The sequence below is a fragment of the Schistocerca gregaria genome, chromosome 1 (genome assembly GCF_023897955.1).
Source record: "Schistocerca gregaria isolate iqSchGreg1 chromosome 1, iqSchGreg1.2, whole genome shotgun sequence".
NCBI classification, from domain to species: Eukaryota; Metazoa; Arthropoda; class Insecta; order Orthoptera; family Acrididae; genus Schistocerca; species Schistocerca gregaria.
In genome coordinates this window covers 1,176,356,770-1,176,428,858 of record NC_064920.1, presented here as the reverse complement: position 1 = coordinate 1,176,428,858, position 72,089 = coordinate 1,176,356,770, and positions in this window count along the sequence as shown.

Below are 72,089 nucleotides of genomic sequence, written 5' to 3'. Positions count from 1 at the left end.
CATCATGAAAACTATTCTCAGAAAGCCTAGAGAAAGTTTTCACGTCCCTGAAAATTCGTGTCAATACAATAATGTATTGCAACTAACTTCGGTTTTCCTACGTCACTATACCGTTTGCAGTTAGCGCAGACTGATTCCAAACACTGAGCAGAATAACATTATACAAAAAGTTCGAAAGCAGGTGTGCAACTCAGTTGTAGCAAGACCAAAACAAAGGTTAATCAACGGATGCACAAAAATTGAGACCATTAAACCAGTTAATGAGTGTTTGTATTAATGGCAGTAGAAAATACCGACTGCATGGATAGCGAAAAGATTACCTAGGGAAATTTAAGTGAATTTAATATAGTTTTTAAAAGCAAACCTCGCAGTACGTATGAACAATGAAGTTTGACATCGGTGTTAATAGCAGTTTAGGCTTATTGTACTGAAAACTGGACATTAAATACGAAAATTATGCAAAAACAAAGAGCTAATCAGCGAGGAATGCTTCTTGACATTTACTAGAGGGTACTGCAAAGCGAATAAATGTATCAGTGATCGAACTGGAGTGCTAGACGTAGAATTCTTTCCAACAATTGGCCGCATCTCGTGGTCGTGCGGTAGCGTTCTCGCTTCCCGCGTCCGGGTACCCGGGTTCGATTCCCGGCGGGGTCAGGGTTTTTCTCTGCCTCGTGATGGCTGGGTGTTGTGTGCTGTCCTTAGGTTAGTTAGGTTTACGTAGTTCTAAGTTCTAGGGGACTGATGAGCAAAGATGTTAAGTCCCATAGTGCTCAGAGCCATTTGAACCATCTTTCCGACAATTACTATGGAACGGAGATGGACAGGACATATAAGAGGCAAATAGACAGAATAAGGAAAATTTTTGTTCAAATGTGTGTGAAATCTTATGGGACTTAACTGCTAAGGTCATCAGTCCCTAAGCTGGCACACTACTTAACCTAAACTATCCTAAGTCCTAAGGACAAACACACACACTCATGCCCGAGGGAGGACTCGAACCTCCGCCGGAACCAGCCGCACAGTCCATGACTGCATCGCCCAAGACCACTCGGCTAATTCCGCGCGGCGAAAAATATTTCACGACATAATAAAAGTATGGACGAAAACGTAAGGAAGTGTTGGTACATGGTATTCAGGAGCACATGGGCGAGTCATGCATACACACAGCAGAGAATCTAATGCATGGAGAAACATGGAGGCGACTTATATCCTGCAGTGTAAGTTAGATGGCTGAGTATATAGCAAATTGGACAATGAAACACCCAATTACCTATATAGTTACAACTGTCAGTTCTGCAATACAGATATCTTGAGAAACAGAATTAAACGTGCGAGGGTTGTAGGTACTGAGTTTGTTTAACCCTTTCAGACCTGAAATTTTTTCTTGAGGAAGGAACATTTTTCTTTATGCGGTAAGGCTATTAGGTGAGTTTCATAGATTTTAGATGCAATGTCTATACAAACATATGTACCTGTTTCCAAAATGTACATTGTGTAACTTGGCTTCGTTTTATAGGCTAAGATAACTAATATCCAAAAATTTTCTGTTGTAGGACATAAAGTAATCATTTAATAATTACCATCCAAAATAAGAGTAACGGTATTCAATTATACAATAGAATACAGTGGACGAACCACATCGGTGCATTCTGGAGGTCACGAGGTGCTGCGCATGGCGACATAGACTTGTTGATATGTTCGTACTGATGAACATCAACAGGCAGCAATTGCGCATAATAAGGTAAGGTTGCACTTTCACAAATGTGTACCTCAGGGTTGCGTTGGAGAAAAGTACTTCGGTTGCACCTAAGACAGAGTAAAAGACAAAGTACACAATTGTAGCCAGAGGTTCTGGAAGGGTTAAACCTAATATACACCTATATCTACATCTACATGGATATTCTACAAATTACACTTCAGAGCCTGGCAGTGGATTCATGGAATCACCTTCGCAATAATTCTCTATTATTCCAATCTTGAAGAGTGGGGTAGAAAACTAACATCTGTATCTTTCCGTGCGAGCTCTGATTTCCGTTTCTCCCTATGTAGGTCGGTTTCAACAAAATATTTTCGCATTCGGAGGAGAAAGTTCGTGATCGGAATTTCGTGAGAAGATTCCGTCGCAACGAAAACCGTCTTAGTTTTAATGATGTCCACCCCATATCCTGTATCATTTCAGTGACACTTTTTCTCAGATTTTGCGATAACACAAAACGTACTGCCCTTCTTTGAACTTTCTCGATGTACTCCGTGAATTCTATCTGGTAAGAATCCAACACAGCGCAGCAGTATTCTAAAAGAGGAAGGACAAGCGTAATTTAGGCCATCTCTGTAGTAGATCTTTCACATTTTTATGTGCCCTGCCACTAAAAAGCAGCATCTGGTTTGCCTTTCCTACAACACTTTCTATGTATTCTTTCCAATTTAAGTTGTTCGTAATTTTAATTCTTGGGCATTTGGCTGAATTTAGGGCCTTTAGATTTGACTGATTTATCGTGTAAACGAAGTATAAGGGATTCCTTTTAGCAGTCATGTGGATGACGTCACACTTTTCTTTACTTAGAGTAAATTGCCGATTTTTTCATCATACAGATATGTTTTCTACATCGTTTTGCTACTTTTTTTTATCTTCTGGTGGCTTTACTAGTTGTTAATCGACAGCATCATCTGCAAACAACCGAAGACGGCTGCTCGTATTGTCTCCTAAATGGTTGATATAGATAAAGAACACCAGATGGCCTATAACATCACCATAAGAACGCTAAAAATCGCTTCTATTTTACTCGAAGACTTTCCTCCAGTTACTACGAACTGTGACCTCTCAGGGAGGAAATCACGAATCAATCACATACTGAGACGATGTTCTATAAGCACGCAATTTCACCACCATTCGCTTGTTGGTATAGTGTCAGAAGCTTTCTGAAAATCTATGAACACAGAATCAATGCAAAATCCCTTGTCAATTACGCTCAACACCTCTTGTCTATGATGAGCTAATTGTGTTTCACAAGAACGATGTTTTCTAAAACCGTGTTGACTGTGTGTCGATAGACCGTTTTCTTCGATGTAATTCATTATGTTCGAACAGAATACATGTTCCAAAATCCTGCTGCATATCGGCGTTAATAATATGGGCCTGTAGTTTTAGTGGATTACTCCTACTACCTTTCTTGAACATTCGTGTGACCTCTGCAAGTTTCCAGTCTTTGGGTACGGGTCTTTCTTCGAACGAACGGTCGTATATGATTGTTAAGTATGGAGCTAATACATCAGCATACTCTGAAAGCAACATAACCGGTATACAGTCTAAACTGGAAGACTTGCTGTTGTTAATGATTTAAGTTGCTTCACTAATCCGAGGATATATACTTCCATTTTAGTCATGCTGGCAGCTGTTCTTGATTCGAATTCTGGAACATTTACTTCGTCTTCATTGGTGAAGGATGGAATTTCTCTTTATTCGACATTTATATTACTTTCAATTACATCAGTTTCAATATTCCAGAACTATCATTCTGCAACTGAGTGTTAAATGATATAATTCCTCCTGACAAATTAAAACTTCTTACGGACCAAAAATCGTACCAGGACGCTCGTATTTCATGCAAAATTAACAGACTCTTCTCTTCAAGCCGTATTAATTATATGAAGTTCTGCAAGTTCTTCACGTTACCTTGAATATGAATCAAAAATCGGCAATGGTGAGTCCGTCGTTTCAAGTCACTAACGTAGCCTCGCAACTCTACAACAGCAAATAAAGTAATTTAACGATCGTTTGGTACACGCTAAAAACACGAATAAAACATAAATTAAAACAATACTTTAGGGCAGAGCAATATAATTTGCAACAATTATTTAGTCCCTTAATAGTTCTACGTGTATGACTTGGTAGAATTTTAAGAAATGTTGAGACGTCGAACAAATTTTCATACATACTGCGAGAATGTCAGAGGGCTTAAAATGAAGCTCCATATGGCAGAGTAGCATGCGCCGTTATGAAACCCCTTGACGTATTAAATCTTTGCCCCAACCTTGCCTTCATTCTTTGTCTAACACATCATCTTATGACACACAGGCAGCCTTCAGAGGCAAGGTGCAGAGGATGACGTCTTCGTCCAAAGAATAACGTTTTACTTATGAGGGAATACACACCACGAAAAAGTTATTGCAAATTAAAATAACTAGACAGTAGTTGTGAATAAAGGGTACCAAATTTGATGACAAAAGCACAAGCGATTTCAACTACACTTTATCTGATGAAACAGAGTAAAAGCAAATATGCCTCGGAATACCATAAACTATAGAAAATTAAACAGACAAGAAAATTAAGAGCCTAGATAATAGAACATGAGTATTGGGGACCCAGTAGCAAGTCTATTGGCTGAAACAAGTGTATGAACAGCTAGATGGGAGACGAACTGGAGTATGTAATATTGCTCCAGGTAATCCTAAGCAACAGGCAAACAGTGAAGCTTGTTAAATACGGCACTGACGCTATAATTTCTCCAGCATTCTCCTACGGTTCAGAACAAAAGATAAGCATGATACAGCAAGTTCAAAAATGCAGTATTTAACATCACGTCTGGAGCAGGGACTGTAATTCTCTTAAACAACAGCATAAATATAAGCCCTACGCGAATCTTACAGAATAGAATAGGAGATATTGTGTAAAAATATCAAATATGTTAAAAGAATGGAGCTGAATATTTTGAGAGGTTGCAGTACTCACCGAAACAAGAAAAACAAGTACACTAAATTAATGGTCCGAAAACACATAGGAAGAGCTGAAAAACGTATGGTTGTGGCTAAGAGCACAGCCGTTGTTGCATTGGCGTTTCGTCCACTGGACAAAAAGTGATTATCCTTCTTTCTGGAACTCAATACTGTGGATGCACCTTAATCTGAACATTTACAGTCTGCAGACAGTCGTATACTTCGTCTTGTGTTAAACATATACTGTAGTTGCAGTCGTGTTAGTATGTGGTTTTATGTAGTACATTATTCGCGACTCAGTATATGTATCGCGGTTTATAAGATACTTAGACAAATTACTTCATTTTCATGTTTACTGCTTCTTGGCTGTTCGTTTGTACGAATACTTCAGCGTATTTTCTTTTCTATTTTCCATCCTTTGTTAGTATATAAGGCTTCAACTCTACGTGTGATACCGCGGATACGATTTTATGCTATCACTTAGAAAACTGAAATAGCTTGCAGGCTAATCACGAAGTACAGTCTGATAAACTGTTCGAAAACTTTCCCACGGTCTTAAGAATTCAAGATCAATAACTCGCAAGAAGGTAAACAGATATTCCGAGAAGAATAATTTGGAGACTGACTAAAGTGCATTTCGGTTGTTGGATCTTAGAACACATAATAATGGTTACACGGAAACAAAGCGTGAAGTTATGTTGGTGAATAACTCCAACCAGCAACACATATTTTTAAATGCCACAACCAGTTTCAGGCTATCATTTCCATCTACAGATGGCTGAAGTTTGTGATTACATTGATGTTTTGGTCAACAGCATGTCGTCCACTCTTGCACAGCACAAGAATGGTACTTCACAAGTTGCCTCCATAGTAGAAACATTCTAAGGTAGCTATATTTATATGGGTATTAGCCTTTATCCTGTGGCTTCACTCGCATACACATTCACCGCCTATACTGCACGCATCTCCCGCCCCCTCCCCCCTCTGTATATCTACCTCTTCTTTTCCATGTCCACCTCATCCTCCTACCTCTATCTGCCAATCTCCACTTCTACACTTTCTCCAGTTCTCCACCTCCCCATCTCCCCGCTCTCTGCCCATCTCCTCTACCCTGTTTCTGAAAATACCTACCACCTCCTTCCCTCTATCCACATCCTCCTCCCCTCTCTTTGTCCATCTGTATCTATCCAACCACTACTCGGCCTCTCTCCGTCCATCTCTACCTGAGCCCTCTCCCCGTCCACTTCGCCATCCCCTTCACTCTCCCTCTTATCACTGTCCAAATTGTCCTCCCACTTTCTCTCTGTCCATTTGCTTTTCCCCCTTTCTCTGTCATCTACATCTACATCTACATCTACATGACTACTCTGCAATTCACATTTAAGTGCTTGGCAGAGGGTTCATCGAACCACAATCATACTATCTCTCTATTATTCCACTCCCGAACAGCGAGCAGGAAAAACGAACACCTAAACCTTTCTGTTCGAGCTCTGATTTCTCTTATTTTATTTTGATGATCATTCCTACCTATGTAGGTTGGGCTCAACAAAATATTTTCATATTTGGAAGAGAAAGTCGGTGACTGAAATCTCGTAAAAAGGTCTCGCCGCGACGAAAAACGTCTATGCTGTAATGACTTCCATCCCAACTCGTGTATCATATCTGCCACACTCTCTCCCCTATTACGTGATAATACAAAACCAGCTGCCCTTTTTTGCACCCTTTCGATGTCCTCCGTCAATCCCACCTGGTAACGATCCCACACCGCGCAGCAATATTCTAACAGAGGACGAACGAGTGTAGTGTAAGCTGTCTCTTTAGTGGGCTTGTTACATCTTCTGAGTGTCCTGCCAATGAAACGCAACCTTTGGCTCGCCTTCCCGACAATATTATCTATGTGGTCCTTCCAACTGAAGTTGTTCGTAATTTTAACACCCAGGTACTTAGTTGAATTGACAGCCTTGAGAATTGTACTATTTATCGAGTAATCGAATTCCAACGGATTTCTTTTGGAACTCATGTGGATCATCTCACACTTTTCGTTATTTAGCGTCAACTGCCACCTGCCACACCATACAGCAATCTTTTCTAAATCGCTTTGCAACTGATACTGGTCTTCGGATGACCTTACTAGACGGTAAACTACAGCATCATCTGCGAACAATCTAAGAGAACTGCTCAGATTGTCACCCAGGTCATTTATATAGATAAGGAACAGCAGAGGTCCCAGGACGCTTCCCTGGGGAACACCTGATATCACTTCAGTTTTACTCGATGATTTGCCGTCTATTACTACGAACTGCGACCTTCCTGACAGGAAATCACCAATCCAGTCGCACAACTGAGACGATACCCCATAGCTCCGCAGCTTGATTAGAAGTCGCTTGTGAGGAACGGTGTCAAAAGCTTTCTGGAAATCTAGAAATACGGAATCAACTTGAGATCCCCTGTCGATAGCGGCCATTACTTCGTGCGAATAAAGAGATAGCTGCGATGCACAAGAGCGATGTTTTCTGAAGCCATGCTGATTACGTATCAATAGATCGTTCCCTTCGAGGTGATTTATAATGTTTGAATACAGTAGATGCTCCAAAACCCTACTGCAAACCGACGTCAATGATATAGGTCTGTAGTTAAATTGATTACTCCTACTACCCTTCTTGAACACTGGTGCGACCTGCGCCATTTTCCAATCTGTAGGTACAGATCTATCGGTGAGCGAGCGGTTGTATATGAGTGCTAAGTAGGGAGCTATAGTATCAGCGTAATCTGAAAGGAACCTAATCGGTATACAATCTGGACCTGAAGACTTGCAAGTATCAAGCAATTTGAGTTGCTTCGCAACCCCTAAGGTATCTACTTCTAAGAAACTCATGCTAGCAGATGTTCGTGTTTCAAATTCTGGAATATTCCTTTCGTCTTCCCTGGTGAAGGAATTTCAGAAAACAGCGTTCAATAACTCCGCTTTAGCGGTACAGTCGTCGGTAACAGTACCATCGGCACTGCGCAGCGAAGGTATTGACTGCGCCTTGCCGCTTGTGTACTTTACATACGACCAGAATTTCTTCGGATTTTCTACCAAATTTCGAGACAATGTTTCGTTGTGGAACCTATTAAAGGCATCTCGCATCGAAGTACGTGCCAAATTTCGCGCGTCTGTAAATTTTAGCCCATCTTCGGGATTTCGCGTTCTTCTGAACTTCGCATGCTTTATCCGTTGCCTCTGCAACAGCGTTCGGACCTTTTTTGTGTACCACGGGGGATCCGTTCCATCTCTTGCCAGTTTATGAGGTATGAATACCTCAATTGCTGTAGCTACCATATCTTTGAATTTGAGCCACATCTCGTCTACATTCGCTTAGTCAGTTCGGAAGGAATGAAAATTGTCTTTTAGGAAGGCTTCTAGTGACACTTTATCCGCTTTTTAAATAAAATTATTTTGCGTTTGTTTCTGATGGATTTGGAAGAAATGGTATTGAGCCTAGCTACAACGAGCTTGTGATCACTAACCCCTGTATCAGTCATGATGCTCTCTATCAGCTCTGGATTGTTTGTGGCCAAGAGGTCAAGTGTGTTTTCGCAACCATTTACAATTCGCGTGGGTTCGTGGACTAACTGCTCGAAATAATTTTCGGAGAATGCATTTAGGACAATCTCGGAAGACGTTTTCTGCCTACCACCGGTTTTGAACAAGTATTTTTGCCAACATACCGAGGGTAGGTTGAAGTCCCCACTAACTATAACCATATGAGTGGGGTATTTATTTGTTACGAGACTCAAACTTTCTCTGAACTGTTCCGCAACTGTATCATCGGAGTCGGGGGTCGGTAGAAGGAGCCAATTATTAACTTAATTCGGCTGTTAAGTATAGCCTCCACCCATACCAATTCGCACGGAGTATCTACTTCGACTTCACTACAAGATAAACCACTACTGACAGACACAAACACTCCACCACCAATTCTGCCTACTCTATCTTTCCTGAACACCGTCTGAGACTTCGTAAAAATTTCTGCAGAATTTATTTCAGGCTTTAGCCAGCTTTCTGTACCTGTAACGATATCAGCTTCTGTGCTTTCTATTAGCGCTTGAAGCTCAGGGACTTTTCCAGCGCAACTACAACAATTTACAACTATAATTCCGACTGTTCCTTGATCCAAGCACGTCCTGTAATTGCCATGCACCCTTTGACATTGCAGCCCACCCCGTGCTTTCCCGAGGCCTTCTAACCTAAAAAACCGCCCAGTACACGCCACACAGCCTCCGCTACCCGTGTAGCCGCCAGCTGAGTGTAGTGAACTCCTGACCTATTCAGCAGAACCCGAAACCCCACCACCCTATGGCGCAAGTCAAGGAATCTGCAGCCAACACGGTCGCAAAACCGTCTGAGCCTCTGATTCAGACCCTCCACCCGGCTCAACACCATCCTCCCTCATCTCTAAGTCTACAAATACAACTAACATTACTCTCTCTCCCTCTCTCTCTCTCTCCTTCTGGTCATCTGTGTCCATCTGTAAGTGTAGACCTGGCAAGGCATGCCAATACTACCCACACAACTTGCCTGTCACGCAGGACAGCCAATATGTCAGCATATATATATATATATATATATATATATATATATATATATATATATATATATATATATATATATTAAGATTGAATCTGTTCTTCAAGACATGTCCGAAAAAACAGATACCATCCGTGACCACGCAGCTCGTTAGAATGAAATTTCAATGAAATGAACACCCTTAGATGCTTACAAGCGTTGACATACGTCAACGGGGACAGATGGAAATGTGTGCCCCGACTGGGACTCGAACCCGGGATCTCCTGCTTACATGGCAGATGCTCTATCCATCTGAGTCACCGAGGACACAGAGGCTAGCGCGACTGCAGGGATTGATCTCTGGTACGCCTCCCGCGAAACGCACATTGTAAACGTATTGTCCTGCACTACATTCGTAGTAAGCAGCTAAGGGTGTTCATTTCATTCTAATATGTCAGCAATTGAAACCACTTTCTAACACATATATCTGCTCACATTGGAGCTATCAGCTTCTAATCTCAAGTGCTGATTCTCACTGGGTTAAGTTGATGCTTCCATGGCCTTTGGTTATAGCTTTCTCTTTGTCTTTTTTTTTTTTTTTTTTTTTTTTTTTTTAGATTTCAGTTCTTGCGAGATGTTTCCAGCTTGCAGATCTGAGAAAGAGGACAACTGGACCATTTTTTATTGACTGATGCACTTACAACTTTTTTTGGATGATTGTTCTTTGTTTATCAAATTATATAAGGAAGGGTGAAATCCTAGGGGTGGTCATGTTTCCAATGATGACAAAGAAGGAAGAAGGTTCATTGGCTGCATAGCAGAGGCTACAATTGACAGGGTGTATGTGCTGTTCAAGAAGACTGGCAAGGTCTTCCTCGAACATATTAGGGATTTAGTAAGGAGCTCAGAGCTTTAAACAGAGAAGGTGCTACCAGGAACCTTTGACAAATCTGTGATCATATCAACTCCATGAAGCCATTCGTAAATTATTTGGTCTTTGAAGAGTGACAGGTGATGAATTTTTGATACTCTTCTGTCATTCTGTTTATTTAAAAAAGCGTGAAACACGTGTGGTTGGGGATTTGTGTGTTCGGACAGTTTGGTCACACAGGTGGTTATTCACAGGGGCTATTGTTATGAGAAATTTGCACAGATGATTCTGAAATGTAGAACGATGATATGTCACGAAAATGGAAGTAACGAAACCATCTGATGGGTGGTGGGAAGTAAGGCTTAATGTCCCAGTTATATACTACAACTTTTACTTTTCCCAGCGAAACGTCCTTCAAAAGAGACGAAGACTCTTGTGTCAATTTGGTTTTCCTTTGCCCCTATATATATATATATATATATATATATATATATATATATATATATATATATATATATATATATATATATATATGCCATATAAAAGGAATGCCACGACATAACCAATTTTCTCTGACTCTTTGCCTCACTGAAACGTTAACCCACTGTAAAATAAAATGCTTTTGATAATGTTAAGGCTTTTATGTGGAGTAATATTAATATATTTTTCTTCTAGCATTTTACAGGCTCCATATGCTTGAGAGTGCCTTCTAGTCGCTGCTTTGATCAGTAATGATCTTATAACGTGACGGGTTCAGTGGTGTGGATTAATTTCCTATATGCTTATTTACTCCTCTTCACCTCCAAATGTCTCGGTATATGCTTTCTGTTGTTAAGGAAGCGGACAGAGAAAGGTTCTATTGAAGACAATTAATGGTGGGTGACAAATTCTACGATTTAGTACTGAAATTATTGCTCCTCTTCACCTCCAAATGTCTCCATGTATTCTTTCTGTTGCTAACTTTGAGGAAGCGGACAGTGAAAGGTTCTATTGACGACAATTAATGGCGGATGACAAATTCTACGATTTAGTACTGAAATCATTGCTCGTTTCAGACCAGTTCAACGACTCCACAATACCACATTAACCACTTCACACTGAAACTTTGAGACCTCAAAGAGACGGCACGAGTGGTTCGGCTGCATCCATTACTACCGAACACGCACGTCTTAAGCGAGCGTGGCTGAAAAAAGACAACTGATGGCACAAACTACTGTTGTGATACGCCAAGCACGTGCACAAAACGACGACAGTTAAAATTGGAAAGTCATTATCAGTTTGCAGACATCACTCTGAGATACTAGACATTGGTAAACCAGCTTCAGTTTCATCCGTAGAAGTCATATTTAGACATGGGAACATATAGGATCCCCATGGATTCCTGGTCTTTCAAAAATAAAATTCACGTTCACTTTTATGGCGATATAAAGTTTCAGTGTGAAATTAACCAAGAACCCCCGCAGATAGGAAAGGCAAAATGAGATAACGCACTGATAAGTTGATATACACACAAATTTTGTACGCACAAGTGGAGCTACATGAGAATATAATTTCAAAAACCAATGCAGAACTGATCTGCCATATTGAACTGTAGAAATTAATGTGAAAGTAACTATTAATAAATACGTACGTTTCAGTGTGGAAACCTTTAAATCCCTGTTTATGAAAAAATTGATAACTAGAACTATCAGGTTGATTGGTTGGTTGGTTGGATGGTTGGGGGTGAGGACCAAACACAGTGGTCGTCGGTCCTAACGGATTAGGGAAGGATAAGAAAGGAGTCCATCCGTGCCCTTTCAAACGAATCACCCCAGCATTTACCTGAAGCGTTTTAGGTATATCACGGAAAACCTAAATCAGGATGGCCGGAAGCGGGTTAGAACCGTCGTCTTCACTAATGCGAGTCCAGTGTACTAAGCACTGCGTCATCTCGCTGTGTAGATCTGTAACAAACATTATCTGCTTCACGTAATAAACAAAAAAGTTAAATATTTATATGAAATTATTCCATAATCTACTAATTAGAATGGAGTGTATAATAGGTTTTTATCTAACATGCTTTATACACATTTTTCAAAAAGAAATTAATAAACTTTAGTCGTTCTCATTAACAAGTTTCATTATTTACTGAGTAGTACGCCTGTAGGGAAAGTCATTCTCTAACCAGAATTATCATGATAAACAAAGATCAACTGATTACATACTTACGTATCAAGAGTAACCAGGTCACAAATAAAATGTACACGGAAGGTGCACTATATTAAAAGGTGAAAACATATATTTTAACTTTAAGTAATTTCAGCAATTAAGACTGAAATTATAAGGGGCAAAGATATGCTTGTGGCACACAGTTTACACGTTTAAATACATGTTTGTACAAAAAGACTTCAAAAGTTTGAAATATCCAGACGTGAAAACACTTTGCGTTGCATGTTGTTGTGGTCTACAGTCCTGAGACTGGTTTGATGCAGCTCTCCATGCTACTCTATCCTCTGCAAGCTTCTTCATCTCCCAGTACCTACTGCAACCTCCATCCTTCTGAATCTGCTTAGTGTAGTCATCTCTTGGTCTACCTCTACGATTTTTACCATCCACGCTGCCCTCCAATACTAAATTGGTGATCCCTTTATGCCTCAGAACATGTCCTACCAACCGATCCCTTCTTCTGGTCAAGTTGTGCCACAAACTTCTCTTCTCCCCAATCCTATTCAATACTTCCCCATTAGTTATGTGATCTACCCATATAATCTTCAGCATTCTACTGTAACACAACATTTCGATAACTTCTATTCTCTTCTCGTCCAAACTATTTATCGTCCATGTTTCACTTCCATACATGGATACACTCCATACAAATACTTTCAGAAATGTCTTCCTGACACTTTAAGTGTCTCAATTCCTAATCTAATTCCCTCAGCATTTTTTGTTTTTGTTTTTGGTCATCAGTCTACTGACTAGTTTGATGCGGCCCGCCACGAATTCCTCCCCTGTGCTAACCTCTTCTTCTCAGAGTAGCACTTGCAACCTACGTCCTCAATTATTTGCTTGACGTATTCCAATCTCTGTCTTCCTCAACAGTTTTTGCCCTCTACAGCTCTCTCTAGTACCATGGAAGTCATTCCCTCATGTCTTACCAGATGTCCTATCATACTGTCCCTTCTCCTTATCTGTGTTTTCCACATATTCCTTTCCTCTCCGATTCTGCGTACAACCTCCTCATTCCTTACCTTATCAGTCCACCTAATTTTCAACATTCGTCTATAGCACCACATCTCAAATGCTTCGATTCTCTTCTGTTCCGGTGTTCCCACAGTCCATGCTTTACTACCATACAATGCTGTACTCCAGACGTACATCCTCAGAAATTTCTTCCTCAAATTAAGGCCGGTATTTGATATTAGAAGACTTCTCTTGGCCAGAAATGCCTTTTTTGCCATAGCGAGCCTGCTTTTGATGTCCTCCTTGCTCCGTCCGTCATTGGTTATTTTACTGCCTAGGTAGCAGAATTCCTTAACTTCGTTGACTTCGTGACCGTCAATCCTGATGTTAAGTTTCTCGCTGTTCTCATTTCTACTACTTCTCATTACCTTCGTCCTTCTCCGATTTACTCTCAAACCATACTGGGTACTTATTAGACTGTTCACTCCGTTCAGCAGATCATTTAATTCTTCTTCACTTTCACTCAGGATAGCAATGTCATCAGCGAATCGTGTCACTGAGATCCTTTCACCTTGTATTTTAATTCCACTCCTGAACCTTTCTTTTATTTCCATCATTGCTTCCTCGATGTACAGATTGAAGAGTAGGGGCGAAAGGCTACAGTCTTGTCTTACTCCCTTCTTAATATGAGCACTTCGTTCTTGATCGTCCACTCTTATTATTCCCTCTTGGTTATTGTACATATTGTATATGACCCGTCTCTCCCTATAGCTTACGCCTACTTTTTTCAGAATCTTGAACAGCTTGCACCATTTTATATTGTCGAACGCTTTTTCCAGGTCGACAAATCCTATGAACGGGTCTTGATTCTTCTTCAGCCTTGCTTCCATTATTAGCCGTAACGTCAGAATTGCCTCTCTCATGCCTTTACTTTTCCTAAAGCCAAACTGATCGTCACCTAGCGCATTCTCAATTTTCTTTTCCATTCTTCTGTATATTATTCTTGTAAGCAGCTTCGATGCATGAGCTGTTAAGCTGATTGTGCGATAATTCTCGCACTTGTCAACTCTTGCCGTCTTCGGAATTATGTGGATGATGCTTTTCCGAAAGTCAGATGGTATGTCGCCAAACTCATATATTCTACACACCAACGTGAATAGTCGTTTTGTTGCCACTTCCCCTAATGATTTTAGAAATTCTGATGGAATGTTATCTATCCCTTCTGCCTTATTTGACCGTAGGTCCTCCAAAGCTCTTTTAAATTCCGATTCTAATACTGGATCACATCAGACAAATCTTCACCCTCATAGAGGCTTTCAATGTATTCTTTCCACCTATCTGCTCTCTCCTCTGCATTTAATAGTCGAATTCCCGTTGCACTCTTAATGTTACCACCGTTGCTTTTAACGTCACCAAAGGTTGTTTTGACTTTCCTGTAAGCTGAGTCTGTCCTTCCGACAATCATATCTTTTTCGATGTCTTCACATTTTTCCTGCAGCCATTTCGTCTTAGCTTCCCTGCACTTCCTATTTATTTCATTCCTCAGCGACTTGTATTTCTGTATTACTGATTTTCCCGGAACATGTTTGTACTTCCTCCTTTCATCAAGCAACCGAAGTATTTCTTCTGTTACCCGTGGTTTCTTCGCAGCTGCCTTCTTTGTATCTATGTTTTCCTTCACAACTTCTGTGATGGCCCTTTTTAGAGACGTCCATTCCTCTTCAACTGTGTTGCCTACTGCGCTATTTCTTATTGCTGTATCTATAGCGTTAGAGATCTTCAAACGTATCTCGTCATTCCTTAGAACGTCTGTATCCCGATTCTTAGCATATTGATTCTTCCTGACTAATGTCTTGAACTTCAGCGTACTCTTCATCACTACTATATTGTGATCTGAGTCTATATCTGCTCCTGGGTACGCCTTACAATCCAGTATCTGATTTCGGAATCTCTGTCTGACCATGATGTAATCTAATTGAAATCTTCCTGTATCTCCTGGCCTTTTCCAAGTATACCTCCTCGTCTTGTGATTCTTGAACAGGGTATTTGTTATTACTAGCTGAAACTTGTTGCAGAACTCAATTAGTCTTTCTCCTCTTTCATTCCTTGTCCGAAGCCCATATTCTCCTGTAACCTTTCTTCTACTCCTTCCCTTACAACAGCATTCCAGTCGCCCATGACAGTTAGATTTTCGTCCCCCTTTACATACTGCATTACCCTTTCAATATCCTCATACACTTTCTCTATCTGTTCATCTTCAGCTTGCGACGTCGGCATGTATACCTGAACTATCGTTGTCGGTGTTGGTCTGCTGTCGATTCTGATTAGAATAACCCGGTCACTGAACTGTTCACAGTAACACACCCTCTGCCCTACCTTCCTATTCATAACGAATCCTACACCTGTTATACCATTTTCTGCTGCTGTTGATATTACCCGATACTCATCTGACCAGAAAACCTTGTCTTCCTTCCACTTCATTTCACTGACCCCTACTATATCTAGATTGAGTCTTTTGCATTTCCCTTTTCAGATTTTCTACTTTCCCTACCACGTTCAAGCTTCTGACATTCCACGCCCCGACTCGTAGAACATTATCCTTTCGTTGATTCTTTAATCTTTTTTTTTTCTCATGCTAACCTCCCTCTTGGCATTCCCTCCCGGAGATCCGAATGGGGGACTATTCCGGAATCTTTTGCCAATGGAGAGATCATCATGACACTTCTTCAACTACAGGCCACATGTCCTGTGGATATACGTTACGTGTCTTTAATGGAATGGTTTCCATTGCCTTCTGCATGTCGTTGATCATTGCTGATTCTTCCGCCTTAGGGGCAATTTCCCACCCCTAGGCCAAGAGAGTGCCCTGAACCTCTACCCGCTCCTCCGCCCTCTTTGACAAGGCCGTTGGCAGAATGAGGTTGACTTCTTATACCGGAAGTTTTCGGCCGCCAATGCTGATTATTTATCAAAATTTAGGCAGTGGCGGGGATCGAACCCGGGACCGAAGACGTTTTGATTATGGATCAAAGACGCTACCCCTTTCTTTTTTTATTGTTTTTTTTATTTTCTTAAATTATTAAAGAGTGTTCAGTTATGAGTAGGTGGAGACAAGGCGGGCAGGGGTCTGAACCCGAGGCTTGGCCGCAATGCCTTCTCCGTCCCGTCCCTGAATCTCTGCCTCAAACAAGCTTTATTATTTATGTTTGTTTTATTTTATTATTTTTATTATGGTTTTTTTCACCAGGAACAGGGTAAATGAACAAAAGATCTTTATTGGTACAAACTTAAGCACAAGAAAAATGCCATCCTTCCGGCGAAAATAACACAAGACATGATACTCGTACAAGGTGAGCAAGTTTTTTAGTATGAACAAGCTGTAGGAAAAAAACTAATAATACTGATGGAAGCTAAGAGGTGTAAAGCAATTTACAGTGGAGTGAGGGAAAAACCAGTTTTTATCTGGTGTAGTGCATAAAAGAAAGGAGGCGCGTGTCCATGCGCCTACTCCACTATGGGTTACAATGTAGAAAGCAGCGCGAGGGGTCTCAGATGTCAGCAGGCGGGGCGGGAGTGCTGTCGGTGTGTGGTACCATCCAACTGAGCGGGGGTGACGTAAAGATCGCGTGTAGGTAATTAGCGAAGAAGGCGCGGTAGCGCGGTCGCTGTTCGACTTCACTGTGGGCGGTTTATAAGTACTGCCAGAAATCAAAGCGTGATTTGTCGCCATCATTATACATGTAGGTGATGGTCCATCCTTTGACCCATACAATCGCATGATTTTTGGTGGCAGGGAAATAAGTATTCTCAGGATGGATAAAAGTCCATGGGTCAATCGAGTCCGGCGGAACACGGAGGTAACAGGCAACGAACTGTCGGGCAAGTTTCCAGACGTCACTGGTGGCAGCACAAGTCAGTTGATGGACATCGTCATCCATGAGGTGGCAGATGGAGCAGAGTGGAGAGTCCTTTAGTCCGATGGCGTGAAGACGCTAATTTGTGGCGAATTTTTCATTTACGACCTGGTACCTTGTTGCTCGGACGTTGGAGGGAAGAAAAGCCTGGTGGATGTGACGCCAAACCGTGGGCCACCGCGTGGACGGATGTCGCAGTTCGATATTGTTGCTGGATATGGAACGAAGGAGTGGGGTGTAAAAATCTTTAGGTCGAGGAGAAGGCGTGGTCGGTAAGTGTGTGTGAGCATAACTGAAGTCGACGATGAAATCAGAAATGTGCGTCAGATGGTGCTTGATGTGTCCGACTGGTACTGGTGGTGTTATGGTCGCGGGCACAAGAATTTCCAGCAAGCTGCGCGTAAGGGAGGTGCCCCCGTGCCACTGCTTGTGCATGGTGGACATGTACAAGGACGCCGCGCGGAGTCACACATTGACAAGACCGAGGCCACTCGCTCGCGGGGGAAGGGTGAGCGCGTCGTAGCGGACCTTAAAGAGCGTACCGGCCGTAAGGAAGTATCCGAAGGCAGCCTGGAGGCTGCGTCCAATAGTTGATGGCAGCGGGAGGACCTGTGCAATGTGGACCATTCTGGACGCCACATGTTGATTGAGGTATTGGACACGTTGTAAAGAATCGAGTCGTCGGAGAAGATTTTGTCGTACCGTCGTGCGGATGGTTTGGAGCGCACGCCCAAAATTGATGGCAGCGGAGCGGCGCACGGTCGAGGTGAAAATGATACCAAGGTATCGTAGTTTCTGTACACACGGGAGAGGTGCTAAGTCGTCGTGTGAGAGGACGCGTCCAATAGGCATCGCCGCGGATTTAGTCACATTCATGTTACTGCCCGCTGCAGTGCCGTACGTTGATATCAAATCAAGTACCGTGTGTGTTTCACTCCGTGAGCGGATCAAGAGGAGGAGGTCGTCCGCATACGCACGACATCGAAAACTGTGCTGTCGCAAAGTGAGACCAGAAAGGTGGCTCGTCAGACTCCCGATGAGTGGCTCCAGGCTGATGGCATAGAGTAGGGTCGAAAGTGGGCAGCCTTGCCGTACGGAACGTCGGATCGCCACTGGTCCCGCCACACTGCCATTAACCTGAATCAGCGATTCGGCGGTGCCGTACAGGCGCCGGATTACGTCGATAAAGGCTGGTGGAAAACCCATGCGGTTCATCACGGAGAACAGAAAAGGATGCCGCACTTTGTCGAATGCGCTGTCAAAATCAATGGCAACCACAGCGGCGCGGAGTCTGCACGCCGCTGCCAGTGCAATTAAATCGCGACATTCTCCTGTGGCCGTTTGTATATTAACTGAGCCGCCCGGAGTTGTCTGTTCCGGGGATAGAATGCTAGGCAGGACCTTGCGGCATCGCGTTGCCAGGAGGCGTGTAAAAATTTTACAGTCTGCGTTAAGCAGAGTCAGGGGACGGTAATTTGCTGTCGTCACACCTGGCGTCGATTTGTGGATGGGTATAATAATTCCCGTGACGAAGGACGGCGGTACGGCGTTCCCCATCGTCAGCAGTTCATGAAACATCGTTGTCCACCGTGACGCCATTAGTGTGAAGAAAGCGCGATAAAATTCTATCGGCAATCCGTCGACACCAGGTGACTTATTCAGAGCACCTTTTTTGATTGCATCGTGGATTTCGTCACGCGTAATGGGCTCCATCAGCTTATCCGCTTCGTCGCTGGTGAGGGTGCGAGTTACGTGTGGTAACACAGACTCCTCAGCGTGGTTGTTGGTAGTCTCCTCCTGGTACATTGTGCGGTAGTGGTCGACAAAGGCACTGACGATTTCGGCCTGGCAAGTGACGTGAAGGCCGCGACAGGTTGTGATCTCGGTGATGAGTTGCTGTCGCCGATGTCTCCTATCGGAGGCGATATGATGCATGGTCGGATGTTCCTGTTCCGCCGAATCTTGATATCGGGTTCGCACCATAGCCCCCTGCAGTCGACGGCGTGTCAAAGTTACAATTTGGGCCTTAATCCTGCTGCGTTCCCTCTGGGTGTCGGGTGTGGGCGGTTGGCCGTCCAGGTCGCGGAGAACGGCGTAGAAATAGTCGGTAGTGTGCCGGCGCCACATAGCAACTTCCTTTCCATACTGAATCAAAGTACGTCGAATGGCAGGTTTGGCACATTCCAGCCACCAGGTCAAGGTCGTGCAGTATTTAGGTAAGCGAAGTTCACAGGTGGCCCATGTCTCGGTAACACGTTGAAGACATTCGGGATCATGAAGATGGGAGGTGTTTAGCTTCCACGGTCCACGACTACGCCAGACCACTTGCTTGGGGAAGAGAATGTTGCAGATGTAGGCACAGTGGTCCGAAAAGGCCAGGGGCCAAAGTTCTGCACCTTGGACTGCAGGTGTGAGTTCCCGAGAGACGTAAATTCTGTCCAGGCGGCTCGCGGAGTGACTCGTCTGGTAAGTATGCCCAGGGGCATCGCCGTGCTGAACTTCCCAAGTGTCGCGGAGCAACAGATCTCGGACGACAAGACGCAGTTCTTGACAGGTGTTGTAGTGGGGCACTTGATCTTTATGGTGCAAGACACAATTAAAATCACCCCCAAAGAAGTAATGGTCGCAGCGTCCAAGAAACAAAGGAGCGATTTCTTCTGAGTAGAAGAGGGCCCTGTCGCGTCTGCGGGTGGAGCCTGACGGAGCGTAAATGTTGACGATACGCGTCCCCATGACGGTGACGGCCATGCCTCTGGCAGATGGAAGGTATGTGATATCGGTCACTGGAATGCCTTCTATGGCGTAGATGGCTACGCCGCGTCCCAGGTGGTCACCAGGAGAAGGATAAGTGTTATATCCCGCGACGTCTGGAAGTGTGGCCAAGTGTACTTCCTGTAGTAGTGCTATATCGACGCCCGACGCCCATATCATCTCTCGCGGCAGTTGAAGTTTCACGGGTGAGCTGATGGTGTTAGTGTTTATCGTCGCTATTCGGTAGGTTTGGAGCCGTCCCCCGCCCTGAAGGGGAACTCCACCGGCGGAGGATGAAGAGGGCCGCGGCAACGGCGAGTCGTGCCGTGCGCCACCTGACGGCGTTATCAGCGGCGTAACGATGCTTCCGTCTGGGGTAACTCTGTCCCCAGCGTGTGGTCCGGGTCCTCATCGACGTCCTCACTCCACTCCATTGAGGGCGCTGTCGTTGTGATGGTCGTACGTTCCACTTCCGTCGTAGGGGCGGAGGACGTCTCGGCGGCAGTCGCATCGGTGGAGTCCATTGGTTCAGGAGCACTTGAGCGAGCCAGTAGAGTTGGCATCGAAACATCCACAGTCGGCGACATGTTGTCGTCATTCGTATCGTCGTGTAGGTTCTCTGAGGCCTCGTGGTGTCGGACGGCCTCTGGAGCATCAGGGGGAGGTGATCCGTCTCGTTCCGAGACCGTACGACGCCTCCTCTTGCGCCTCTTAGGTGAACGTTGTTTGCGGGTTCGTCCCTCTGTGTCGGAAGACGGAAGGGAGTCGCGTCGCTCTGAGAGGAAGGCCGTCGCGGGAACGTCAAATGAAGGGGTGTCTATATGTTCAGGCTGGAAACTGGAAGGGTCACCGGTACGTGGTCCGATGAGCGGCGTCCGGTGGGAGGAGAAGAGAGTGCTGATGCATAGGTGATCGGTAAAATCGTCGTCGGAGCCGTAGGTGCCACGGTAGCGCCTGGCAATTGGGTGATCCGTCGCTGAAGACACTCAGATCTGAGGTGGCCTTCTTTTCCGCACCCGGAACAGGTCTTCGGTTGGCCGTCGTATATGACAACCGCTCGGCACCCACTAATTTGCAGGTAAGATGGCACGTGGCTATGGAGGTCGATGGTGATCTGCCGTACACCGTTAAGAACGGGGTACGTTTGGAATTGCGCCCAGCGTTCGGCAGTGTGGCCATGTACAGTGCCATAGGGGCGGAAAGCCGCGATAACGTCTTCCGCCGGTAGCTCGAACCGGAGTTCGAAAACTCGTATGGTGCGCATTCCTAAGCAGGCATGGTCGACAGTGACCGCTCCTACATTGCCGTCGGCGTGGCAAAAGCGTAATCCATGGTTGGTGTCACGAAGTATTCTTTCACACACCGCGTCGTTGACAACTTTCACGTACACAGTACTGCTTAATATGGACAAATAGATGCCCAAGATGTCGGAAGCTAGGATCTTAGCAACGTCGCGTAGGAAGCGTTCCACTTCCAAGGCCTTTGGTCGCGCGTATTCGTTGCAGAAGTTGAATCGTAAAGTTGATTTTCGAAAACGATTGGCCATGGCTCTAGTGCACGTAAGCGACACGTAAGTGACGGCCGCTGAAATGTAAACACCAGCGAGCGCGCGCGCTCCGCAGGCGGAAACAACAACACGTCCGCACTGCACGGCGGCGAAAGTCGGACTGTACCCCTAGACCATGGGGGACCCTCAGCAGCACCCCACTTAAATCGACTACATTCCATTATCCTCGTTTTGCTTCTGTTGCACCACATTTCGAAAGCTTCTATTCTCTTCTTGTCCAAACTATTTATCGTCCATGTTTCACTTCCATACATGGCTCCACTCCATACAAATACTTTCAGAAATGACTTCCTGACACTTAAATCTATACTCGATGTTAACAAATTTTTCTTCTTCAGAAACGCTTTGCTTGCCAGTCTACATTTTATATCCTCTCTACTTCGACCATCATCAGTTATTTTGCTCCCCAAATAGCAAAACTCCTTTACTACTTTAAGTGTCTCATTTCCTAATCTAATAGCCTCAACCTCACCCGACTTAATTCGACTACATTCCATTACCCTAGCTTTGCTTTTGTTGATGTTCATCTTATATCCTCCTTTCAAGACACTCTCCATTCCGTTCAACTGCTCTTCCAAGTCCTTTGCTGTCTCTGACAGAATTACGATGTCATCGGCGAACCTCAAAGTTTTTATTTCTTCTCCATGGATTTTAATACCTAATCCAAATTTTTCTTTTGTTTCCTTTACTGCTTGCTCAATATACAGATTGAATAACATCGGGGAGAGACTACAACCCTGTCTCACTCCCTACCCAACCACTGCTTCCCTTTCGTGACCCTCGACTCTTATAACTGCCATCTGGTTTCGGTACAAACTATAAATAGCCTTTCGATCACTGTATTTTACCCTGCCACCTTCACAATTTGAAAGAGAGTATTCCAGTCAACATTGTCAAACGCTTTCTCCAAGTCTACAAATGCTAAAAACATAGGTTTGCCCTTCCTTAATCTAGCTTCTAAGATAAGTCGTAGGGTCAGTATTGCCTCACGTGTTCCAATATTTCTACGGAATCCAAACTGATCTTCCCCGAGGTCGGCTTCTACCAGTTTTTCCATTTGTCTGTAAGGAATTCGCGTTAGTATTTTGCAGCTATGACTTGTTAAACTGATAGTTCGGTAATTTTCGCATCTGTCAACACCTGCTTTCTTTGGGATTGGAGTTATTATATTCTTCTTGAAGTCTGAGGGTATTTCGCCTGTCTCATACATCTTGCTAACCAGATGGTAGAGTTTTGCATGACTGGCTCTCCCAAGCCCGTCAGTAGATCCAATGGAATGTTGTCTATTCCGGAGGCCTTGTTTCGACTCAGGTCTTTCAGTGCTCTGTCAAACTCTTCACGCAGTATCGTATCTCCCATTTCATCTTCATCTACATCCTCTTCCATTTCTATAATATTGTCCTCAAGTATATCGTCCTTGTATAGACCCTCTATATACTCCTTCCATCTTTCTGCTTTCCCTTCTTTGCTTAGAACTGGGTTTCCATCTGAGCTCTTGATGTTCATACAAGTGGTTCTCTTATCTCCACAGGTCTCTTTAATTTTCCTGTAGGCAGTATCTATCTTAACCCTAATGAGATAAGCCTCTACATCCTTACATTTGTTCTCTAGCCATCCTTGCTTAGCCATTTTGGTCTTCCTGTCGATCTCATTTTTGAGACGTCTGTATTCCTTTTTGCCTGCTTCATTTACTGCATTTTTATATTTTCTCCTTTCATCAATTAAATTCAATATTTCTTCTGTTAGCCAAGGATTTCTAGAAGCTCTCATCTATTTACCTACTTGATCCTCGGCTGCCTTCACTACTTCATCCCTCAAAGCTACCCATTCTTCTTCTACTGTACTTCTTTCCCCCATTCGTGTCAATTGCTCCCTTATGCTCTCCCTGAAACTCTCTACAACCTCTGGTTCTTTCAGTTTATCCAGGTCCCATCTCCTTAAATTCTCACCTTTTTGTAGTTTCTTCAGTTTTAATCTACAGTTCATAACCAATAGATTGTGATCAGAGTCCACATCTGACCCTGGAAATGTCTTACAATTTAAAACCTGATTCCTAAATCTCTGTCTTACCATTATATAATCTATCTGATACCTTTTAGTATTTCCAGGATTCTTCCATGTATACAACCTTCTTTTATGATTCTTGAAGCAAGTATTAGCTATGATTAAGTTATGCTCTGTGCAAAATTCTACCAGACGGCTTCCTCTTTCATTTCTTCCCCCCAATCCATAGTCACCTAATATGTTTCCTTCTCTCCCTTTTCCTACTGACGAATTCCAGTCACCTTTTTTTTTTATTCATTATTAAACCTACTCCTGCATTACCCCTATTTGATTTTGTGTTTATAACCCAGTAGTCACCTGGCCAGAAGTCTTGTTCCTCCTGCCACCGAACTTCACTGATTCCCATTATATCTAACTTTAACCTATCCATTTCCCTTTTTAAATTTTCTAACCTACCTGCTCGATTAAGGGATCTGACATTCCACGCTCCGATCCGTAGAACGCCAGTTTTCTTTCTCCTGATAACGACATCCTCTTGAGCAGTCCCCGCCCCGAGATCCGAATGGGGGACTATTTTACCTCCGAGATATTTTACCCAAGAGGACGCCATCATCATTTAATCCTACAATAAAGCTGCATGCCCTCGGGAAAAATTACGGCCGTAGTTTTCCCTTTGCTTTCAGCCGTTCGCAGTACCAGCACAGCAAGGCCGTTTTGGTTACAAGGCCAGATCAATCAATCATCCAGACTGTTGCCTCTGCAACTACTGAAAATTCTGCTGCCCCTCTTCAGGAACCACACGTTTGTCTGTCCTCTCAACATATACCCCTCCGTTGTGGTTGAACCTACGGTACGGCTATCTGTATCGCTGAGGCACGCAAGCCTGTCCACCAACGGCTAGGTCCATGGTTCATGGGGGGAGGTTGCGTTGCATAATATCATGTTAAACCTGTCACTGCACTTGAGGGTATTCTGCTTTGTCAATAACCTAGCCAGCATTTAGTTTGTTACAAGCAACTGAAATATCAAGACTTCGCACTGCTCATGTGTATTTGCTGAGAAACACACCGAAACCGATGCACCCTACAGTAAAGAGACCAGTGTCCGGTAACTGAGAACAGAGGAAGGCATGTCACCTCTGCTCTCACGTGAATGTGCAAGGAACACTCAGATGAGCCATTTTCTTGCACCCACATGACGTCGCACTGACTCCTCGCAGAGAATAGAAACGAAAAGAGACTGCAGTATCACCCCACAAACAAGACTCGCGCTGCCCTAGCGTCGGCGACCATAATTAACACACATCAAAAGAAGTGTTTCATCACCCCGGCTCCCAAAACTCCTGAAGATAGGCGTTAACTGTGGATATTGTATCACAGACACAGTCCGTTTCACTGATCAGAGATGGCACTAACTCTGCCCAAAGATGTAAACAACCATGCATGAGCAGCTTCTATTAGACGGAAGGCGTCCGACAGCCCAGCAGTTGCAGTCATTCCAACATGAAGGAATTACACGGCTCGTGTTGTCTGTAGTTCAACCATGCCTAGACGATCAATACCGTGGTTCCATCGCATCCGCATTGTTACTTTGTGCCAGGAAGAGCTCTCAACAATGGAAGTGTGAAGGCGTCTCGGAGTGAACCAAAGCGATGTCGTTCGGACATGGAGGAAGTACAGAGAGTCAGGAAATGTCGATGACATGCCTCGCTCAGGCCGCCCAAGGGATACTGCTGCAGTGGATGACCGCTTGTTGTGTGATGTGGCTGGTGTCTGTGGGGGTACTTGTTTTGATATAGCCTTGCTGCCTCTCGACCGTTCCCACCTGCTCGGCCGCATACAAACACCATCTCGTCTTTTTCCTGACATGAACATCGGGCCATTGTGCTGCTTACAGTATGCTGCCTTAATCACACAGCCTGTAACACACAAGGACACACGGCTCGTGGTGACATGAACTTTCATTCGCCAGCGCCATCTACCGTGGCAACGATGCATTTCCTGATACACGTCCGAAGGACTATTTTCCTCTCCTAACAGTCAGAAATCCGTCCATGCAGTTTGTCTGTTTTATTAATGTTCACCCTGTGCAATAGTAATAGTCGATATGTCTTTAAACACTTATTACAGTAACAGAGAAAAATTTGAAGTAAATCAGAAAACTTTCAGCCTACATATATTGACGGATTACCTCAAAACTCGTAACATCCATGACGAATATCAGTCAGGCTTTCGAAAGCACCATAGTACAGCAACTGCATTAATCAAAGTAACTGATGACATTAAACATGCTATGGACAGACGTGAAGCTACCATCCTAACACTGCTTGACTTTAGCGAGCCTTTTGACACAGTGGACTTCGATATATTACTAATTAAAATGAAACAGCTGAATTTCTCAAACAGCGCAATACACTGGTTGGACAGCTACCTCAAATACAGAAGTCAACAAGTCATTTGTAGGTCGGAAAAGTCATCATGGAAAAGCGTGCGCTCTGGAGTTCCCCAAGGCTCCGTTCTTTGTCCACTACTCTTCTCACTGTACATTAATGATATTTCTTCAGTGATTCACTCCTGCAACTACCATCTTTATGCCGACGACAACCAAATGTACACAAGTGCAAGCCCCAAAAACATTGCTGGCGCAGTAGCGAGTATGAACGCTCTGTTTCTCGATGGGCACAGAACCTAGGTCTGAAACTAAACCCCAAGAAATCCCAGGTCATACTTATATCTCATCCAAAGTTAATCAGCACGTACTCCTCAATGGTACCCAACTACCATACCAAAAAACAGTAAAAGACCTTGGAATAATCTTGGATGAACACCTAAACTGGGAAGAACAAACAGTCACAGCTTGCCGGAAATCGCTCTCCTCCCTACATGCAATTCAAAAATTTAGAAAAATATTTCCAACCCATGTTAAACAAAAATTAGTCCAAGCACTAGTCTTGCCTAATCTTTACTACTGGAATGTAGTTCAACACGGCACAAATAGTGAAAATTCTAGATGCCTCGAGCTAGTGATGAATGCTTGCGTTAGATATATGTGCAATATTCGGTTGTATGATCATATCAGTCCTTCATACTCCCAGCTATGCTGGATACGACCACATAAGGCACGCGATCTCCAAACTATGTGCTTACTTCATCGATTTCTTAGCCACTGGTGCCCCCAATACTTATCTTCTCACATTAAACACCTATCATCATTCCACAATCGCAACACCAGATCGGATACGTGTATCATCTTGGCTCCGTGTCATTCTCCATCTCAGCCATACGACTATGGAACGTGCTCCCCTGTGATCTGCGTCTTATCCAGAACTACTCAACATTCAAGATGGAACTCAAAACATACATATTAGGGACGGTATAGCCACCATTGTTGTGCCCCTCCCATCTCTTTCTTTCTCCTCTCCATCACGGCTTCGAATTTTACCATTCTATTTCTCTTCCTCTAACCTATCTACCTCTTATATATCTCTTTCACTCCATTCTATCGTCTTACGTCTCTGCTCGATGAGAATAACTCAGAAGCTGCAAGAACATAGCGAGAAAATTCCCAACTAACAATGGGACTGACATTCACAAAAGAAAAGTATGTTTACTTTCATATACATAGTCATTATTATTATTATTATTATTATTATTATTATTATTATTGAGTGTTATAATTATTTTTTATTGTTATAATTATCATTGTACTACTGTTATAATATCTACTTTTTTCTTTAACATCAATACTGCATAATACGCTATATGTCCTTAACGTTATGTAGAAACTGTAACTCGTTCAATCTGAGTATGCCTGGTTATGTGTAAGAGAGGGCCTGAAGGCCCTAATCTTGCCAGGTAAAATAAATGCATAAACAAATAAATAAATAAATATATTAGCGAAATATGTACTTAAAAACACCCCAGTATTAGAACAGTACGTTGTGTCAAAATTTCAAAGCAGTCGGTGAAGAACGTTCGGAAATTAACGATTTTGAACAAACTAACATTCAAATTTTTATTTAATTATTATCATTATTATTATTATTGTTATTAATGCTATTACTACTGTCAGACGTCACAGTGATAATAGTAAATGTACTGGTAGTATTAAGATTTAGTTCACTGCCAGTATTATTTCCTTACATTATAACTATAGATACTCAGATCATTTTAACACTATTTGTCGTATTAAAATTTCGTTTTATTTGATAACTGTGATTTAAAAATTATAATGTATATGCGAAACCTTGGGCTCATGTACGAGATACCCTAAGGGCACTAATTAGGTAAGGTTAAATTAATAAAATAAATACGTGGAAGTGCAGAAGGATTTGTCTGGAGGCTGGAGAGTTCTAAGCTCCGGCAGCACTTAGCTTCCAGCCCCACATTGAGTTATGATGAAATAATGGCTGGACTGTCGGTCGACCACACACTTTCAGTCAATTGGATGGTCGTGGGACCGTCAAGTATTAGGAAAAATTCTTTACGTATATAATTATCCACGACGCTACAGAAAAACGCAAAAACTCTACGCTACCTAAGTCAACGAAATACACGCATTTGGCAAACTATAATTGATAGTGGACAGCGAAACGCAAACGCTTATGGGGTAAATGTGGAAGTAATGAGGAGAGCGGAGAAATTCGTATGTGAGACTCCGAATACAAATATAAACAAATGCTAGCGATAATTAATTTAATATGGCTGCATAATTAACGGCTGCATCGTTGCGCGGTCATTAACAGTTGATTACGCTAAGCTACCGTTTGCAGTTAATGAACCAAGTCAGTGTTATTATAAGGGTGCGGTGCCGTAATACACATTCTGAAAAATAGATCTAGTTTACAAACAAACACAGCTCCGATATTAAATAGGGTACACTTCCTACGTGAATGAGCGGTAACAAACAAATGAGTATCAAAAAAAGGTCTAATGTAAGTATATTTGTTGTCCAGATATTTCGCTTTAAAAACACGTGCTCCCAATTTCGATGAACTGGTGCAAAGTACTAACTCTTCAGTCGCCAGCTTCCTCATGTTCACCTACTTGGCATACGGTAACTTGCAGTTAGCGTTTGACATCTGGCGCCGATCAACTTTGACAGCACTGATTTCTGAAACACAGAATTATTACACGAGGCAAAAGGAATGGTAAAAGCTGCCCTCAACTAGAAGGCTGGTTTCATCATTCGAGTGGCTTAAAACGATTTAAAAAGAATAAAAAATAAAAAAAAATGAACGTAGGTTTTATGTTTATTGTTAAACGGCAGTTCAGAAAGATTCATCCGATTACAGTGGACAAAAAGATCCATGCTGTCACAGAAGACTTTACCTCCTGCATGAATCAAGGCAGAAAAGTGGGTTGTATTTTAACTTACGCATCGAAACTGAATATTTATCTTGACGGCCGTTGCAAGTTAGCTAATCATGTGATTACGCGAAAGAACATTCCCGTGTTCTACCAAAAATGTATCGCAGGCCTCTGGAGAAGTGGAATATTCATGATGATTTTAAAAAAGAACATATCATTCCAATTTTCAAGAAGAAAGGTTGAACACACAAAATTATGGCCTTTATCTCTAACGTCGCTTAGCTGTAGAATTTTGGAAAATTATATGCTCGCGTACTATGACATTTTATGTAGACCTAAAATCTCCTCTGTAGAAATCAACATGGGTTCTGTAGTCAATGACCGTGTGAAACCCAGCTGGCGCTCATCGTACACCAGACCCAGGTGGCTGTAGTACCGGCACCCACGAAGATGTCTTGTTCCTTGACTTCCGTAACGCACCGCCACGAACTAAACCCGAGCTCACGAAATATCAGACCATCCGTGCCATTTAACTGAAGAGGTTCCAGCATATAGAAAACAGCAAACAGCATGCGTTCTAAGCGGAGAGGTCTTCATACGCAAAAGTGACTTATTGTGTACCCGCCTACTGAGTGGTACAGATCCATTACATTTCATAGTATATGTAAACAAATGTAGTAGACAAAATCGTAAAATACCATAATGTTGTTGAACACAGAGAATCGTAGCGCAAGCAGATTGCCGAGAAATGCAGGAAGCCTAGAGAATTGACGCTTGGAGCAAGGAGTGGTAACTCACCCTCAACGTAAACAAATGTAATGTATTGCTTATATGAAGCCAGAAAGACGAAATATTTATTGATTACACGACTGCAGAACAATCACTGGAAACGGTTACTTCCAGAAAATGTGTAGGGATATGCGTACTGAGTAATTTGAAGTTAACGACTATATGAAACTAAGGGCAGGAAAGGCAATTGCCAGACCGAAGTTCATTGGAAGAATTCTCAGGAAATGTAGTCCGTCAGCAAAGGAGGCATTTCACAATACCTTTGATGTGCCAATACCTGGTTATTGCTCTTCGGTACGGGATCTTTACGAAGTACGACTGATACAGGAAACACAGACGATCCAAAGAAGGGCAGCGCTTTCCGTTACAGGATAATTCATTGGACGCGAAAACGTCACGGAAGTGGTTAACCAAGTCAAGTGCAGGACGCTGCTAGAGAGGCGTTCTGCAATACGGTGTGGTTTACTGTTGAAGTTCCGAGAGCGTACGTCCCTGGAAGGCTCAACAAACGAATTACTACCTCCTACATACATCTTGCGAAAAGACCATGAAGAAAAAATAAGTGAAATTCGAGCTCAAACAGATGCTTACCGCCAATCGTTCTTCCTTCGAACCATTCGTGCCTGAAACGGAAGAGAGGGCAAGCAACAGTGATACACCAAGTAGCCTCCGCTGCTCACCGTGACGTGACTTACAGAGCAGTAGATGTAGATGTAGATTTAGATGTGGCAGTCGACGAGCGTCTTTCTGTTACAGGCAGTTTGCTGGCTTGTTGAACACCCAGTGCGTGTCAAGTCAAGATGGCATAGCGCAGCAACATGAACAAAAGGCGTTTTGTGTTCTCCGCTTCGCCGAGTGTAATTCAGTCACAACTACGTACCGTGATTTTCGTTCATGGTACGGCATTGATCCAGTTAGTGCTCAGAGTATTCGACGATGGCACCAACAGGTTATCCGATATACGATGAAACACACAGGTCACCACCGTGAACTCATTCAGACTCAGAACACATTGAACTGACTGTTTCACGTAAACCACAGCACTCTACTAGCTGTGCTGTCCGAGAGTTATGTCGTCCTCACGTGTTAGCCTCGTATGATTTGCACCGACATTTATGTTTAAAACCATATATGATCCAGTTGCTGCCAGCCAGACATGAAGGAGATTAACAACCGTGTAAGGTGTTTTGAGAAATCAGATTAAAAAGGGCAAGGTTTGCTGGACATGTAGCTAGGATGAGTATGGACAGAATGATGAAGAGAGTGTGGGAAACAACAGGGAGGACAAGGGGAAAGACAGGAACCAAGTGGATTGTTGAACTTCAGAAGGACTGGTTGGAATTGGGGATCAAGGTCGAAGGAAAGGAACATTGGAGGAACAAATTGAAACGTCCCCTTTGAAATCCTGGTAGGGTCGCCATATGAAACGTCCCCTTTGAAAAATTATACAAGACTGTGCTTAAACTGAAACACAATAATTTTGGCGCAACGCAATCTGACTTTCAATAATCCCTACAAGAGAATGGCCCTGACTAACATTAACCTATACGTTTCACAAACCACTTACCTCACAAAAATCGTCGTTACTCAAGCTACTGCAATACAGCGAGCGCCACTACTGCCAGCTAAATAAAAGATTCAAACTACTGAAGGCACTAACTACTGAAGGGCATAGTTAGCAAATGAAAGATTTTAATAGAGAACAAACAATGTATTTACCTTAATAGTCATAATATATATATATATATATATATATATATATATATATATATATATATATATATATATGTATATATGTATATCAGTTCATGACACCAATTCTTACAACTTTCAAAACTCCGCCATCTCTCTCCCCACGTCCACCACTGCTGGCGGCTCACCTCCAACTGCGCAACGCTACGCGCTGTTAGCATCCAGCTGCCGCTGCCCAACACTACAATGGCGAGTATTACAACAATGCCAACCAGCCACTGGGTACACACAGCACAGCGGCGGCGTTACCGATAAAAAAAACTTAAACAGCCTACTTACAAAATATACACCGTCCAATACGCCGTAGATCAATGACAGAGAGGAATACAGGAAACGATTACAGTGGTACCAGTGGAGCCGTCAGGAGAAACGGAAACTGAAGATCTCGGAAGAAGAGAGGGAGAGAAGAAGAGAAAGAATGAAGAGGTTCTGGGAGAAAAAGATGAAAACGCAGTCCATGAAGGGGCTACCCGTGGTCCTACAGAGGCCAGAGAGCAAGAAGAAGAAGAATTTATCTGGGTGTGGAAAGGTCAAACGTAGAGATTGTTGTACTGAATGATTCTTTTCAAAATAAAAACTTTGTATTGAGCTTAAAAAAAAGACATCCAAAGTTTCTATTGTCATATATAGTGAAATCACGTGAATCGGTTTGAAACATCTACATCTACGTATATACTGGTAAAGCCAGCATAGTGTAGGCAATTGAGGGTCATTTGTGTTACTAGTGATTCCCTTTCCTGTACCACCTGTAATGTCCGACTGGAAATCGAGTGTCTATATGCTTCCGTACGAACCTTGATTTCTCTTACCGCACGTTCGAGGTATTCTACATCTACATCCATACCCTGCAAGCCACCCGACGGTGTGTGGCGGAGGGTACCCTGACTACCTCTATCGGTTCTCTCTCCTATTCCAGTCTCGTATCTACATCTACATCCATACCCTGCAAGCCACCCGACGGTGTGTGGCGGAGGGTACCCTGACTACCTCTATCGGTTCTCTCTCCTATTCCAGTCTCGTATTGTTCGAGGAAAGAGGGATTGTCGGTATGCCTCTGTGTGGGCTCTAATCTCTCTGATTTTATCCTCATGGTCTCTTCGCGAGATATACGTAGGAGGGAGCAATACACTGTTTGACTCTTCGGTGAAGGTATGTTCTCGAAACTTCAACAGAAGCCCATACTGAGCTACTGAGCGTCTCTCCTATAGTGTCTTCCACTGGAGTTTATCTATCATCTCCGTAACGCTTTCGGGATTGCTAAATGATCCTGTAACGAAGCGCGCTGCTCTCCGTTGGATCTTTTCTATCTCTTCTATCAACCCTATCTGCTACTGATCCCACACTGCTGAGCAGTATACAAGCAGTGGGCGAACAAATGTACTGTAACTTACTTCCTTTGTTTTCGGATTGCATTTCCTTAGGATTCTCCCAATGAATCTCAGTCTGGCATCTGCTTTACCGACGATCAACTTTATATGATCATTCCATTTTAAATCACTCCTAATGCGTACTCCCAGATAATTTATGTAATTAACTGATTCCAGTTGTTGACCTGCTATATTGTAGCTAAATGATAAGGGATCTATCTTTCTATCTATTCGCAGCGCATTACACTTTTCTACATTAAGATTCAATTGCCATTCCCTGCACCAGGCGTCAATTCGCTGTAGATCCTCGTGCATTTCAGTACAATTTTCCATTGTTACAGCCTCTCGATATACCATAGCATCATCTGCAAAAAGCCTCAGTGAACTTCCGATGTCATCCACCAGGTCATTTACGTATATTGTGAATAGCAACTGTCCCATGCGGCACACCTGAAATCACTCTTACTTCGGAAGACTTCTCTCCATTGAAAATGAGATGCTGCGTTCTGTTATCTAGGAACTCTTCAATCCAATCACATAATTGGTCTGATAGTCCATATGCTCTTACTTTGTTCATTAAGCGACTGTGGGGAACTGTATCGAACGCCTTGGGGAAGTCAAGAAACACGGCATCTACCTGGGAAACCGTGTCTATGGCCCTCTGAGTCTCGTGGACGAATAGCGCGAGCTGGGTTTCACACGATCGTCTTTTTCGAAACCTATACTGATTCCTACAGAGTATATTTCTAGTCGCCAGAAAAGTCATTGTACTCGAACATATTACGTGTTCCAATATTCTACAACTGATAGACGTTAGAGATAATAGGTCTATAGTTTTGCACATCTGTTCGACGTCCCTTCTTTAAAACGGGGATGACCTTTGCCCTTTTCGAATCCGTTGGAACGCTACGATCTTCTAGAGACCTACGGTACACCGCTGCAAGAAGAGGTGCAAGTTCCTTCGCGTACTCTGTGTAAAATCGAACTGGTATCCCATCAGGTCCAGCGGCCTATCCTCTTTTGAACGATTTTAATTGTTTCTCTATCACTCGGTTGTCTATTTCGATATCTATTCCTTTTGTCATCTGTACGAAAATCTAGAGAAGGAACTACAGTCTAGTCTTGCTCTATGAAACAGTTTTGGAAAAAGACATTTAGTATTTCGGCCTTCAGTCTGTCATCCTCTATTTCAGTACCATTTTAGTCACAGAGTGTCTGGACATTCTGCTTTGATCCACCCACCGCTTTGACATAAGACCAAAATTTCTTAGGATTTTCTGCCAAGTCAGTACATAGAACTTTACTTTCGAATTCACTGAACGCCTCTCGCATAGCCCTCCTCACACTACACTTCGCTTCGCGTAATTTTTGTTTGTCTGCAAGTATTTGGCTATGTTTATGTTTGCTGTGAAGTTCTCTTTGCTTCCACAGCAGCTTTCTAACTCGGTAGTTGTACCACGGTGGCTCTTTTCCATGTCTTACGATCTTTCTTGGCACATACTCATCTAATACACATTGTATGATGGTTTTGAACTTTGACAAGTGATCCACAACACTCTCTGTACTTGAGACAAAACTTTTGTGTTGAGCCATCAAGTACTCTGAAATCTGCCTTTTGTCACTTTTGCTAAAGAGAAAAATCTTCCTAACTTTTTTAATATTTCTATTTACGGCTGAAATCATCGATGCCGTAAGCGCTTTATGATCGCTGATTCAAATACACTCCTGGAAATTGAAATAAGAACACCGTGAATTCATTGTCCCAGGAAGGGGAAACTTTATTGACACATTCCTGGGGTCAGATACATCACATGATCACACTGACAGAACTACAGGCACATAGACACAGGCAACAGAGCATGCACAATGCCGGCACTAGTACAGTGTATATCCACCTTTCGCAGCAATGCAGGCTGCTATTCTCCCATGGAGACGATCGTAGAGATGCTGGATGTACCTCCTGTGGAACGGCTTGCCATGCCATTTCCACCTGGCGCCTCAGTTGGACCAGCGTTCGTGCTGGACGTGCAGACCGCGTGAGACGACGCTTCATCCAGTCCCAAACATGCTCAATGGGGGACAGATCCGGACATCTTGCTGGCCAGGGTAGTTGACTTACTCCTTCTAGAGCACGTTGGGTGGCACGGGATACATGCGGACGTGCATTGTCCTGTTGGAACAGCAAGTTCCCTTGTCGGTCTAGGAATGGTAGAACGATGGGTTCGATGACGGTTTGGATGTACCGTGCACTATTCAGTGTCCCCTCGACGATCACCAGAGGTGTACGGCCAGTGTAGGAGATCGCTCCTCACACCATGATGCCGGGTGTTGGCCCTGTGTGCCTCGGTCGTATGCAGTCCTGATTGTGGCGCTCACCTGCACGGCGCCAAACACGCATACGACCATCATTGGCACCAAGGCAGAAGCGAATCTCATCGCTGAAGACGACACGTCTCCATTCGTCCCTCCATTCACGCCTGTCGCGACACCACTGGAGGCGGGCTGCACGATGTTGGGGCGTGAGCGGAAGACGGCCTAACGGTGTGCGGGACCGTAGCCCAGCTTCATGGAGACGGTTGCGAATGGTCCTCGCCGATACCCCAGGAGCAACAGTGTCCCTATTTTGCTGGGAAGTGTCGGTGCGGTCCCCTACGGCACTGCGTAGGAACCTACGGTCTTGGCGTGCATCCGTCCGTCGCTGCGGTCCGGTCCCAGGTCGACGGGCACGTGCACCTTCCGCCGACCACTGGCGACAACATCGATGTACTGTGGAGACCTCACGCCCCACGTGTTGAGCAATTCGGCGGTACGTCCACCCGGCCTCCCGCATGCCCACTATACGCCCTCGCTCAAAGTTCGTCAACTGCACATACGGTTCACGTCCACGCTGTCGCGGCATGCTACCAGTGTTAAAGACGGCGATGGAGCTCCGTATGCCACGGCAAACTGGCTGACACTGACGGCGGCGGTGCACAAATGCTGCGCAGCTAGCGCCATTCGACGGACAACACCGCGGTGCCTGGTATGTCCGCTGTGCCGTGCGTGTGATCATTGCTTGTACAGCCCTCTCGCAGTGTCCGCAGCAAGTATGGTGGGTCTGACACACCAGTGTCAATGTGTTGTTTTTTCCATTTCCAGTAGTTCGGGCCTCTTTGTCACCAGGAGGTGTAATATGTTGTCGCCATGAGTCGGTTCTCTGTCATCTTACGCAAGATGTATATTGGCGTATTGGGATAGTTCTGCAGTCTGTCATCAATACCAGTCCTCTAAACTTTCACAACAGCGTTTCGCGAAAAGATCGCTTTTTCCGTCCGTGGCTTACCATTTGAGTTCGCCGAGCGTTTCCCTAACACTCGCTTGTTGATCGAACCTACCATTAGCAAATCTAGCAGCACGACTCTCAATTTTTTTTCCTTTCATTCGACCTGTTAGTGATCTCAAATACTAAAGCAGTGCACAAGAATGGGTGCTAAAAATGTTCTGTAAGCTGTTTCATTTACAGATGAGCTCCATTTTACCAAAATTATCCCAAAAACCGTTGTGGATCATTCGTCTTTCCTACTATAGCCCTTAAGCACCAGTCCCATTTCTTGGCACTTTGCAACGTTAGCCCTAGATATTTAATGAATGTGACTTCGCCAAACGTCACAATAGTTATACTGTGTTCAAATCTAATAGAATAGCACAGCTCAATATATCAGGTCGTTAAAGTCGTTATCAATTGTACTAGAAATATCCCAACAAACCGTTGTGGATCATTCGTCTTTCCTACTACAGACCTTAATTGCCAGTAGTATTTCTTGTCGCTTTGCAATGTTAGCCCTAGATATTTAATCAACGTGGCTTCGTCAAACGTCACAATATTTATACTGTATTCGAATATAATAGTACAGCTCAATATAGCACTAACGCAAAGAATCAGGTTGTTGAAGTCGTTATCAGTTGCACCGTAACTTTACCCATTTTCAGTTGTGTCAGCTACCCATTTTCAGTTGTGCCAGCTTCCTCTCGGTTTACATTTCAGACCAGGCGCACGCTCCTGAAGAACTTGCTCTCGCGTCCAGTCCAGAATCTAGCGCTCGTCTCTGGCTGTTTTTCGCGCGCCTCCTTCCCTTATGACAGACGCCCGCCTGTAATCACTGTCCCCGCGTCCCCGGAGACACCGACACCTGCCCCTTATTTCGGCGCGACTTCAAAAGTCGCAGAGCCACCGAAAAGCAAGGCGGGCTGGCCGCGCCGAGCAGGTAGGGGTCGCTCATTTGCTGATGGCCGCCGCAGCACAGCCACAGATGAGAAACGTCCGCCGCCGGAGTAACCCGCCGAGCGCGACCTGCTCGCTCTCTCTCCTGATTAAATCCCGCCAGCGGCGCCAGCAGAACAAACAGCACCAGAAATGACGGTGGCTTCTACACGCTGCCAGTACCTCAGCTGCTTTAGACTTGAGGGAATACCGTTACGAGACTGGGGATTTCGAGACTGTGGAGTAGCTCCCATTTTCTCAAAAAGAAACGTCACGACGTAGCATTAATCATTGTTTTACAACCAAGAGTTACATTTCCGTTTACTCCGATGCATCTTCCACCAGGGTTACTTCATTTGACTGTTTTTTAAAAATTGTTAATTATCATTCAATTATTTTCTTAGAGAATCACAAGCTGGTGGGAAACGTGATAACTTACTAAGTCGTTTAAGAGAATCTTACGATTTAGACTTTCAACAAGGATACACAGATTAAAATAAGAGTGATGTCAGTAATAATATTAGAAACAACTGAAGCGTAGCGCCGTGTAACGATCCTGCCTTGGAGGTGGTTAAATGGGAGATGTGCCTCAGAACTGGATAGTGACAGATGGTGACGCGAGACTGGACGCGCACGTAGTTTATGTATCAGCCGATAGAGGACAGTATTGGAGAAGGGCGACTGTCATTTTAGTATCGATTATGCCCAGTAGAGTGCACTAAAGTAATAGAACGTTTTTCATAAACTGTTGCAGTATTTTCATAAAATGTTATTACGTCTTTTTGTGTATGTAAAATGTTATAAATGTGTTTTAGCAGTATGAATTCTGCGTGAGTGTGGATTAATGTTAATATGAAGATAATTGTTTAACGAGTTATGCAGTAGGATTTTGTGTGGGAACATTTTGAAGAAGTATGGATATGAAAAAGGGGATTTTTATGGAATAGATTTGTAAAGTAAGTTTATAGTAAAGGGAAAGTTAATTCACGTATAAATAACAATAGTAAATAACTTTATGCATAAACAAAACTTCAGCATATTACATAATTACGTCGGTAAAAAGTGCAGTCGTGAGGTTTACTATTTTGCGATTGGTTATGGATGAAAACTCGGACTGACGCGGGAGAGTGTTGTTTTGCTATTGGGTGTTGAGTAAACTGACCAATGGTAAAGCAATATTCTTCGCGCGCTTTTCTCTGCGAGTAGAGAAGACTTAGAGTATTCTAGAGAGAAGTCGAAGCCTAGCCATGAAAGAGATCGGACGTGTGCAGTAGTATTTCCTATAGAAATGATAAGTTGGCGGACCTAGCAGTGTTTCATACATCAAAAGTGTTGTAAACTGACGGCATAATTATTCCGACGTGCGTGTAGAAATTTCGGAATTTTTAAGTGAATTTTGTGACGAGAAAAGACGTATATTCCGCTTGGCGTATTGAGCAGGTCGGTGGCTAAAAACTGTGACTGCATTTGGTACCGACAGACTTAATATTTGGCAAACATTCTCAATCAAAATCAGTCAGTATTTTTGTAGCTATCACGTTTTCGGGAAATGAAGCACCATAAACTTGCTAACGTGAGTGGAAGGGATCATGAGTGACTGTGTTAAGACTGGCACGCGCTTGTTTCGTGTTTCTCCCGAAACGTAGATTAGTGACTTTAATTGCAGCCTGGTCCACGTCGAAGTACTGTAGGTTTCACTCGGCTTTCCTACTGATGATCTGCTGAGACAATGTTCACAGGTAGGCGCAGGTCCGTCGTAAAGGGACAGAAAGAACAGCGCCGCCGCACAATGAGGGTGTAAAGGAGAAATATTTTAAAAATGCTAGTAGCATGCAAGCGAAGGGGGACATCTGTTCATTGGTTATTAGTGAGAAGTATCACAGTAAACGCCTCAAATGAGTTGTCACAGCCCAATGTCAGAAAAGTGCAGCCGCCACGCATTCACATAATTGACTCTCTTCGGTGGGTAATTAATCCATCGCATTCACTGTGGATGCACAGTTACGTTCGAATTCCTACGGGAATCTCAAAGTATAGAGGATGGAGAACACAGACGAGGACTGGGGAGATGTGGCGCTAGGTGAGAATACGCGTAGGTCGGATGGCGCGGCGAAACAGCCCACGGAATTGCCATAAACCCTGTGTCCGGATGCGTCAGTGGATCAGGCTCTGGAGCTCAGCGTATTCAATCAGAGGGCTGAATGCCGTCTGTAATTATAATTAACAAAAAAAAGAAAACTGAGAGAAATATTAAAGGATCAGCTATAACATGTGTCATATGACGTCCGCCCCGGCCAACTGCAGAGAACAATAACGAAACAAAGTGGTTAACACAACTGCCTAATGAGCAACTAAGCAGGAGATCCCGGGTTCTATTCCCGATCCAACAAAAAATTTTGACTCGTCGCTGCTGATTCCGGGTACGTCCAGATGCATTTGACATCAATAATTCCTTCCCTTTTCTCTCTTTTCTCCCCTCCCCCTCCACCTTCAGTTTCACACTGTGTATCACAGCTGCCGATTTAGTGTGGTGTCTGTTCTTTCGGACATGTTTGAGAGGCCAGACACCACACCTTCGTAGCCGCGCAGGATTATCCTTGCGGTCTAAGGCGCTGCAGTCAAGGACTGTGCGGCTGGTCTCGGCGGAGGTTCGACTCCTCTTTCGGGCATGGGTGTGTGTGTTTGTCCTTAGGATAATTTAGGTTACGCAGTGTGTTAGCTTAGGGACCGATGACCTTAGCAATTAAGTCCCATAAGATTTCACACACATTTTTTTTAACACATTCGTATATAAGATAATTAGCAGTCGTCTAATAGCTATTTTCGTGAAAATTACCCGTCTTCTTACTTCCAATTACATTTCGCACACAAAAGTTCAGATTTTGTTACAAAAATAAATTCTGAATTATTTATTTTTTTATAGGAGATTATTCAAATATTAAAAAACTACATATTTAATTTTTTATAATCTTTCGCCTCAGTGAAATGTTCATCGAACATGTACCTTTGTTTACAATTTTGCCGGGACTAGTGATTGAACTCTCAACACATACGCAGTGGGCGAGTACTCTACATCCCAACCAAACGCCTTGCCGTGAAAACTCGACCTTGCTTTAGTGTATTAAAGTCGATCGGAAAACTTCAAAGTCTAGTTCCCCGAGAATTTTTGAGGGTTGCATGAAAGTGCTTTTGGCGAATGATATTTAAATTCTGGTCTTCACCTACCATCAATACAGAAATTCAATCGACATGTGGTCCCCTTCTATTAAAATCAGAAAATTAAATTATTAGTCATAACTGACTTCCGGAGAGTACAGTAAGTATTCGTTACAGTATTGTCATGGTTTTTACTCTCATGACGATGGGATTAAAAACCAGAACAATACTGTGTTGAACGCTCACGGCACTCTCAGAATGTAGGGCCGCCATTAGCACTCTGCCCTTACGGCTGCAATGACGGTATACAATAATGTGTTACATAGACTGAAATAGGACATACAATATTCTACATAAGTAAAAATGGGTTGAGTTAGAAATCTGATTAAAAAAGATATGAAGCATAAAATTCGGTCCACAGTAAGACACAAATGCCAGTTCTCACGTAAGGTTTCACGACGTGCATATTATATCAAGTGATTAATTCAAAGCAGAGTACATAGACCCCAAAGAAGCAACGCGCACAACGAACTTGGGCAAACAGAGCCAAGAAGACGAGAAAAATCTAAGAGAGGAAGAAAGTGGATACTTATGAATGGGATATTTGCGGTATGGCTGGTTGAAATGGCTCTGAGCACTATGGGACTCAACTGCTGTGGTCATTAGTCCCCTAGAACTTAGAACTACTTAAACCTAACTAACCTAAGGACATCACACACATCCATGCCCGAGGCAGGATTCGAACCTGCGACCGTAGCAATCACACGGTTCCGGACTGCGCGCCTAGAACCGCGAGACCACCGCGGCCGGCTTTGCGGTATGGGCTACGGTCAAGAATATTAAGACAGGACGAGAAAAACAGCAAAGTCTCATACAGCGAGATATTTGCGATCGGTTTGATATCGTTCTGTTCATATAGAAATTCAGTGGGGTGCGTTTCTGGACCCGTAGATCTATGTTTCTTATAGAAGGCCCAATAGGTGTCATTTCGGCTCATTGTGCATAACTTGCATGTTTTTATTTATGGTAGTTACGGTATCCTTGAGTTTAATGTGTTGCAATCCTCCAGATGCGTATGAATGTAATATTAAAATTTCCACCTATCTGTCCAATATTGTAATTTCATGTCTTGCCCCGTTCCATGATATTATACACTTGCTCCTCAATTTGGTCCTAATGAACTAGAGGTGTAAATAAATAAATAAAATATATCGCAATGCATTTTTAACGCTCAGATTTGCAAATCTGTTACGTTTGTTATCAATCTTGTGTCTAAGTCGAAGTTTCAGAATATTGTTTATCTAACCGTTGCATTCTTATTTCCCTAGCTGCTGAGAAACTTTTTCTTAACACCAACCGAATAATATTTGTGTTATTCCTTATTGCCTGCTACTCTATTAGGTGTTCACGTTTTCTTTTTCTTTGTTATTCTGCGGTCACATGACAAAACTCTCTGTGTATCAATTTGCGTTTTGTTTCAATAGTCTAATTATTGGCGTAGTTCGTGACTGTATAACGCCAAGCGTAGAAGTCGGTATATCAAGGAAGTAGGAAAGTCTCTTTTATACGGCACTGTCCATGTGCTGCTTTAATCTACTGTAATGGTCTTACAAGTATGCACGTATTTTCTTCTTCAGATGAATCTTATTATAAACGTAATGATCGAAAACGGTAATTAAATTAAATAAAAAGTTAAGAACTTGCAGGTTCGTATCTCCTGCCGTTTACCAGGCCATCTTTTATGGTTGAAAGGGTGTGGTCATTGCAGATCTATTACAAAACAACATTACGGCTACAGGGGACTGTCAAACATAAAACTAGACATCGTAAAACACTTTAATTAAAGCTTGAAAACAAAGGACCATCAAATACCTGTATACCTTCTAGATATTACAAAGTAAAAGAAGAAAGTTAAGTTAGTTAATACAGAGACGGGGTGCAACTTGTTCCCATTGCTTAGAATACCCTCGGAATACTTCAACGAGTATAGAATGGGGATGTTAATTAAGTTCTCTTCCAAGATGGTGTTATAAATTATCACGGCAAATTGGCTCAAAGCATAAATTCAATCCTCGCTCTATTTCATAATAGAAACGAATTTTTCATTCACTTTATTTTTACCGTCTGTGTTCATATTGCAGTTCATGGTTTATTCTTCTGCAGCCAATAATTAAAGAGGATTGTGTTATTATTTCAAAAACAATATCGAGAAAAATATGTATTACTATAATTTGTTAACGAAACGGACTACATACAAACTCACTGCTCTTACTAACTGCTGTCTCAGCAAATTTGGTTCTACATCTACCTTCATCTATGTTCTTTACCTATGAGGGGCATGGCAGATGTACTGACTGCTCCAATTAAGCAATTTAAAAATTATGTTTTTTTTATATTTTATGGAATATCGCTTGCAAATGACAGCAATCATGCGTTCTCATGGATAAACATTTCCAAATAATTTACGATTTTTAATTAACCTACACATTAGCAGAGTGGTGGTGGAGGGGTTATTTCTCTGTACCGTTTAAAATGATTGAAATATAGTCACATTTTAAAATTTTAAAATTTTGGAAAATTATTTATTGCTTTTAAGGCACTCTTCTACCAGACTCCGCAGTTTCTTAATTTTTCCGTAAAATTGAAAGCAAAAATATAAGTCTTAATAGTTGATTTCATTTTTGCCAATAAAGTCGCATTCAATATATTCAGGTTCTCGACCTTACTTACAAATCAGTTCTTCTTAAAAAGTATGTTCTGAGTAAAAGTCAACAACAGTTGACGAAATTTTAATTTAAAATAATTGTGATATTCACAGAAATGTTGGTAGTTGACGTTACTGAAAGTGCCTTGATTTTACTGAGAGTGTGTTAAACGATATTTTCGGGTTTTGGGCCCTACTTGCATATCAGACCCCCTCTAAAAAGAACAAAGAATACCGAAGTTTCCTTTTTCAAGATTTTTTTAGCATGAGCATTAAGTGCTCCCACTTGGTTCTGTTACTGTTAATATTCCAAAATACCACAGTGCATAGCTGCATCTTACAAACTACATTAATCAGTCGTAACTGGAATAGAAGTAACAGAATCAACAATATTTCGTCCTATTAGCCGTATCTGATATAATTTCACGGGAACCAATTTCGTGACAAAACTATATTCTCATTAACGCTATACAACTTTAAACTTGTGCTCAACTTCTTACAGCCAGTTATCTCCACGTTATCTGTAAACACATGGTAGGGTTTTTTGTTTCACGTCTCGTACTGAATTTTACCAAAACTAGCCCCGTTTTTATCCATGAAAAGAAAATAAATGTATCAGAGCAGCGCAGCTTGCGACGTTATGAATTTCCCTATCTGTCTAAAACTGTGTGCTGGACTCTGTCTCTATCTAGGTTACTTACCTCTCTCACTCACTGCTATAACTGAACTGTGAGATCAAGGCGGACATGTCTATCGTGATATGCTGTGGCAAATGAATATTTATGGCGTTGCGCCCCTACCGTCAAACAAGCTTTACGGTAAATCAGGCGAGGGCTATGCAGCCAATCAACGATTGTGTAATGCTGTGCTGTCAGTTTGCGCCTGATGGGGCAAAATGAAAATATACCCAAATGCTGACTGACGTTCTCACTGCATGTGCTGAAATTCAGAGTGATCCGCACAAACAGAGCATTAAAGCCCTCGTCATTGCCACGCATTGCTGTAAAAGCAGATACTTTCTGGCGATGTGAATGATCTCGCAAATTCTGATACATATTTACGTTTTCGCCAATGTCATGTATCTTTCAAAAGTTCTTCACCATCTTTTCTTATCTAACGCCAAACGTTTTCATTTCTACGTGACTACATTCAAAAACGTCCAAATTGTGTTTTGCATAGTACCGTCTTCAATCCCCTCAGTTGTTTCTCCTATAGTGTTCTTTTCATCGCAAAGTTTACTAAAACAGTATATCGTAGCACGTGTCCCATCAACTTGTCGCTCCTTCTGGTAATGGCCTTCCATCTAGGTTGTTCTACAACTATTATTATATCTAATTTGTATGATTGTAGTAGCAGCTCATGCTTTTGTTTCTGAATGAGCGGTTTTCGGCTAGTAACATATTGCACCAACAGGCTTTCGATCCAACGAGCATCTTACACGCTAAATACACGCATCAAAAAACATTTTCCATCAACCCAGTTCCCAGAATTCCTGAAGATAGACGTTGACTGTGGATATTGTAACGTGTACACAGTCCCTTTGACTGTTCAGCGATGTCGCTAAACCTGGCCAAACATGCAAACAACCAGGCATCAGCAGCACCTATTAGATAGACTGAGGGGGTCCGACAGCCGAGCACTTCCAGTAATTCCAGGAAGGAGGCACACGGCTCGTGTTGTCTGTAGTTCAACCATGCCTAGACGATCAATACCACGGTTCGATCGCGTTCGCATTGTTATATCGTGCCGGGAAGGACTCTCAACGAGGTCAGTGTCCACGCGTGTCGGAATGAACCAAAGCCATGTTGATCGGACACGTAGAAGATACACAGACACAGGACCAGTCGATCACATGCCTCGCTCATTGCGCCCAACGGCTACTGCTGCAGTGGATGATCGCTACTTACAGATTATGGCTCCGAGGAACCATGACAGCGACGCCACCATGTAGAATAACGCTTCTCGTACAGCCACAGGACGTCGTGTTACAACTCTAACTGTGCCCAGTAAGATGCGTGATGCACAACTTCACTCCCGATGTCCATGCCGATGTCCATCTGCCGCCCGCTGTGGACGAGCGGTTCTATGCGCTTCAGTCTGGAACCACCCAACCGCTAGGGTCACAGGTTCGAATCCTGCCTCCGGCATGGATGTGTGTGATGTCCTTAGGTTAGTTAGATTTAAGTAGTTCCAAGTTCTAGAGGACTGATGACCTCAGATGTTAAGTACCATAGTGCTCAGAGCCATTTGAACCATTTTTGATGTCCATCTTTGCAACTACGGCACCATGCAGCGGGTTACAGATGGGCCCAACAACATGCCGCATGGACCACTCAGGATTGGCATCACGTTCTGTTCATCGATGAGTGTCGCATATTCCTTCGACAAGACAATCGTCGGAGACGTGTTTGGAGCCAACCCGGTCAGGCTGAACGCCTTTGACACACTGTCCAGTGCGTGTAGCAAGCTGGAGGTTCCCTGATGCTTTGGGGTGGCATTATGTGGGGCCGAGGTACGCCGCTGGTGGTCATTGAAGGCGCCGTAACGGCTGTAAGATACGTGAATGCCATCCTCCGACAGAGAGTGCAAACATATCGGCAGCATATTGGCGAGGCATTCGTCTTCATGGACAACAATTCGCACCCCTGTCGTGCACATCTTGTGAATGACTTCCTTCAGGATTACGACATCGCTCGACTAGAAGGCCAGCATGTTCTCCAGACACGGACGCTTTCGAACATAACTGAGATAGATTGATCACTTCTGTTTATGGAAGACGTGACCCACCAACCACTCTGAAGGATCTACGCCGAATCGTCGTTGAGGAGTGGGACAATCTGGACCAACAGTGCCTTGATGAACTTGTGGATAGTATGCCACAACGAATACAGGCATGCACAAATGCAAGAGGACGTGCTACAGGACATTGAACTTACTGGTGTATACAGCAATCTGGACCGCGAACTCTGAAGGTTTCGCTGTATGGTGGTACAATATGCAATATGTGGTCTTCATGAGCAATAAAAAATTGTGGAAATGATGTTTTTGTTGATCTCTATTGCAGTTATCTGTACAGGTCCGGAACCCTCGGAAACGAAGTGATGCAATACTTTTTTTTAATGTTTGTCGTTAGCGGCCTAGAACACAGACAGAGCACAGAGCTGTAACTAGGTCTTAGTCGGCGGGCAACGATCTGACTGCCCAACAAAAAGCGGCAACACAACTCCACGAAGAGCTTCAGAAGGTGAATGGCCTGGCAGACTAACCAACCTTCAGGAAGGTACTGCGGTCTGTCCCACTGGTTTTCTACACATCAATCTTATGAGTGGTTTTATGCGACCCGCCAGGAATTGTTCTCTTGCAACAACCTCCATTCTAAGTTCTCAATTATTTGTTGGATAGATTCCAGTCACTGCCTACCGTTACAGTTTTTGCTCTCTACAGTTCCCCATAGCAAGATGACACTTATTTCCTGGTGGCTTAACACATATCCGATCGTCCTTCCCTTCTTCTTGTCAGTGATCTTTATTCCACCGATTCTGCGAAGAACCACCTGCTAGTACTTATCCTATCAGCTAACGTTTAACATTATTCTGTAGCGCCACGTCTCAAAGGCTTAGATTCTCTTCCGTTTCGGTTTCCCACTGTCTGTGATTCATTACCATGCATTTCTGTGCTCCAAACGAACATTCTCAGAAATTTCTTCCCCAAATGAAAGCCTGCACTGATCAGCCACAGCTTAATGACCTCTGACCTACAATCGATATAAACCCGTCCAGACGGCAGCAGCGTCACCTGGCGAGGAATGACTGCTCGTCAGACACACTCACGGCGGATTTTATTATCTGTAAGCGTGCTGTCCGTGTAGGATGGGGAAGGTGCGCGATCTATCTGTGTTTCACCGAGTGCAGACTGTGATGGCCCGGACGCTCGGTACGAGCATTTCGGAAACCGAATGACCTGTCGGCTGTTAAAGGAGTGCTGTGGTCTGTATCTGCAACACGCGGCCTGCAGAAGTCGGCCGAGGCAACGGACTATGACGAAACTAAAATCACAAATGGTTCTAATGGCTCTGAGCACTATGGGACTGAACTGATGAGGTCGTCAGTCCCCTAGAACTTGGAACTATTTAAAACTAACTAACCTAAGGACATCACAAACATCCATGCCCGAGGCAACTAACATCACACTTTAATGCTGGACAGAGTATAAGTATGTCTGAACACACAGTGCATCGAACACTCCCAACGACGGGCCTCCGCAGCCAACGACCCATGCTGGTGTCAGTGTTAGTACCATAATATCGGCAACTACGAGTGGAATGGACACCTGCCCACCGGTACTAGATGTTACTGCTGTGGTAGAGGGTTGCACGGTCTGATGAATCTCGATACTTTCTTCATCATGCCGATGGGAGGACACGAATCCGTCGCCTTCTAGGGCAACAGCTCCTTGACCCCTGAACTGCGGGATGGAGACAAGCTGGCAGCTGTTCCATATATGATGGACAACATACACGTAGGGATCGGTGGAGCCAGTGGAGCTCGTAAAAGGCACCATGACGGTAAAGAAGTATTGCACACTGGTTGCAGACCGCGTACACCTCTTCATGGTGACCGTGTCTCTCCAGGGCAGTGGTATTTTTCAACAAGATAATGTGCCATGTCACAAGACCAGTGTGATGGAGTGGTTCCACATTGCCGTATTTTAATTGATGTGCTGCCACCCACCCCCCCCCCCCCTCCCACCTCACACGCCCAACGCGCCACATCTGAACCCAGTCGAACACATCTGGGGTGTGACTGAATGTGGCTGCAGATATCATCGCCCCCTCCCGAAATTTACGGTAGTTGGGTGACTTGTGTGTGCAGATGTGGCACTCGCTCCTTCCAGTGACCTACCAAGTCCTCATTTCTTCCACGCCACGACGCGATGCTGAAGTTATCCGTGCCAACGGTAGACATACCGCTTTTTAGGTAGATGGTTGTAATGTTCTGGCTGATCAATGTGTATCAGACATTAGTATAGTTCTCTTTGCCAGGAGTGTCCTCATTGGCAGTGTCGTAAGTCCTTCATCAATCATGACCTATTTTGCTTCTACGGTAGCCGAATTTCATCTAATTAGTCTGATTCGTCTATATCGAAACCACCAAGTTTGATGCTAAATTTCTCGTTTTTCTTATTTATGCTCCTTTTCATTGCTTTTCTTGTTTTCCTGTTGTCTCTTAACCCTCACACTGTAATCATTAGATCGTTCATTCCAAGACTAGCAATGTCACTAGCCAACTTTATCATTGTCATGCTTCCACCATAAATTTTAATCCCACTCTCGAATATTTCGTTTAGTTCCATCATTGTTTCCTAGATCTGTAGATTGATCAGCGGGGCTGAAAGATTGGGCTCCTGTGCTTCATCCTTTTTCTGTTGATCCCTGTTGGTTCCTGCACATGCTGCATGTTACCCATCTTTCACTAAAGCTTGCCCCAATTTTTCACAGAACTTCTAAGGACTTGCACCATTATATATTGCCTAACATATTTCTAGGTCGACATATCCCTCATGTTTATCACGACTTTTTCAGTCTTGTTTCCATTATTGAGCCTAGTGTCAAACCTTCCTTCTTGATGCTTTTACCTATCCTAAAGCCATCAGGGAACCTAGGAGATATTCTATTTTTTTTTTCATTCTTCTGCATGTTTCTCTTGGCAGCAGCTAGCATACATGACCTATTACGCTGATTGTGCGATAGATATCGCACTTATCTGCTTATGTAAAATTCAGAAGTGTGTGGATGGTATACGTCAAGCCTGATGCAACGTCGCCAGAATCATAGACTCTACACAGCAACTTGAAAAGACGTTTGGCTGTCACTTTATTTTATTATATTTCTTTATGGGCCATCAGTTTTGTGACTGGTTTGATGCGCCCCGACACGAATTCCTCTCCTGTGCCAACCTCTTCATCTCAGACTACCACTTACCAACTACTTCCTCATTTATTTGCTGGATGTATTCCAATTTCTGTCTTCCTCTACAGTTTTTGCCCTCTCTTGCACCCTCTAGAACCATGGAAGTCATTCCCTAATGTCTCTAACAAATGTCCTACCAACTTGACCCGTCTCCTTATCAGAGTTTTCCACATATTCCTTTCCTTTCCGATTCTGCGTGGAATTTCACCGTTCCTTACAAGTTCACTTAATTTTCAGTATTCGTCTGTAGCACCACATCTCAAATGCTTCGACTTTCTTTCGTTCGCCGGCCGGAGTGGTCGAGCGGTTCTAGGCGCTACAGTCAGGAACCGCGCGACCACTACGGTCGCAGGTTCAATTCCTGCCTCGGGCATGGATGTGTGTGATGTCCTTAGGTTAGTAAGGTTTAAGTAGTTCTACGTTCTAGGGGACTGATGACCTCAGAAGTTAAATCCCATAGTGCTAAGAGCCATTTGAACCATTTTTCTTTCGTTCCGTTATTCCTTCAGTCTAGGTTTCAGTATCATACAAGGCTGTTCTCCAGACGTACATTTTCAGAAATGTCTTCCTCAAATTAAGACCTATGTTTGATACTAGTAGATTTCTCTAGGCCAGGAATACCCTTTTAGCCAGTGCTAGTCTGCGTTTCATGTCCTCCTTTCTCCGTCCCTCTTTGATTATGAATTCCTTAACCTCATCTACTTCATGACCATTAATTCTGATGTTAAGTTTGTAAGTAGGCTGTTTAGGTTTTTTTAATGGTAACGCCACGTAGCGCACTGAATTAAAATCACTGGCTGTGCTGTGTGCAATGTGTGGCTAGATTGCATTGTTGTCTGTCATTGTAGTGTTGGGCACCTGGCTGTTAACAGCGCGTAGCGTTGCGCAGTTGGAGGTGAGCCGCCAGCAGTGGTGAATTGTGGGGAGAGAGATGGCGGAGTTTTGAAATTTGTGAGACTGGATATCATGAACTGCTGTATACATTATGACTTTTGAACACTTTTGAGGTAAATACATTGTTTGTTCTCTATTAAAATCTTTCATTTGCTAACTATGCCTATCAGTAGTTAGTGCCTTCCGTAGTTTGAATCTTTTATTTAGCTGGCAGTAGTGGCGCTCTCTGTATTGCAGTAGTTCGAGTAGCGAAGATTTTTGTGGGGTAAGTGATTCATGAAAGGTACAGATTATTGTTAGTCAGGGCCATTCTCTTGTAGGGATTGTTGAAAGTCAGATTGTGTTGCGCTAAAAAATATTGTGTGTCAGTTTAAGCACAGTCATATATAAATTTTCTAAGGGGCGTTTCTGTTCTTTGTTGCTCATATGTGAAGTTGATCTTTCAAAAGGTATTCTGATCTTTTATATATGTACCTATGCCATAATTCTTCTAACACTGATGTATATGTTTATTTATATTCTTTTGCAAAGCCCGTATTACTAAAAATGTTATCTGTATTGTTATGTTCTTTAATAATGTATTTTGTACCTTTGTTATTCTATTCTCATGTTATAAAATTGTAATTGTCACCAGTTCATCAAATTAAGTAACTTGTAAGTTACATTTCGTTGCACACGTTTCTGTTGGTCATAATATATGGACAATATGTGAGAAGTAGGGACTGCTAGTGTTTGCATGTGTGTTGATAATTCAGCAAGGGACTGGTTAACAGCATTGCTGGTTCTGAGGATATTCCAAAAAATTTTGTGAGTACACAAGTGGTGGTTTTTGGACTTGCTATCTTCTCTGCAAGTCCCTTCGGTGGTGATTGTACACCTGCACAGTCAAATAGAAGGCTGCTGGCCATCGCTACAAGGACTACAGTGGGTCTACATCTTTGATGACTAACCAATATCATTATTTCTACAAGGACTGCAGTGGGTCTGCACCTCTGATGGCCCACCAAATACTATTATCTCTACCAGGACTACAGGAGGTCTACTCCGTGGCGACGTACCTACCAATATTCTTCAAAACTTCGACTGACTCTGCGATGGGTTTGCTCTGTTGTGGCCTATTACCTGTCTGCATGTCAAGAGTCAGAACTGTCTTTCCGTTGGAAGGACAACACTACTTCTTCAAGACTGCATGGAAATCCACTACTTCCGTGTGCATTTTCTTTTACTGCTCAGACTTTGAGAGAAATACTGCAAATTTACTGTGATGAATGATCAGGACTGTCTTTATGGACTGTGAGAAAATTTTAGCTTTTGACCAACTTTGTATCAATAAGTGTGTGCATTTGATATCTTTGTTATTGTAATTATGAAAAATTTTATCAAATCATTGTTGGCCACTGCCCAAAACATTTTGTAAAATTTTTTGTAGAGAGCATGGGGGCTATGTAAGTAAGCTGTTTAGGTTTTTTTAATGGTAACACCACGTAGCGCTCTGTACGAAAATCACTGGCTGTGCTGTGTGCAATCTGTGGCTAGTTTGCATTGTTGTCTGCCATTGTAGTGTTGGACACCTGGCTGTTAACAGCGCGTAGCATTGCGCAGTTGGAGGTGAGCCGCCAGCAGTGGTGGATGTGGGGAGAGAGATGGCGGAGTTTTGAAATTTGTGAGACTGGATGTCATGAACTGCTATATACATTATGACTTTTGAACACTATTGAGGCAAATACATTGTTTGTTCTCTATTAAAATCTTTCATTTGCTTACTGTGCCTATCGGTAGTTAGTGCCTTCCGTAGTTTGAATCTTTTATTTAGCTGGCAGTAGTGGCTCTCGCTGTATTGCAGTAGTTCGAGTAACGAAGATTTTTGTGAGGTAATTGATTCATGAAAGGTACAGATTATTGTTAGTCAGGGCCATTCTCTTGTAGCGATTATTGAAAGTCAGACTGCGTTGCGCGTGTCAGTTTAAGCACTGTCATGTATTTTTCAAAGTGGACGTTTCAGGTTTCACGCTGTTCCCATTTATACTAGTTCTCATTACTTTCGTCTTTCTTTGATTTACTCTCACTCCATATTCTGCACACATTAGATTGCTCATTCCATTCCTCAGATCATGTAATTCTTCTTCACTTTCACTCTGGATACCAATGTCATCAACGAATCGATTCCATGATATACTTTCACCTTGAATTTTAATTCCACTCCTTAACCTATCTTTTACTTCAGTCATTGCTTCGTCAACGTACAGATTGAACAATAAGGGCGAAAGGCTACATCGTTGTGTTACACCCATTTTAATACGAGCACTTCGGTCTTGGTCGCCCATTCTTATTATTCCCTCTTGGCTGTTGTACATATTTTATATGACCCGTCTCTCCCAATAGCTTACCCTAATTTCTTCAGAATTTCGAACGTATTTCACCATTTCACATTATCGAACGCTTTTTCCAGATCGACAAATGCTACTAAAGAGTCTTGATTTTTCTTTGTTCTTGGTTCAATTATTAATCGCAAGGTTAGAATTGCCTCTCTCGTGACTTCCGCTTTCCCAAATGCATGAGCTGTTAAGTTTATTGTGCGACAATACTCGCACTTGTCAGCTTTTGCCGTCTTCGGAATTGTGTCGATGATAATTTTGCGAAAGACAGATGGTATTTTTCCAGAATCATACATCAACACACCACCGTGAATAGTCGTTTTGTTGCCACTTCCGCCGATGATCTTAGAATCTCTTATTGAATGTTATCTACCCCTATCGATTTTTTAATCTTAAGTCCTCCAAAGCTCCTTCAAATATTGATTCTAAGACTAGAAGCCAGCCGGTGTGGACGAGTGGTTCTAGGCGCTTCAGTCTGGAACCGCGCGACCGCCTCGTGCATGGATGTGTGTGATGTCTTTAGGTTAGTTAGGTTTAGGTAGTTCTAAGTTCTAGGTGACTGATGACTTCAGATGTTAAGTCCCATAGTGCTCAGAGCTATTTGAACCATTTAAACCAGATCCCCTACGTCTTGTAATTCGACTCGTGTTTCTTTTTCTATCACATCAGACAAATCTTCCCCTTCATAGAGGCTTTCAATGTATTCCTGCCATCTATTCACTCTCTCCTCTGCATTTGATAGTGGATATTCCGTTGTACTCTTAACGTTACTACCTTCATTTTAATGCCACTGAAGGTTGTCTTGACTTTCCTGTATGCTGAGTCTGTCCTTTCGACAACCATTTCTTTTTCGATTTCTTCACATATTTCATGCAGCCATTTCGTCTCAGCCTCCCTACACTTCCTATTTATTTCATTCCTCAGCGACTTGTATTTCTGTACACCTGAATATCCTTGAACATTTTTGTACTTCTTCGTTCAATCAATCAACTAAAGCATTTCTTCTGTTACCCATTATTTCTTCGCAAATACCTTCTTGGTACCTATCTCTTATTTCCACTTCTGCGATTGCCTATTTTTGAGATGTCCACTCCTCTTCAACTTTAGTGTCTACTGAGCCATTCCTTATTGCTATTCTTGTGGCCTTAGAGAACTTCAAGCGTATTCGTCATTCCTTCATTCCGTATCCCACTTCTTTGCGTATTGATTATTCCTGGCTAATCTCTTAAGCTTCAGCCTACTCTTCATTACTACTATATTGTGATCTGATACTATATTTGCCTTACAATCCACTATCTGAATTCAAAATCTATGTCTGACCATATAAACAGAGTATTCGCTATTACTAGCTAAAATGTATTACAGAACTCAATTAGTCTCCTTCATACCTCATTCCTTACCCCAAACCTATATTCTTCTCTAACCTTTTCTTCTGCTCTTTCCCCAACAACAGCATTCCAGTGCCACATGGCTATTAGATTTACATTTCCCATTACGTCTTGTATTACCCTTTCAATATCTTCATATACTTTCTCTATAACTTTATCTTCAGATTGCGACGTTGGCATTTATACCTGAACTATCGTTGTCGGTGTTGGTTTACTGCCGTTTCTGATCAGAACAATCCTGTCTCTGAACTGTTGACAGCAACACACTCTTTGCACTACGTTCCTATTCATGAAGAATCCTACTCCAGTTATACCATTTTCTGCTGTTGTTAATATTACCTTGTACTCATCTGACCAGAAATCCTTGTCTTCTTTCCAATTCACTTCACTGACCCCAACTATAACTTCTCGTAGATTGAGCTTTTGCATTTACCTGTTTAGTTTTACTAGTTTCCGTACCACGTTAGACCTTCGGACATACCACGCCCCGACTCGTAGAACGTTATATTTTCATTAATTAATCAATCTGTTTCTCATTATCAGCTGCCCATTGGCAGTCCCTTCCAACAGATCCGAACTGGGGACTATTCCGGAATCTTTTGCCAATGGAGAGATCATCATGGCACTTTTTAATTATGGGCCACATGCATTTAATTCAGTGATTTCCATTGCCTTCTGCATCCTCAAGCTGTTGATCATAGCGTCATTCTTTCGCCTTTAGGGTCAGTTCCCCACCCCTAGGACAAGAGAGTGCCCTGAACCTCTCTCCGCTCCCTCGCCCTCTTTGACAAAGTCGTTGGCAGAAAGGGGTGACTTATATGCTGGAAGCCTTCGTTCACCAATGCTGATTATTAGTGAAAGTTTACTAGACCCCCTATGTCCTCCAGTTTTTACTTGTATTACGTCATCAGCCTATTCCATCTCCTTCCAGTGGCCTCCAGTGCAATATTATGGGCTTACGCCTTCTCTGCCTGCAGTCCACATGGCATCAGAGTCAGGCGGGCCGCGGGAAGCCATACAAAGGACGCTGGACGGCTGCCTCGCTTTGTGCGGCCATCAGACGGATACCACAGCACCAGCAGAGGACTGTAAGTAGGTCCGAATGCATCCTAGCGTCGAAGGCTGTACTTAGTCTGGCACCAGAGCCCTGCGAAGCATGTTCACTCCGAGTGGGCTTCTTGGGCCTGGCGCTGAATGCTTACGCTTGTCCATAATGAGCAGCTCACGCCAGACCCGTTTCTACTCTTTCACTTTCTTCCCAGCCAGCCTCCTCGCCCTAACGTGGCCTGTAACACTTCCATACTTTTTTTCCTTGTTTTATTTGCTCAGTATAGCCGGACATACAAACTTTCTCTGTATCGGGAGTTCCTATCTTACGATTGCCAAGAACTGTTAATCAGACTTTGTACTTGTCCTAAGTGTGCTATGAACTTCATGACAGAAATTTCGTTTTTTCTCTTTCGAGCAATAGTCATAAACGTTAATTTAAACCTTTTGCTAGGCCTTTTTCCTGAAGTGCTATTAATGTTCCCAGCAGAAAATTTTATTTTGTACTTTGAATAAGCTAATATTTCCAAGAGTTTCGATTCCCCAATAACAGCCTTCCAGGCCAATTGCCTCAAGTCCTATTCATTTGAGCCTGAGCCTTTACTTGTTTGCGGGAGATACTTCAACTGCCGATGAAGAGTTCGTTGTTTTATGGGGACGAGATGTTTGTTGTTGTTTCGGATCAGTGCTTATGTGTGTGTTTCTGACCCAGGTAGACAGTGCTTTTGCATGTGTTTCCGCTTCCTTGTGTTGTTTTGTAGCTCTTGCACTGCCTTTTCTTTCTCGTTCCACCATATTGGTGTTATGACACTATGTGCCCTCGCATAATAAAATTACATCTCGGGTGCTTTTCCACAATGACTGCTCTTTCCTGTTGTTTCAGCACACTCCTTGTTCCACCTCTTTTTGCAAAGTTTTATACCCTCGGTGTCTTAAGGTTCCCTGAAGACTGGCTCCAGGCTGCCTCCAAATCAGCCATTGTTGATATCATTGGCCATTGCAGGTCCATCCTTACAAGCCAGACAGCCGAAGCTGGTCACGCGTCACGCAGCCGAGATCCCAACATCCTATGAGGTTTTCCTAATGGCATGTCTCACCTGGCCTCAGGATCATTGACACCTTCCAGCCGTACCAGCATTGCCAACACAGATGGTCCCTCATCACCAGGGTCATTCTGATTCCGAGAGTAATGGTTGCACCATGGTCATCATCCCGGATGCTTTCCATCATTGCGCTGCGTCCTTCTTTCACGTCAGGAATTTAGGCATGCTTTTTCTGTAGAGTGGCAGGAATGTTATCCTAACCTGGACGATGGCTCTCAATTTGCATCTGCAGAATGTCCCACCTCATGTGATTCCCCACAGCACTGAATCATTTTCACCATCCTGTCCCACCTGACTTTAAATCGGTCGGCAGAATATTTGGTTCGTATTTAAGCTCCACTCTTCTAATTCACTCACCACCCTCCCACTCTTACAGCGGCTCAGCAGCTCAGGCTATCGAACCGAACAGCTATCCACATGGGTCGCAACTTACCATCTTTAACCTAATATGACCCCATCCTCCTCTTGGCATTCGACGTGCAATGGGGCGTCAATCCACTTTGACCCCTGTTTCTTTAAAGAGGCCATCGATAATGGCTTCTCCTCTTCTCTATTCCTGGTACACATGGCACGGTTTTGTCGTATGACCTGCTATCAGTGCATGATCCAATCGCAGCCTCGTCGAACTCCACTTCCACAACTCTCTCCCTTACCTCCCTCCTTTGTTCCATATGTGAGGCACTCTAGCTACCTAGAATCTTGTCATTTCTCTTTTCAGATTTTCTAGCTTTCCTGCTGTTAGGTGGCCAATTTCCCCTAGAGCATATATTTATAATATACTATACTCATTTTCCTTATTCAAGTATTCCATCACTGAAACTGCATTATAATTGCAATTCGCATTCAGTACCACCAGCAAAAGTACCTTTTACCATCTTCTTATCACTTGTCTTTTTTGTACAATGAGAGGATGGCACATTTGAGAACCTGTGAGTAGGCTAGCAAAAGGTAAGAGTCTTGGAAGGTGCTGTCTCAGATAGACTGACCAGCATTCGTGTCTTCCTATCCACGCTCTCAGGCGGGACACAGGACAGAACATCTGTCCAATAAACACAGCACCGTTCGCAGAAGCTTTTTAGGAAGATAAGGAATACCTAGCCAGATGTCGTCTACCAGAGACAGCTGTGTAAATCACCGTTACTTCAATAGCGAAACCGCAAAATAAAGTTTACTTTATATTTAAGAACCTAACGTTCTGGTTGGTTCTTACTGTTATATTTCTAGAGGACACCCCTTCTCGCTCGTGCCTACACCTCGCCAATCTCGTTTGTCTGTTCCGAAATTGCCGGCCGGGGTGGCCGATCGTTTCTAGGAGCTACAGTCTGGAACCGCGCGACCGCTACGGTCGCAGGCTCGAATCCTGCCTTGGGCATGGGTGTGTGTGATGTCCTTACGTTAGTTAGGCTTAAGTAGTTCTAAGTTCTAGGGGACTGATGACCTCAGAAGTTAAGTCCCATAGTGCTCAGAGCCATTTGAAACAATTTTTTTTTTTGTTCCGAAATTGCACCAAGATTTCTGATGATCTGCAGACAAATGAACCACCCCATACAAGTATGAAAACTGATTGTCGAAAATGGTGACATGGAAGCCAGCACCAGTAGCGGCTAGATATTTTGAGTTCAACTGCCTGTCTCCCCACCCAAATGCTCGACTGGTTAGAAATAGAGTAAATCCACAAGAGTAGGAGATGGCTTAACGTGTTTACTTGAGTTTTCCTGGACAGGACTCACAGTGTCCGCCACCAATGGCTAACGAGGCACCTGCTCTGGAAAAAAGCAACCAAACTGTATGGTGCCCAGAAACAGAGTACTTCATATTAGGAGTTTAAAGAGTAAAGTCTTGCGCTGGGCGACTGATGGGTCCGAGCTTAGCGCACAGGCAACCATAAGTTTCTGTTTGAGTGCATAGTACAGAGAAAAAGTTGAACTCAAAATATCTAGCCGCTACTGGTGCTGGCTTCCACGTCACCATTTCCGACAATCAGTTTTCATACATATATGGGGTAGTTACTTTCTCTGCAGATCATCAGACATCGGACTCTAGCACCTCAGGGGTATGCAAAGTAGTATAACCAACAATCTATACTACTACTTTAAATCATCTGATGTTCCATGTTTCAATTCGCAGAGTGCTATCCCTTCATTGGTTATTCATTATTTTCCTCGAGATCTTTACCTCCTCCGCCCCCCCCCCCCCCCCCACTCTCTCGACCCCTTGGCAGTCCTCTCCGACAAGATGTTCGAATGGAGGGCTAACCCGGATTTTTTTGCCAAAGGAGAAATCATCAGATGCCTTTCCAATTACAGGGCATATGTTTTGTGAATATACATTATGTGCAGTGGTTTTCATTGACTTCTGCATTCTCCTGCAGTTGATCATTGTTGGTTCTTCCGACTTTGGGGGCAATATACCCCTTTAGGGGAAAGACACTACCTTGAACCTCTGTCTACTTCTCCGTCTCGTTTGACAAGGCCATGGACAGAAGAAGGAGCCGCGCGGGGCACCCGCACGGTCTCAGGCGTCCTGATACGGTTCGCGCGGCTCCTCGCGTCGGAGGTTTGAGTCCTCCCTCGGGCATGGGTTCCCGTGTGTGAAGTCTGTAGCGTAAGTTAGTTTGATTAGGTAGTGTGTAAGCTTAGGGACCGATGACTTCAGCAGTTTGGTCCCATCAGATCTTACGACAAATTTCCAGTTTTTCCAGAACAAGGATCTTTTCTTATTACAGAAGCCTCCGGTCAACTTTGTTGATAATAATTATTCGAAATTTAAGTAGTGCAAAATTTAAGCACTTCGAATCCCAGGACGTTTTGATTCTTAATCAAAGATGCAACCTCTAGACGACGATTCCTGCAATTTAGTAGCGCACGTAGCCTCATGCATCAAGTCACGTGAGGAAATTTGTTGCGTAGGCCATCGAAGAGTGCACTACGCCAGACAGTGCTGCGAGTGCACCAGTCTTAGAAATGGGAAACTATGGATACCAGTCTTATCCATTACTGTATGCAAACAGCTGCATTTCTGTCTCTTCCGGTATTCGAGACGCTTCTGCGTGACACAGAAACGCAGGCCCCTTCCGCACAGCCAGCGCCGGATAGCAGCTTTTAGGCAATTAGCCCTGCGAACAGGTAATCTGCATCGCAGGGCAATTCTTGGCGCCTGAAGTGTTTCAGTCATCGCCGCAAGACCTACGGACGCAGCCTTGGAGACTGCGCTGTAGCTACGACTCTGGAGTCCACCATTTCCCTGCCGCTACCCTCCAGCCATCATTCCAGAGATTGGACGACGCCGCAAAGCCAGAAGTGGCTGCTGGTCGCCTCCTGCCCGTAGCAGAGCCGTGTCCAGCGCTCCGGACTCCTCGCCGAATCCGCATTACCAAGTAACCTGCCTGCCTTCATCCGAGTGCAGCTGGCCGTTTGCTACGCCGGCCAAGTTGATGGAAAATATTACGAGACGACGGCAAACCGCGCCATGGGCAGGGGGACCGAATATGAGTCCAAGATAAAGACAATAATAAAGAACTATTTATGTTCAACAACTGTTTCCCAGTAGCCACCGACAAACTCAACCCTGTCTCTCTCACTATCGTTGAATTACCAGCGCGCTACACTGCTTCTGGATTTGTGTCCAAGGGTGAGTAAAGATACGTTTACCATCATATATGTCTCAATATATGTCGCAAGGTGACCACAACAGAAGAGGTAAACTGCGATGTAAGAGTTAAAAAGGAGAGAGCACTAAATATCACAAGGATATCACACTTTAAAACTGAAAATTAACTGCTGACGGCATAATTTTACTGCTAACAAGCGATACTAAAAATGTCAGTCCAAATCAATATAAAAGCTTAATCATAAATGAATGCGCAATAAATAAATAAATAAATAAATAAACTGAGACGGACAGATCAAATACAGACGTGATTTATATCTCAATGTACCATGATCTACTTACGTATTATGATGCATTGTCTGTATTTTCGTATTAACTTGGCCACGATGTTGTTTGGAGCTTTTGTATTCCAAAGCTGCTGTTACTTTTGGCGCTATAAAAGTACAGAATTGAAATTGTATTTTTATTTTACTATCTGTTTAGGATAAATGGTACTTTCTTGTATCACATACGAAATATTTTTTCTGTATGTTAAACATTTTGTTATCATCAGCTCCACTTCTTTGTGGAAACGCAATATACGATGTCTACATGTCTAGGCACGAATAAATAAATAAAGCAAACCAAATTTCAACATATCTACAGAAACGATATCTAAACTACGTAAGAGTTGTCAATTCCATACATCAATATTAATTTATGTAACACATTATCTTGACTCACTAATGTAAACCATGTGTTTATAAGTTTAAACAGTTAAAGTTGTTTCGTTAATTTTTACAATTTACAGCTAAAACTACTTTCAAAACTTAAATTAAAATCACATTCTACAGAACAAACTTGATAAACTGTAGCCTTTGAAAACAAAACAATAGAATTAAAAGAAGCCACCAGCCAGCTGATTATGTGAGTGTCCTGCAACTAATGGGTCACACATCAGCTAGCTACGTCCACTGCCATCAGTATATGCTAGAAAATCGGTAAATTCTCGCATGACTCTTATTCCCAGTTATGCATTCAAAATATAGGACACTCTACACTACTAGTATGCTGTTATTACAGTTGCGACCTTGAATCCACGTTCTACTTTGATGTGCTCTCTACGCTAAGCAGGTGCAGAAAAATATGAGAAATGTTCAAACACATGATAACGGTAATTATGTCACTTTTATTAGGATATGGTCACAAGTTGCAATATCTGTTCAGTATTGTCTCCTGATTCTGGAACATGTTGCATCCGTAACATAACATGGTCGACAGTTGCTCGCTGCGTTTCCGGTATATCAGATCGATTTGTAGCCTTATACTATCCATCAGATCAGGGACAGGCCGAATACCTCCCTGATACACATGATCTTTCGGATATCCCCACAGCCACAAGTAACATCGATGTAGATCGGGAGACCTGGAAGACCATACATCATTAAATTGAGTAGAGATGTTACGGTCGTTATCAACGGTTTCAAGAAGCAAATCTGTCACCTGGCTAACGACATGTAGTGTCTTCCTCCTTGCATGAAAAATTGTTGAGGCCAGAATTGCACACTTGCAAGCTGTGATCAGGTGTTGCACTTAGAGGCCCTTATAACGTTTAGATGTCACTTTAGACCTGACAGGTGTCACCACCTCGAAGATAAATGGATCTACAATGAAAAAACTTGTGACGCCACACCAGTCACATAAGCTGAGCTACTCAACATTTGGCGGGGTAGAGCCCCTTCTGCGACATTTTTGTGCATTCACGACACCGTGCAGCGTAAAATGTGACTCGTGCCTCCAAAGAATGTTCCCTGACCACGTATCATCGATTTCCACTGGTACCAAAACACGAAGGACGAAGCCGTGGCATTGTAGCTTATTTTGAGACTTCATCTGGTGCTGATTCTAAATCCCGTTGCGACATCATTGTAAAACGCGCTGCGAAATCTTTTGAACTGTTGACCAGGGCAGACACAATCCCCGTGACACAGCTCGAGCACTGCCTGCAGAATAGCTGCAGAATAGCTACACCAACTCCATCAACAACTGTCATGTAAATGGGTCGTCTCCCTCTCCCTGCAGTGCCGACTACTCCACCTGTTTCATAAAATTTCTTGATCATATTCTTTAGCCCATTTATTGACACAGGGCCTCTTAGCAGCTGTTTCTGTCGGCGATAAACCCGCAGTGCAGCGGTACTGCTGTTGACATTCTTATAAATCTTCAGCAGCAACGCAAGGTCTTTCTTCTCAACAGCCATTGCGTTTTTTACGGAAAACATCAAGCTTCTTAACTTTTTACTCTAACAATCACTTCACAAAAGAAATCAACACGCTTCACCAAGTGACAAACAGTATAGTGACGTAAAATCATGAAGCATCTCACATTCTGGCTGCCTACAGCGCTATATTTCCATCTGGTGACAGAAAATTGAACTATAATTGTTCCAGCGTAATCCGCGAGCGCACCGATTAGTGAACATTTCTGCGCTGTTTCAGAATCCTGCGGTATATAAAGGTGGCACTGCAGCACTCGGAATACCATCAGTTTGTTTAGAAGTACCCGGTTCTTTGTTTAAATCAGTTTTGCCGCAAATTTTTTCCTACAGTTCCATTACTAAGCTCTTCATTAACTATCTGATCTAATCATCTAATCCGCATTCTCCTACTTCATCACATTTAAGAGCACCTACTCTCTCTCATCTGTTTGTCGTTCACTTTTCTACAATTCTGCACTCCAGACACACGTGGTGTTTCAAGAGGAATAGTTAATATTTAATGAAATTTCAGTGTAAGCTAATTCGAATGACACATGCCACATAACATGTGTACCTTTTTTATCCGTTACTGAAGTACATCTAGTTAAAGAGAAAAGTTATCATATAGTTTTTGGTACTCCATCTACTATTGGCTTATATACGAGAGTCATTCAATAATTAAAGAGACGAACTGGTCTGGAGAAAAAAGTGTTTGTAGGGCAAGTTTTGTACTTTTATGGCTTTACGTTGGCATCACTGGGATGAGCCCTGATCAGCTGATGTATCGACATTGTTTTGTTTATAACCTCTAAAATACATTTCAAGATGGCGAGTCCGGTTGAAACGTCCACATTAGTTGAAAAACTTTCTGTTATTCATTTCTTACTTGCTGAAGGCGAGAAACCAGTGAATATATACTGTAGAATATCTTAAGTTATGGTGAAGGTTGTATGAATCGTGCCAATTTTTACAAGTAGGTAGAGCAGTTCAAAAATCATCAGTGATTGACGAACAGCGTTCTCGCCGACTACTTGCAGTTCCAACTCCCTCACTTCAATGTCGAATTGATGACATCATTCGTGTCGACCACCGTGTGACTTTGTAAATGGTAGTTGATTAGGTTCAAGTTAGTATTGCTACAGTTCACAACGTTATCTGTAAGAAGCTGAAATACCGGAAAGCATGTACAAGATTGGTCCCAAAGGAGTTGACGCGGCCACGCCAGGAAACAAGGTTGAGAGTGTGCACAGAGCTGAAGGAACGTTACGAAAGAGAAGGTGAGCATTTCCTCAACAAAATTTTAACTTGTGTGAAACTTGGGTTCGCTATCATGAGCCAGAATCAAAAATACCAGCCATGGAGTGAAAGCACACCAACTAGACTGCCAAGAAGAAATTGAAAACCCATGCATCAGCATGAAACGTCTTGCTGACGGTGTTTTGGGATGCTTATGCTGAAGGTCCAGTTTTTTGTTATTATCTTGAAGCGAAGGGTGCAATGAACAGCCTATACTACTAGTATTTGTTTTTAAAAACGGTGAAGCTAGTCCTGAGAGAGAGATATCGTGGATCTCAGAGGAGAGGTGTGATTCTTCACCAAGACGACGCACGTCCTCATATTGCTTAACTAACCCGTGAAACCGTCGACAAAATTGGCTGGGAAGTACTGCCTCATCGCCCTCGCAGTCCTGATATAGCACCTACTGATTTCCATTTGTTTGGTGCATTCAAGGAGACTTTAAGTGGGAAGGGATTCCAGGACAACGAGCATTTGAAAACGTTGGTGAGAAATTGGTTCAAACATCAAGATAAAGGATTCTTTTCAGCAGGAATAAAAACGCTTGTAGCTCCAGACCAATTTGTCTCTTTAATTAGTGAATGACCCTCGTACATCGACTGCCTTTTTTTTAAGTTCATTTTGTACAGTGGTGCTTCCGTTGAACATTTCTACCTTGTTATTTATTTACAAATACCGATTACACAGATATGACATTGATGTACGGGTTTTGTAATGGGGAAGCTGCTGTTGATAATGGAGAATACTGTAGAATTTTTCCTAATCGCCTATTACTGTATTAAAAAGTGTTTAATTGTGGTTACACTGAACCACATGAGATTTGTGCAGTGCCCAGCAGTCATATTTCATCTGGATGTGCATATGAATGGTGTATGCAAGAAATAAAAGATGGTATTCCGTTGGTAGAACGTAGTCCTTAACAAACAAACACAGCATTTCTACACGTATCTATGTCCCGCATCCAAGGTTATGGGGGAGATTATATGTCACGGCCTCTATCCTTCTCGTACATACCCTATTCAGCGCCTTAAGGGAAGGTAGAGCGTTGGAATTTTGTCGTTAGCTAATCTGCAAATCGCCAAGTAACCACATTAACTTACTGAGGACGTCGCTCTCACTTGTGACGACATCAATAGCACCCGTAATTCGGACAGAAACCCCTATGCCACTTATCTGTAGATGTGCCGTGTTGTACGACAGACAATCAACTGATTGGCCTTGTTGTGTTATCAACATAGTGTTAAAGGGCCCCTGTTATTGAGACATTCCTGAGAACAATGTTCCAGTATTGCTGGAAGAAGGGAGGATGGAGTCTAATGTTCCTGACCCGTCATCTAAGCATAAGATACCCGAAAAGATGGATCGCCATTTATTGTCACGTTGCTTGCCCAACAAAGTCTCTGGTCTATACTACTTTAGAATTTTAGCGATGGTAATGGCTGAAAGGCGAGGTCTGCTAGAAAAGGTTAACACACAAAGAGATGAATCAGTCGGATTATCGGCAGTGCTGTCACAATAAAAGAACGCCAAGACTGACCCGGAGCAGCTACACGCTGTATTGTCAAGAGATATCGAATGTGCGTTGAAACTGGAATTTACAAAGATAAACTTTGGACGCAGTCATTTGCCTTTGCTTAGTAACTGTGGGTACTTGTTTAAGTTACTTTTTAACAGCTGTATCGTTTAACCACTCAAAATTGAATTTTTTATTCGAATTGGTCTGTACGAATCCCTAACATTTAAATTTATGTTCGATGTTCACAAATTCCCGTTTTTGAGCAACGGTTTTCCTGGTTCTCCTAGTGTGCTTTTTGTATGCTGTCTACTTTGGCCACAGTCAGTTACTTTGCTGGCCAATTAACAAAACACATCTACTATTTTTAGTTTCTCAGTGGGTGACAGTCATGACAGTGTCAGCGGCGTACTTGCAGACGCTGTCGCAGTGCTACAGATTACACCATCCGTCACTTTTTGCCGGCTGCGACCAACGTATACGACTTCTGTCGTATCATTCTTTCTGTAACTCCCGCCATACGGTTTTCCAGCACGTCTCTCGCATCCCACAGTCGTGTCCATAAATCCTCCCTGTAGAGCTGTGGACGGACACATGGCTGGCAGCTGTCGTCCCTCTGTGGTGGCTGTTTTCGTTCTTTTGTTATTGTTGTTGTTTTTGCTGGCGTAACAGTGTTGACACAGCGGGGCGGTTTCCTGCGCGCCTGTTAACCGTTACTGGCTGTTGCAACTGCTGCCACTTTTTTAGGCAACATTGTTTTTACGGAAACGAAAAAAATAAACATGCTCCACTTACACAGCAGCTGTATGTGCAGATCTGGAAAGCTGCGGAAAAATACTAAAAAACTAGCACCTCAGGGCGTTATAATCGCCAAGTCCGGTAGTAGCTGTTAATGTCGATTACGTTTGTGACTGTAACTAAAAAGGTTTCATCGTAAATAACAATCGCTAACGCCAGGACATCGCGCAGCTAATTTAAACGTAATTAAATGTGGCTAAATCATGAAACCTACATAAAGAGGTTGGGTGAACGTAGCGACATTTGTAGGCAAGCTGCAGTCGATGTAGAAACTCCAAAACCGCAGGATGTACAGCCACATTGTCATCTTACCTGTTCGACGAGAGAGGTCATAATGGCCACAAGGCTAATTCCTTAATTGGGGCCTGCCGGGGTGGCCGAGCGGTTCTAGGCGCTAAAGTCTGGAACCACGTGACCGCTACGGTCGCAGGTTCGACTCCTGCCAGGGGCATGGATGTGTGTGATGTCCTTAGGTTAGTAAGGTTTAAGTAATTCTAAGTTCTAGGTGATGACCTTAGAAGCTAAGTCCCATAGTGCTGAGAGCCATTGGAACCTTAACTGAGCCTGTTTTAACTCCGTGCTGAAAGAAGAAATAACCTACTTACTGAATGAATTATATGATGAGAGTAAAAACTCGAGTAGTATGTGGGTCACTTGGGAACACCTCCCTCTTCTAAGGTCAAATTCAACCATAATTTTAATAATCTTTTAAGGTCCCATTTAGCCTTAAAAAATTATTTTACTTATCTGTTGGATAATCGTGTTTAACCTTAAATCTTACCTTAAACGCATTTTATTTTTAAATCTTATTTAAGATTTTAACCAACCATACCCTGTCCAATGAGGTTTCTAAAAGTAAATCTTCTTTAAGGTGAGAACTAACCATAAAAATTTCTGTAGAATTGTGAAACAATTCATGGTTCAAAGTAACCTTATAACGTAATCTAAAGTTATCATTAAGATCAACCATAAAAAATTCACAAAGTTTTCTTAAAAAATATGAGTAAAATATGGTTCAAAGTAACCACAAAACATAATCAAAAGCGTTGAGAAAGATTAATCTTGTTTAAGATTAAACTTAATCTTAAAAAAATATTAAATGTGTGGTGAGAACCATCCATTCTATTTAAATAAAGAGTCTCAATAAAAAGTGTTAAAAGATGTGGTTAATCTTAACCTTAAAATGTAATCGAAGATTTTTTCAAAACTTATTCCTACACCAAACCAACCATCTTCTAGGCTCCTATTAACCTTAAAAATTATTTTACTTACCTGTAGGATACGCTCCAAGTCAACCTTAATACAATTATTTATCTTATGGTATAAGGGTACCATTAACTTAATTATCAGTCTAGATATATTTTATGGTTAACATCAACCATAATATTATTTCAAAATAATTTTTGACATTATTTCACACATCCTTATTTTATAGTTAAAATCAACCTTAACTTATATTTACTTTTAAAGTCCTAATTAACCTTAAAAATAATTTCATAGAACACCGGTAGACCAACCTCTTTTACAACTACTACAAACCTCTCCTACCCATGTATTGTTCTCTTTGTCTCCATTACAATTCTCGTTCTTTACTTTTCCATTCTTTTTTCTCTTTGGGTGTAACCATCAATTGTTCTGTTTAACGCCGCTATACGAACATCTTTCTCTTGTAGTAAAATTTTTTGATATCTACTTTTAATCACAAGTTTTTCATTTTTAGTCATAATTTTATCCATCTTTTGTATCAACTTCTCCACTTGGCTTTCTAATTCATCAAAGTCTTTTAAGCAACATCGTGGTGATAAATCACTATAAACACACTCTAAGATCTTAAATTCTAATTCCCGTAGGGCTACTTGGCCACGGCATACTAGATCAATACTACTATTATGCGAGGGCTCCATATTTATTATTTATTTTAATTTATATTAAAAAATCAATTCTAAATTTTTGCAAAACTCCAACTCTGTGGAGAAACACCTAACCGCATTAAGTTTTAATGGTTCAAGAAACAATTAAAATTAAAACATCTCAGTAATTAAGCTATGCTTAATTAAAAGTTCTCAGTAATTATTCCATGCTTAAGATCATAAGTCAAGTTTCTTTTACCATACATAATTATGTATGCTAAAGTGTTGTCAGGAATTGGTGAATTAAAAGTAGCTGACAATTTCATGGCAGTTTTTTGTGCAGTGACAACATTCTTTCTCCTGCTCATATTTATTACATACACAGGGTACGAATTAATGAAATTGTATGCACTAATTTTATGGTCATCTTTCAATTCAGTTATTCTCTTAAAGTCTGCAAATGCATTGTATGCCTTCAAACAAGTGTCTGGAGGATCTATGTTCCACAGTTCTTCAGGAAATATCTCATTTCTGCCATTCTTTAGATAAATGTTTTGGATATGCACGTGATCATACACTGATGAGTCTGCATCTTGGTTTCCTTTCCTGTTGGTCTGAAACACCACAAATACAAAATAAGGCATGTCAAACTCCATAGAATTGTAGTAATTCGTTATGTCTAGCTCAAAGTTTCTCTTACCACTAATTCCTGCTATTTCCTGCATCTGAAGATCAAAAAATGAAATCGGAATCTTAGGATCCTTTAGCATCTTTTCTCTTAGCTCTAATTCATAGTTAGGCTCATACTTAACCATGGGTACTCTAATCTCCATATTTGTAATGGTTACTTTACCCAACTCAGGTCGAGAGCCTTCAATATCTGCACCACTATTATTTTTTGAAAACCATCTAAACAAGGCATCGCCAGCGTTTGCGCTTCCCACAAAAGTTACTGTTAGGTCTCCTTCCCACATGATTTCTTTGTAATCTTTAAAAAATCCACCCAACATTTTTAACGGATACAGTACCTCGTTTCCCTTTTTTCGTAACTTACCATTGTTAATGAAATTACCCTCGAATCTAATGTCATCGTCGAGAGAAGAAGTAAGGTGGTATAAAACCGTCGACGAAATGCTTGGATGCTCTAACCTGTAGATTATGTGACCTCTTTTCTTAACAATTACTGCACTCCATAACTGTGTCGGAAAGTTGTCAACGAGTTTAACATTCGATTTACCTTCGTAAGAAGTGTAATCTGATCCATTTGCGTGAGTAACATTATAGGTCATATACAAGTAAGCATTGTTGTCAAACCAACCATCACCAACTTTGATGTCTATTTCTACATCTTTGTTTGGTAGGTTTAAATTATTCCTAGTCTTCTCATTTACTGGAAAAGACTGCCACTGATAACTTTCTATTTTATTCATTTTATTTACTGCAAGATTTTAATTAAAACATTTCTAAAAGAACTGTTACCGACGCTCCTCCAAAATCTATCGCAGCATCATTTTCATCCGTTACACTTACTTCCAGGTTTTGAACTTTATTGTGCACAGGGAAAAATAATGGATAACACGGGTCGTATATAATTGGACTGCCAAACTGTAAGTGACCACACATTTCCAACTTGGGTTTAAAACAAGCAATAATATTTGTCTCTCGATGAAAGTGGTCAGAATCCTTTACAAACATACCATCAGCTAAGTTAAAATGCACTTTAATTTTTTCAAAAGGGATTATTTTCGGTAGCTCATTTGCTACAACTTTTGTTGCAGGTTCCACAATTTCGTCTCTAAAACCTAGCATCCTCCCAATACTACATTCCTTATTAAAATACAGCTTAAAGTCTAAGCTTTCTATCTCAACTCTATTTAGGATTTCATTAGCCTTAATCTTTATATTACTAGCATTGAAAGGTTCCTGGCTCTGAATACACCTCTCTAAATTGTCTAGACTGTACTGCCCTGATGGAATATTTAAAGTATGAACCACACCATCTTTCTCATAGTGTAATCTGTTATTATCCTTTGTGACATTTGGAGTTAAGAATGTTGAATAAAATCCGACCAAACCAACCTTTGTATACATGTTTCTTATTGGTACATTTAGCCTCTTTTTTAAGTTTGAGGATGTACCACTAATTTCAAAAATTCTATTCATTTATTAATTAAGTAATAAGTAGTAAATAAAAAAGTAAAATGACTGATTGGGATCCAAAGATCAGAATTCGAGAAAAACGAATCAAAAGCAGACATGGGAAGTTATTACCTAGTTCAATTCGTTGCGCCATCGTTGGACCAAGTGGATGTGGTAAAACAACTTTAATGGTTGATAATTACCTTCTGTGCCCTGGATGGCTTAACTGGAACACCATTAAACACTTGTACATCTACTCGACAAGCTTAGAACAGTTTAAGTACAAACATCTTATGGAAAAATGTGAAAGAATTGAAAATGAACACAATGAGAAGGTAGCTACATTTGTTAGTAACTGTGATGACATTATACCATTAGACGAATGTGAAGAGTGCTCCGTTGTAGTGTTTGACGACTTTATATCAGAAAACCAAGCTATTGTAAGAGAATACTTTACCAGAGAAAGACATAAGAACATTGACTGTTTCTACTTAGCGCAAACGTATTCTAAAATACCCAAGCAGTTGGTGAGAGACAACCTTAACGTTTTGAACATATTTAGACAAGATGACATTAATTTGAAACACATCTACGACGAATTTGTAGGTGGAGACTTTAAATGGAATGACTTTAAAGAGCATTGCAGTAAGGTGTGGAACGAGGACTTTGGATTCATAACTGTTGACGTGACTCGAAAGCTGTATGACGGTAGGTACCGTAATAAAATTAAAACTTTTATCAGATTTTAATGGTTTTTTAACCATTAAAATAACACATTTTTTCTGTTTACCCAACTATTGTGTGAGCTATCAAAACCTAGCCACTTAACAAATATTTTGTCACCCTTTTTTCTTAAAACTTTTTCTACAAGATACACATCTGGATACTTTGTCTTTTGTAACTCCTGTTCGTAAAAACTTCCTTTAATTTCTTCTTCACTTGTATCTTTTAACTTGTATGTAGTCGGACTTGTGTTATTAATCTGAGTCACTTCAAATATTTCTGTCGACCAATTAGCAGTATAGCCTTTCTCGAACAAGCCTTTAAGTTTACTTATCCTGACTTTGTCACCTATCTTGAACTAGGGTGCATCTGTTTTGAGTTCCACTGTAAAAGCGGCCTTCACCACCTTTTTTGCATTCTTTTCATCTACCTCTATAGGTTTCATCCCTATTGTCCTATGTTTTCTGTTGTTGTAGTCATATACCAGTTTAGGTAGTAAGTCAACCCACTTTTGATTGCCCTGAAGAGCAATTTGTTTCCACATTCTTTCCTTCAAAGTCCTATTGAATCTTTCAACTACTGAAGCCTTAAGTTCTGTGAACGTAGAGTAATGATTTACACCTTCAATCTTCATGAGCTCTTTAAAGTGTTTATTGTAGAATTCTTTGCCATTATCTGTTTGTAAGTGTTTTGGCTTCCTTTCTTGTAGTATACCTTTAAAAGCGCTGGTAATACTTTCACCTGATTTATCTTTAACAGGAATAGCCCAAGCATACTTTGAAAATACGTCTATTACAGTCAGTAAATACTTCATACCGTTGTTGAATTTTGATATACCTTTAAGGTGACCAGAATCCATCTCAACCAAGACAGCTTGCCGCAAATCATCTATACCATAGGATGTAACAGGTTTTCTTGGAAAATTCTTTCTCAGTGGTTTGTGAAGCTCATGTATAATTTCTTCACGAATACTTTTACTTGTTGCAGACATTACTTTATTTTTATAAACTTACTTTTCTTGGTATTACACACCCCACAATAGCTCTCAATCCTATGACGACCGTTTTTCGTGGCAACAGTGTGAGGCTGAAGTGTAGCTGTAAATCTCTTGCACCTTAGGCACCAAATATGTTTCTGTTCTATCATTTATTTAATTGAAAATTAAAGATCAAGATTCTAAGTCCTCATCAATAGCATCTTTAAATGATGCTAGTTCGCCAAATAGTAAGAGTTTTACGTCCACAGGGACTGTCTTCGCCGACTCTTTTAGTCTTACGGTTAGGAAATTTCCTTTATGAATTAATATTGGGTTATGCTTATTCTCAATTACGTGTACTTTGTCATACATACTTACTGCAACATCAAAATCAATAAATGTTAAATCTTTGTTTATTTCTTTTCCAATGACAATAACTTTTTTCTGTACAAAATCATACTCGAAGGTGTACGTTTGTTGTTCTAATCCAGTCATAAAAGTGAATTCAACTGTTTGTTTATCACATATTTTGTTCAGGCCTTGTTCAGTTTTGTTGATGTATTGTGATAAATCACCTTTTGTATAATAATCTGAGAAAACTTTTTCTAGGTCCTTTTTACTGTAATAATGGTCGAGGTTGGTTTTACTTACATAATTATTAAGGGTTGTTAGTATACTTGTGTATTTGGCATTAGCAACATCATTAACAGCATCGAGCTGGCTTTTAGTGACTGCATCATATCCACCTATGGCATCTGCTATGTTTACAATGCGCCTTCCTTTCAATGATACCCAGTTCTTTGAAAATGAGAAATACTTCTTATTATTAAGTTTACTGATACTAGATTCTAGTCCGTTTATAACTTCTCTGACATCGTCTAGTTGTTCAATACCCTTCTTTACCTTATTTCCAAAAATATCCATTTATTGTATCAAGAATTTTAATAAAACTCCATCCATCTATAAATAGCTTCAGTACCATCACACACAAATGACCGCATATAAACTGATCGAAATTCTGAATTCCTTCTGAGTTGTAAAACAGATTGTCAGGACCCAGGTATTTCACTAAAGTTTGTGGTATACTGCCACCGAATGAGTCAAAAACGTATTTTTCATCGCCCTTCTTGAAGTAGCATATCCAGTGAGTACCTACGTGATCAGATGTATCCAAGTTAACTACCCCTGATTCTACTTCTTTAGGTTCTAACGGTAACTCGTCGGCCATGAATACCCCTCTAAAATTTTTGATTTTTAAAGACTTTGCTAACCTCTCTATATCATAGTTGCTCAACGGGTGATCATATTTTTGCACAATTTTTTCGA